Source organism: Myotis daubentonii, chromosome 7 (assembly GCF_963259705.1).
Source record: "Myotis daubentonii chromosome 7, mMyoDau2.1, whole genome shotgun sequence".
Lineage (NCBI taxonomy): Eukaryota > Metazoa > Chordata > Mammalia > Chiroptera > Vespertilionidae > Myotis > Myotis daubentonii.
Genome location: NC_081846.1, coordinates 85,382,759 through 85,453,741, shown reverse-complemented (window position 1 = coordinate 85,453,741; position 70,983 = coordinate 85,382,759). Strand labels below are relative to the sequence as shown.

Sequence of the window (70,983 nt, the reverse complement as noted above, 5' to 3'; positions counted from 1 at the left end):
GGGGCGAGGAACCCACCGTACCCAGCCCTGCCTGAGCTTCACTTTGCAGATATCCCTCTCATTCAAGCCCTGGGCTCGCACAAACTGTGTTTTAAATATGAACAGAACTCGATAACAGGACCTCAAAGAGCCTGGTGTCTGGAATCTCTCAAGACTGAGGAAGGGCAAGGAGGGCAGAGAATGCTCATGCAAACAAAAGCAGCACTGATACAAAACAGAAAACCAAAACAGAGTCCGTTTCCAAATTGGCAACCGAAGGCCATTGGCCCTCGTGTCAATTCCTGGGAATCCTGGAAGTTCGGTGGCTGAGCTTTCGGTTTTAAGCACCGAAGGAAGACAGCAGGTGGGCCAGTGAGGGTCGGGAAGGAAAGTCTGGCAGGTGCAGGGCATTTTGTTTTCATGGGGTGCCCCTGATTGACCAGGGCGTCCAAACGTCAGCAAAGCATTTCTGTCCTCAGCGTGGCTGGGCCCACGAGACTGGAGCCTGTGGGAACCGGGCAGGAGCAGGCGTTGTGGGTGGGAAAAGCATCCCAGAAGAGTGTTGGTGAGAGGGTCTCCTGGGGTCAACCACAAGGACCTGTTCCTAGGCAGCCCTGCTTTACTTGGGAGACAGGGAGACAGGGAGACAGGGAGACAGGGAGACAGGGAGACAGGGAGGTGCCGTGGTGAAAAGCAGATTTTTACTTGAATAAACTTCCTACACTTAAATCTTGGCTCACTTAGCAGGTATGTGACCAAAAACACTTGCTTTATTTCTGAGTCTTAGTTCCCCATCTGTAAAATGGGAGATAACTCTTACAAAATTATACATATGCACATACCTACAAACACTTACGTGTATATGTGTGTATACATGTGCACACAGACATAAATATCTACATAATATGCACATCATACATGTATTACACATGCTTAGCACAGGTGTGCAGTGCTGTGTGGACTGAGCCAGTGATGGCTGGCGGCCGCTGTTCATCTAAGTGCACTGTCACCTCTTCCTCCAGGGGCAGGGGCGTATGTCCTTGAGAGGCGAGTTTGGCCGGCCCCCAGGGCACGAATGTTTGAGGACATCAAGCACTTTATGCATGGGGAAAATTTAAGGCTGGAGTAAGTCTAAAGGAAAATAATAAATCCTAAGCAGATTTGCTAAATGAGAATGGATCGCGGCACTCTGGCCAGAGGGAAATGTAGGAGTTAGTGCGGCAATTACAGCCCTCCCAGAATTACAGGGCGCACCAGAGAGCCTTGCACCGATGCCCTGTGGCTGGGGAGTAATTCACCAGGCGGGGCTGTCCGTCTGCAGAGAAACCCTGCTGGAGGCCAGGCGGGTTTTTCTTCCAAATTAAAAAGCAATCTACATCCCTAAATCACACCTGCTGGGTTCTCCCCCACACCACTATGCAAATCTTATTCTATAGACAAATAGATTGAGACAGCAGTTAAAAAAACAGTCACTGCTCCATTCATTTAAATCTCTCCTGCTTTCTGATTAGACAGAGCAGAGCGCTGCCCGCCCCGCCCACCTGGCTTCCCAGGCCCTGCCGCTCACCCAGTCCTTCACTGTGAGCAGCTGCTGCCTGCGGGACCAAGGCCGGCCCCCATCTGAACTGCCAGCTGAATGCAGGAAGCACAGAGCTAAGCAAGTCCAGGCATCCAGCTGGATCCCAAGGAAAAGCCATGCGGTAGTAAAAGAAAATGAAGGCTATTCATAGCTGTTGAGCATCTATGGTACATTACGGGCTCTCAAGTGTCAGTTCTCATGAAAGAAAGCCCAGTCGGTATCCTTACCCCCATTTTACGAGTGAGGATGCTGAGCATCGGTGAGGTGAGAATTCCTCCAGGTTCCAGCAACAGAGACCATAGGAAAGAGAGTTAAGAGGAAAGGTACCTGGGGGTGGGCGCGTTCATAGAAAGACAGGAGAGCTGTGTGGGCCCTGGTGGCTTGAACCCCAGAGCCTGGGCCAACAGAGTGTGTTCCTCGGACATACCTTGCTCTCTCCCCAGCCCCTGGCTTTCTCTCTCCTTGCACCCATTCTCACCCCCCCACCTCACTGCTCTGCCTTTCTCTGCTTGGCTCTGATTTGTCCACACTGGACTATGTGCCCACCCTCTGGACCCCTAATGGTGGTACCATACCTGGCAAACCAGTGGTGCAATTGGATTGAGGAAGAGCAGTTTTCCAAGGGATGTAAGCATATATTTGTGTGCATGTGTGTGTGTGCATATGTGTGCATGCACATGTGTATGTGGGGGTATTGTCAGAAGAGAGGAGAACTAGGGTGACAAAAGCCACCAACATCACTGCATGTGTCTAAAGATACTGACTGCCAGGCAGTGTGCTGAGTGCCCCTCAGATAGCCAAAAAGGGGCAAGGTGTGCATATGGACCCCTGAGGTTTGGGATGGACAAATGCGATTTTTTAAAATGTGTGGTCCAGTGACCGCCGGTGGTGGAATCAGGGATGCTCGCTGAAAGGCAGGCCCATGGCCAGACCTCAACCCTAGAAAGTCAGACACCCAGTCCCGGGGACCAGCCTGTTGAACAAGTCTCAGGAGCAGAGGAGTGACTCACCAGTTCAAGCACAAAGGGGCTGAGGCATATGTCACCCTCATCTTGTCACCCTGGCGGTCTTCCTGTGGAGCAGAGCCCTGTGGCTTTCTAACCAGGACATCTTGTGGGTGCCACCGGCCTCTGGGAACATTTATCTATCCCTTCTACACCCGTGGGTCACCTCCTGCATGCCAGGCGCTCTGCTGGTGCCACCAGATACATGAGACATGATTCTCAATGTCAAGTTGTCAACGGGGGCAGGAATGACATGTGCTGAGTTTTTAATCTCCCCAGAGAGCCTGGTCACATATTCCCAGATCAGACTCTCAGTTCACTGAGAATGACTGAAGTTTGTAGGGCCACTAAGCTTTCATTTACTACCCATAAAACACAGGCACACTAAATGAAAAGCCTAGAAAATTGTGGCGAAGACTAGCACACTATAGAGATACGCACGGGGAGACACCAGTTGGATAAAGTTGCTGTCTTTTTAAAAAAATATATTTTATTGATTTTTTTACAGAGAGGAAGGAAGAGGGATAGAGAGTTAGAAACATCATCGATAGGAGAGAAACATCGATCAGCTGCCTCCTGTGCACCTCCTATTGGGGATGTGCCTGCAGCCAAGGTACATGCCCTTGACTGGAATCGAACCTGGGACCTTCCGATCTGCAGGCCAACGCTCTATCCACTGAGCCAAACCAGTTAGGGCTAAAGTTGCTGTCTTGATTGCATGAGCATTTAGAGCTCATCTGAAGCCAGCCAGCTGCTGTTGGAGAGGGCTGGCCAGCTGGCTAGTCGGTAGAGGCCATAGTCAAGCACCCTTCACAGATCTTACTGTGGGGCTCCGGTCCCTATTATCAATAACATTCACCTATTAGATGTCCAATTGCCTGTTTAACAGGACATTTTATTCCTCTCCCTCTTGTTCACTTGCAGCCTACACTCCTCATGAAATGGAAGAGGGCTTTTAAACCAACACTTCATCAGACTCCGCCTAAGAGCAAGCTGGCGGGGGGGCGGAGGGGGTCAGGGGGGTGGTATCTTCCACTAGAGCAGGGGCGAGCCCCTGGAGTGGGACACTCCCCCTGCTCAGCTCTGTACCCAGTGCCCGCCCGTAGGAGGCACTCCAGAAATGCTGGCTGGGGGACGTGGCTGGCGGTCCTGAGGACTGATCCCTGAAGGGGCAGCCAACCTCCCCAGCCAGTTCCACCTCCACCCTGGAATCAGATGCCCAGCGTTGGGCGCCCTGGCACACCCAACACTGTCCCGTTTGTCTTCCTGATGCCCAGGTTCTCCCTGCGCTGCTGGGTGAGAAGGGTAAAGAGCCCGCAGCTGTGGCCTCTCCCTTTGCTGCACCGCCTGCCGCAGGGCCTCTTTGTATCCCAGCCTCTCAGGCGGGAGCTGACTCTCCCTAAATATCCAGAACCTGGTGCCCTACTCAGGCCAGTCCCTCCCCGTAAGTTCAAGGCCCCTCCAGCAGTCTGCGAGGTGCTGCCCAGCTCCCGCTGCATCCGGGACCTCGTGTCTTCCCTCTGTGGCCTGAGGAGCAGCCTGCACACCCGCCATCATCCGCCAGGAGGTCATGCACCCACCTGAACCCTGTCCTATGTGAGGGACTGACCTGAGCCCTGTCCTATGCAAGGGACTGACCTGAGCCCTGTCCTATGCAAGGGACTGACCTGAGCCCTGTCCTATGCAAGGGACTGACCTGAGCCCTGTCCTATGCAAGGGACTGACCTGAGCCCTGTCCTATGCTAGGGACCACAGTTCTCTTAGAAGGCAGCGGTCCTCCCTCGAGGAGCTTGGAATGTTTTGGGGAGACAAAAACTAGACACAACCAAGCACAGGAGAGGTGCGCAGAGCCGCTTGGAGTGCAGGTGGGCCCTGCAAGGCAGGCTTCTCTTTGAAGCCCACAGACCAGGACAAGGCATCACCTCTTCCTGTCCCACTCCGCTCCTCACACCTCTGCCATCTGCCGCCTGGATTACACTGCCTCTCCTTCCCTCCATTGGGCCCTCCCAGAGGACAGGCAATGACCTGCTCTCCTCACCTCTGACCCCAGTGCCCAGCACAGGTGTGCAACAAGTGCTGACCAGATCAAACTGAGCTGCTGGCCACACTCTGCCCAACAGCCTGTCCCAAAGCGCATGTGCCCCTTGTATCCCGAGGCTGGTCCTCTGCCTCCCTGCCTGCATCTCCTCCTTCCAGCTCTCCGCAGACCCTGCTGCTGGAAGGCACTGGACAAATTGGAGCATGTCCAGCTTCAGAGTCTGGCCTGGCTCTGCCACTTACACCCAGTGACACCTGGGCCACTTTCTCTAGCTTTCAGGTTCCCCTTGCCAGTGGTTATAGTGAGATCTCCACACAGAGTTGTTATGATGTTTCCGTAGCCCAGTGCCTGGCACCTGGGGGTCCCTCCATAAGCATCCATTTCCCTCTGCAATGCCTGGCTCCCTTCACTGGTCCCTGTCCTGCTCCTCACCCACCCACCTCCTTCCAGCCTGTCTTCCCATCGCTGACACCCTCCGTGGTCCAGCTGAGCCTTCCTGGGCCTGATTAGGCCTGGCCCAGACTGGTGAAGCTTCCTTGACAGGACACGTTGACAGATTTTGTTAATATGGGACCAAATATTAACAGAACCTGTTCACGGTGGAAAACTGGCACCCAGTTCAGCAGCCTCAGTTCTTGAGTTCTGGCTAAGAGAGAATTTAAAGCCAAGACTCAAACTGTAAGAGAAAGTTTATTTAGAAAGTCACAGAGGCAGAGGAAGTGAACCATGGAAGAAATGGGCTCAAAAAACAAGTAACAACAAAAGAAAGGCCCATGGAGATTAATGGGGGGGGGGGATGAGGGCGGAGGGATGGAGAGAGAGAGGGAAAGAGAGAGAGAGCTGGGCCTTGAGAGACAAAAGAAGGCGGCGAGGTTTGAGCATGCTTTGTATAAAGAGCCTCACTGGATAAAAAAGGGGTGGAAGAGGAGTGGGGTGAGCTCCGAAAGGAGCTGCACTGAGTCCTTGGTCTTGAGGGTGTTTATCTGGAGACTCAGGGGAGGACCTCAATAGGACATTCACCAGCTTTCCGGGTGTGTCCTTTCAGGGTCATGGCCTCCACTGGTTGGTCAGCACCAGGGCAGGGGGCATTAGTTATTGCAGTTGGTCCTGAGTCAGTTCTGGTGTCGCTCTGCCTGGTTTTGCTGCTCTTTGGGGCCTGGAGCTGAAACACAGCTGAGACTAGATGCCATTTCCAGGGGTTAATGCTTTACTTTCAGTCTGTGGTTATGTTTTAATTTGAAAAGTGAGTCTCTTGTAAGCAGCATATGTAAGGGTCTTTTTTTGTTATCCATTCAGTCACTATATGTCTTTTGTTTGGAGTATTTAATACATTTGCATTTAAAATAATTGCTGATACATATGTATTTATTGCCATTTTGTTATTCATATTTTAAATCTCCTTCTTCTTCTTCTTCTTCTTCTTCTTCTTCAAAAAGCACTTTATAATTTCTTATCCTGGTCTGATGGTGATTAACTCCTTTAACTTTTTATTGTCTGGGAAACTCTTTATCTCTCCTTGGATTCTAAATGATAGCTTTGCTGGATAGAGTAGTCTTGGTTATAGGTCCTTGCTTTCCATTACTTTGAATATTTTGTGCCACTCCCTTCTTGCTCTCAAAATTTCTATTGAGAAATCAGTTGACAGTCTTATGGGAGCTCTCTTGTAGGTAACTATCTGCCATAGTTGGCCACCACCTGTGGCCTGGCTGGGGCCACCTTATATGAACTACAGAGTGATCTGCAGATGGCTGCTACTTGTGCTGGGCTTGGAGATGCATGGGAGAGGCTAAGCTGTGAACTGGGGCTGGCTGCCACTAGTGTCTGCACGAGGTATTGGGTATGCAGAGGCCAGATGCTGCTTGTTTGAGAGATTTCAGGAAAGTTCAAAGAATGAACCAAGAGAGGCCATCTGTATGGAAAATACACTGGAAATGGCTTGAGTGGTCCTGTAAGTTGGGTGGGGTGGTGTATCAGGGAGGGGCAAACAGTGTTATCCAGGAAACACAGATATGGCACCAATCTGTTGGCTCTGTAGGGGTTGGGCTCAGCAAAGGAACAATAGCCTCTGCCAGCACTTCTGTCTGGGAGAAAGCTGCCCATCCAGCCTTCATCCTAAAGCCAGACAATTCAGTACCTCCCTGTATGTCTCTGGAGCCTTTTGAGCTGCTGGTCCAGACCTGGAGCTCAGAGCCCATGAGTCCAAGTAAGTCCATGCACAGGCCTTCTATCTTCTTCAGCCACAATCCCTGCTGGTTTTTATAGCCAGAAGTTATGGGGACTTTTCTTCCTGGCACTGGAATCCTGGGCTGGGGCTTCTGGTGTGGGGCTGGGACCCCTGACTTCTAAGGGGGGACCTTCTCTTGATTTTTAACTACCACATGTGGGAATGGCACCAGGCAGACTCCACCCCTCCTACCAGTCTTGACCTGGATTCTTCTTTGTAGCCTTAGCTTTAGGACTTCTGTTCAGCTAGATTTCAGGCATTCTGAATGATGTTTGTTCTATAGTTTAGTTGTAATTTTGATGTGGTCGTGGGAGGTTCTGAGTACCATGTTTACTTGTTTGCCATCTTGTCCAGAACCCCAGGAAACATCTCTTATATTCTTTGTTGTCAAATGCACATTCCCACTGCAAAGAAAAGATGGCAACACCATTAAACTCACAATGGCACAGTTCTTCAGAACTTGTTTATGCTGAAGCCATACAAATCTTTTTGCCTCTGCAGTTCCTTAATGCTGTTTATTTAATGCTGATTTAGATCATTTCTCACAGAGCTCCGTGTGGTGCCCGTGAGTACTGACCTCACTGACTTAGGTTGTGTCTGTGCTTTGTTACTGATGGCTGCATGTGCAAGACTTGCCCAAAGACTGCAGGGAAATGGGACCAGTAATTCCTTTATTCCTTTTCTTGTCATGTTAAATTTGCTAGCCACTTGGAATTTTGTAGAATAAACATGAAACAACACATCTTCTGTCCACGTCTTCTCTTGAACTTGTTAAGCTGTAATTACTGCATCCCCAGAATGTGATCGCTCTCACCGTGGCCCAGCCCTTGCCTTCCACAGATCATCGCCAGCTGGAGGATAGGTGAGGGTGTGTGGAGAGCCTGGTGTGTTTACACACACAGTGTCCTTTCCCTCTCTGGCACCTCTTAAGCCAGGCCAGGGGAGTCTGGTGTCACCACACTCATCAACCACAGGAGGCTGCATCATTTTGAAAAGTATATTGGCATTTCTCCAAAGCCCAGGAGAACAGAAGCATAGCCACTCCAGAAGTTGCCTGACTTGGAGCTTGGGGAGGAGATGTGGGCATCACCCTGGAGGAGATGCCAGTGGTGGGAGATGCATAGAGTAAAGAGAGTCTGCCACCATTTCTACCAGCCTCGGTGCTGTGGACCTGAGTGGCACCGCAATTGAAACACGCTCATTGAGAATCAGCACGTGGACCACATGGTGGCTCGAGCCCAAGCATCTGCGGTGAACTGTGGATAGCTAAGAGACCCAAATTCATCCTCCCAAACAAGAGCTACCCAAAATCAGCATGTCAGCACCGTTCTAGGGGCCTGGGTCACGCCATGCAGGGAAAGAAATAGCACGCCAGCCAGCAGTTGCAATGCATTCCTCAAACACCCTCCTGGATCCATGGGCTGGCCGTGGGCCCTGGGGTGATCCCCTAGTCATGGGCACTGGGGCTTCTCCACTTGTTCTGTAAATCCATGTGCAGGATAGAGGGTCTGAGAGCACTTGGAAGGGGAGACACAGGTCCAGAGGCTCATGCTGGTCTCAGTCTGGACTAGGGTTCTTCTCACAGAGACTCTGCCAGCCCTGGAGCTTGTCAGGTACCAGAGCGGACCTAAGAAAATGTAGAGGAGGGTCCCCTGGAACCTGGAACCCAGTTCTGGGCCTGGGTGGCCTGGGGTACTCTGCTGGAGAGAACTCCCAGCCCTAGCTGGTTGTGGGTACCCAAGGGGGACTCAGAGAATTTCAAGGCAGGCATCCAAGGTGGGCCTCCTGAGGCACAGGGCCAGGGCAGGGGTCTGCTTTCCTAGACCCAACGTGGGTATTTCCAAAGAAAATTCTGGGTGAGATTACAAATCCAAGGTTCATGAAAAACTGAAACGCGTAAGCATGTCTCTGCCTTGACTGGTGCTAGCTCTAATGGCTGTGGGCCTGGCTGGGCTGCGGTGGGGCAGATGGGTGGAGTCTGGTCCACCAAGGAGGCTGCTCATCAGGCAGTGCTTTTCCCCAGGCCCTGCCTTTTTGTCCAGGGCAGGGGGTGCCCAACCTGGTTGCATGTTGGGGTTACATGGTACTGTTCCAAGAGCCCTGCCAGAACAGTTAAGTCAGAATCTCCAGGGGCTTATTGCCGGGGTTCTTGTCCCAGCATTAAGAAGGGTTCAGGAATCTGGAGAAGGCTGTGTGTAGATTTTAAATAATCCAGAGAATAATAGAGTCCGGAGACGAAATATAATTTTGAAAGGCATTGGGGGTCAGAGGAGCATAGCTAAAGGAGCTAAGTTCTATGGTCTTAAGTCTAAGGCCTTAGGTTCTCCTCGTCCCCAGGACCCCATGTTTTTTATTAACACAATTTGTCCTGAGGCGAGGCAGAGATATACACTTCAAAGGGTCAGGGTTTGGTACAGAGTCCATTGTCAGAATGAGGGAATTAGCCTACGGCTGTTCAAGTGTTTGGCCAGTAGGAGGCAATAACATGTAGATTAAGATGCCCTTTAACTGTCTGGCAGCCAAGAAATAATCCCTTTTCAGGTTTGGGGAAATGCCTTCAGCCATTCCCAACAGGTGACTACATGTGTAACTCAACCCTGTTGAGTACCCAAGTCTCATCAACCTTTTGATGAAACTCTTGAAATTATGACATGCTGGAATCGGTCTCTGGCAGCTTATGGTTCAGAAAATAGATGAAGAGGGGAGAGGAGAACAGCAAGGGCTTTGAAGTCAGCAAGCCTGAGCTGAATCCTCATTCCTCCACCTCTGAGCTGTGTGACTTAAAACAAGTTAATTAACTTCTCTGAGATCCCATTTTCTCTTCTGAGAACAAGATACTTATGCCTCACAGGACTGTCACGAGTTCAATGATTGAGACCATGGACTCAGATGTCAGGCAGGTGGCTGTGTGAACTTGCACAATTATCTAACCTCCCTTGAACCTTCATTTCTCCAGTTTTTAAATAGGCATATTAGTATTACCTTCTGGGGCTGTGGAGATACAATAGGGTAAAGTGCTTTAAACACCTAACATAATACTTAGAATATGACAAAGAATTTTTTAGAAAGGCTATTCTCTCGCCTGCAGACGTGCCTGCAAGGAGTGGATGATCCAAATCCCCTTCGAGCTTTTGACTGTCGCCACTGTCCCTGTCCACCTCCCGCCCCCGTCCCCACCCTGACAACACACTCCCCATCAATCCTTCTCTCCCCTAACTGCTCCAGTCATATTAATCTCCTTGTTCTTTCTGATCTCCGAGCCTGTGCTCCTGTCAGGTGCACTGAATGATCTCCCTCCTCTCTCTGCTGAACCGGGAAGAGCGCCTCATCACGCCTTTGTCAAATTAAAAACTTCTCTATGGCACAAATACCTGGCCTAGTCAGAGGACAAACCAAGGGAATCCATTTACATACGCATCTCCATGCAACATGGAGCACTCTCATAAATTAGTGAAAAAGAATAATAACTCCACTTAAAAATTTAGTGAATGAACACATAGGCAGTTTACAAAAAGGGCAGTGTGAATGGTCAATGAACAAATACATGAAAAGAAGCTCAGACTCACTCGTTTGAAAATGCCCATCAAAACACTGCCCTGCCGTATTTTACAGTTACGGCCACAAAGTGAGGAAGACAGTACAGCCAGGCGAGCGGTGGTGAGGAAGGCGCACCGTGCCTGCTATGGGGTCTGGGCTGGCGTGGGCTCTTGGATGACAGTTTCACGACTTTACAGAGAGCTCTCCTCTGAGAGGCAGTGCTCAGCCAGGAGGCTCTACCGCTGTCACCTCCTGTGTCCTCCGGGGTCCGCTCCTCTGTGTGCCCCGCACTGTGCCTGGAACTGGATGCACGAAGGGAGCGCAGACACCTGGGTTAGTTTCCTACTGCTGCTGCAACAAATCATTGCAAACCGAGTGACAGAAACAACATGAGTTTGCATCTCGCAGGCTGGAGGTCAGCCACAATCAAGGTGCCAGCAGGGCTGAGTTCCTTCTGGAAGTTCCAGGGGAGATGTCTTCTTACCTTTTCCAGCTTCTAGAAGCTCCTGCACTCCTCGGCTGGTGGACACCTCGTCCTTTCTCAGACGCTGACCTGCCTGTCTTTTCCTTATAAAGACCCTGGGATTCCATCTGGGCCCACCTGGGTAATCCAGGCTCACATTCCCATCTCCAGGTCTTTAATGGAATCACATCTGCAAAGTCCCTTTTGCCACCTAAGGTAACCTGCATGGGGCCTGAGGACTAGGACGAGGACACCTTTGGGGGTCATTGTGCTGTCTGCCACACAGCCTCATGGAGTTAATTCTCCAGTGCTGCTTACAGGCAAAGCTACTCAAGGCAGCACAATTTGTAACAGCAAGGAACTAGAAGAACTTAACTGGCCATTAATAGTGAACTAGTTAAATCGGTTACAGTATATGGATTAACTAGAGGTCCAATGCACAAAATTTGTGCACGGGGTGGGGGATACCCTCAGCCCAGCCTGCACCCTTTCCAACCCAGGACCCCTTAGGGGATGTCCCACTGCTGGTTTAGGCCCAATCCCCAGGATCGGGCCTAAACTGGCAGTCAGACATCCCTCTCACAATCTGGGACCACTGGCTTCTAACTGCTCACCTGCCTGCCTGCTTGATCGCCCCTAACTGCCCCCCTTCCGGCCTGGTTGTCCCACGCAGTCTGCTATTCGGTCATTACTGTTACTGTCATGGCATCCTAGACAATTTGCATATTCCTCTATTATTAGTATAGATGGGATCCCAAGTGGCCAAGGACCAGAAGACAGAGCTCTATGTGCTCACCAGGACCCACCTCCCAGACACCACGAGTGAAACGGTGACTGAGAGCAGGAGGAAGAGAAAGCTGATGATTGTGTGGAACAGAGCACATGCCTCTGTCCATGTGCAATCGATTTGGGACTATCCTGTTCACAGACACTGTGAATGAGGACTAGGGTTTGAGTCAGGGGGAGACTTACTTTTCATAATACAGCTTGTTGCATTGATTTCATTATTTTTTTTAACCATTTGTGAAAGTAACTTTTCACTAAAAAAAAATGTAGTTAAAGGAAAGATAGAAATGAAAGCTTCAGTATCTTAACTGTAAAGACTCATCACTTCCCCAAAGTTCTGTCCCCACTGTTTTCCCAGCGACACCCCTCCCAGGTGCCCAGGGCCGGGAGGCGTTGGTCTGCCCAAACTAGAAGCAGCAGCGGCCCCTCCCTGGGAAAACCTCCTGCCTGAGCAGCCAGCAGAATAGCATGGAAGTGGGATTGGAAGGGAAAGAGGGCAGCCCAAGAACCGCCAGGCAGTCATTCCTTATTCAACAAACATGTAGGAGTCACTGTGTGCAGGGCCTGTGTGGGGGCCTGGAGGGGCAGCTGGGATGTGAGGAGCACACCCTGGAGGCCCATTTCTTAGGATCCCCGTCTACTTCAGACCCACGAATACTTCTCCGGCACCCACTCTCTGCCTGGCTTTGGGATGGGTTTTGCCCCAGGAAATGGGGGAGACAGATTTAAATGTTAGAGAACCCCTTGAGTGGCAGGGGGCGCAGAGACTAAAGGGGTGAAACCTGAAGCAGGTGCTAAACTGGAGGCTGGTTCAGGTGAGAGAGGGCAGAGATCTGGGTTAAGAGAGGTGCCAGGAAGAGGGCGGGTCTGAGGGTGACTCAGGTGCAGAATGAATTGGAAGAACCAGGGGATCTGGAGTGAGCCCTTTGCTTCCTTTCTGAACGATTGCATGAACGACACCTTCAACTGAGAGGAGGCATGTGATTTGAAAAGCCCTGGTGCTGGTTTGGGACTGTGTAGTCGAGGGCACTCCAGAGGGTGGTGATGGTGGCAGTGAGCACAGTGACCCAGGCAGCAGGTTGACCCCAGGAGGGCCGCAGCAGCAGGAGCAGCAATGTTGGGGGGGGGGGGGGGGGCGGCGTGGCAGGCCACACGGGGCTGGGGCTGCGTGTACATGTCCTGTTCTTGCCTACGTCACATGAATAGAAATTTCAGCTTTCTAAGACATTTTTATACAAGTGTTACTGAACAATAAAACAATAAGAAAACACATGCTTCCCTTACTTTTTTCTTTCTTCCTCTTTTTTCTTCCTCTGCTTTGGAGGTGACTTTGGGAGGAAGAAGATGGAGTTGGGGTAACTACTCCCTAGCCACCCCTGGGTGTCATCTCTGCAAAGGAACATGTGGATATGGGAGAGAGAAGAAGGTGAGTGTCAATTTCAAGGGGGAGGGCAGAGAGAAAGGAGCTGGGAGGAAGACTGAGGGGAGTCAGGGAGAAAAGTGAGGTAAGACTCCAAAAAAAAGGTTGAGAAAAGGAAGGGGAGAAAGTATTACCAAAAGCATTTTAAATTTTAAAAACAGTTTTTTGAAAGGGGTAATAGTTAAGCACTGTCAAATCCTCTATCTATCTATCATCTATCTATCTATCTAGCCACCCCATCCATCTACCCATCTATCTAATCAGTAAATACTTAAGCCATGCCTTAGAATCGTGTTAGAATCTTTAATCAAGTGAAACTGAAACTAGCTATAAAATATTTAAAAAACAGCTTAACCCTGAAGCCAAAAGGAAAAGACAGATAAATCTGACTATACAAAAAATTAAAAGCTTTAGTACAGAGGAAAAATATCTTCAGGACAAACTGTAAAGGTATTTGCAATGCGCGACAGACAAAAGACTAATTTCCTTAATTTCCATGGAAAGAATCATTGCGAGAAAGACCCCAAATGAACAGATGTGAACAGGAAGTTCTTAAAAATGAAAGTCAACATGAAAGTATTCTCCACCTGATTCATAATTAGGGAAATGTAATTCAAAACAGCAGAGTCTTCAATAATCACAACTCGAATCGGCAAATATAAAAATGCGCGTTATTATGCTCTGCCGTCTGGGGTGGGGGGCATAAGGCATCCTCTTACTGCTGCTGGCAGTCGCTGTTCCAGCCTTTCGGAGGCTATTTCAGGATGATGTCGGCATTTAAAATACACAGCTCACGCCCTGCAATTCCACATGAGGCACGAGCTCCACAGGTTCTTGCGGGGGTTCCTAAGGGGCCTGGAGGGCGCTCTCCCAGCACCGTGGGAAAGAACCAAGGCTGCAAATACCTGGTGTCCAGCAGGGGCCTGGGGAGGTGAGCTGTGCTGCATCTGGACTGTGGATTCCCAGTAGAAAGGAGGAGGCATTCGTGGGACAGCTCAGCAGAGAGCACTGTTCTAGCATTATGTCCTATGTTGGTAGCAAACATATGTATTATGTATGGATCATGCACAGTTTTTTTGGAAGGATACATGTAAAACCGGCAACCATGTCTGCCTTGAGATACTATATGAATGGTTGTTTCACCAGGCGAGATGAGAAATTCAGGAGCAGGTCTTTGGGTGGAAATCATGAATCTGACTTTTCTTGTTTATTTATGTTTTAATCCTCACCCGAGGATATTTTTATTGATTTTAGAGTCAGAGTTAAGGAGAGAGAGAGAAAGAGAGAGAGAGAGAGAGAGGGAGAGAGAGAGAGAGAGAGAGAGAGAGAGAGAGAGAGAGCGAGAGAGAGAAACACTGATTGGCTGCCTCCTGTACTCGCCCCAGTGGGTGATTGAAACCACGACCCTTTGGTGTATGGATGATGCTCCAACCAACTGAGCCACACTGGCGATGGGCACCATGCTGTTTCTCTATCCTGTGAAGTATTGTCTTGGTCAAAGATAGAATGATGCATATAAGCATAACCAATGGACGCAAGACACTGGCGGGGGGCGGGGGGAGGCGAGGGCATGTGCCGGGCGGGTAGGGGAGGCCGCGGGAAGGTCAATGGGGGGAAAAAAAGGAGACATATGTACTATTGTTTGTAATACTTTAAACAATAAAATAAAATTTTTAAAAATCTATACTAATAAAAAGGTAATATGCTAATTAGAGTGGACATCTTCCGGACGACCTTCCAGACGTCCATCCTGACACAGCCAGGCCTGGGCGAAGCTGTCTGCCCGCGGTCCTGGCTGCCAGCGCCTGCAGCAGCTGTGGCCCAGGAGAGGGAGAAAAGCCTTCTGCCCTGCCCCACCTCGCAGTCCCGGGTACCAATGCCTGCACCTGCAGCCCACCCCGTGGTCCCAGGCGCCTGCAGATGCGGCCAAGGTGAAGCCACCCACCCATGGTCCCCTGCAGCTACAGCTGGCGAGGGCTAAGCTAGCCCAAGTCCCAGGTGCCTGCGGCTGGCCAGAGGGAAGGAAGTCCTGGTCCCAGATACCTGCAGCTGGCTGGAAGAGGGAATCCTGGGTCCTGAGTACAGGGCTGAGGCAGAGGGTTTAGTGGCTATCAGGCAGGCAGGCAGGCAGGCAAGCAGTTAGGAGCCAGCAGTCCTGGATTGTGAGAGGCATGTCTGACTGCCAGTTTAGACCCTGGGATCGAGCCTAAACTGGCAGTCGGACATCCCCTGAGTAGTCCCGGATTGGAGAGGCTGCAGGCCGGGCTGAGGGACCCCCCTCCCATGCATGAATTTCATGCACTGGGCCTCTAGTAAAAAAATAAAAAAAAGATAAAATAGAAAAAAAGATAGAATGAATCACTAATTTGGGCAACTGTGTGTGTGTGTGTGTGTGTGTGTGTGTGTGTGTGTTTGTCTCTCAAGGTGAGTGGCACAGCTTAATGAGGGGGAGAAGCCCAGAATCAGAGGCAGGAGACCTGGATTCTAATCCAGCTCAGCACTCCACAGCTGGGGCCTGGGGCCAGCTGCATTGCCATTACTGTCTCTGAAGTGAAGGACTTCAATTCACATCAGGACCTCTGATGAGCCTCACAGGCCGGACATTCTGGGTTTTCTACAATTTTTCTAGATCCCAACTCAAGCTATGGTTGTATATTCTTCCATTTCTCTACTTTACCCATGGAGTCTCGTTAGGGCTGAGCCTATGGGGGGCTAGAGTAGATGGCACCCTGGGATGCAGAATCTGAGCCTAGGAGGCAGATACCCTTGGAGAAATTCTTATAATTGTACCAGAAAGCAACAATAGAAGAACATAGAATGCCTGCCCCTCCTCTCCTCGGGGCTTCTCCAGGGCATTTCATCACCACTCCTTCGACTTGGGTCACACACTACTCAATGGCCCATTGAGCTCTCTGTCTCCTCGAATAGACTATGGACTCCTTGGGGTCCTGGATTGTGACTTTCATCCCTGATCCCCATTACCTGGCACGATGCCTGGCACAGAGAAGCTGCTTGATACACCTTTGTCAAGCATGTGTACCCACGCCTAGGCCTGAGAGGCCTGCAGGCTTTGGAGGGTAGTTTTGCCTCTTCCTCAAGCTTCCGTCTGGCCCACACATCTCTGTCCGATTGAGCAGACCCAGGAGGGCTCCCTCATGGATGGGGGCAGAGAGGGCTTTCTGGGCAAAATGATGTCAGCAGTGGCCCCTCGGCCTGCACCCCGTGGGGATTCAGTCTTCAGCTGGGAGAGGCTGGGAGAGGCAAGGGGATAAGGAGCCATCGGGTGCTGCAGGGCGGCGTCTCTCAGCGTTGCTCACCGGCGGAGGAGGCTCCTTTTGATTAATCACAGCCTCTTCAGCAGTGACAGCAGGGCCCACAATCAGCATCGCAGAATCGCCTTGTCTTTGAGAACTCCACACTCCGGGTGCCTGGGGGGCCTCCTCACAGGCCGAGACAGCCCATTAGATAGCTCCTCCGGGGGTCTCACAAGTCACACCCACCCTTCTCTTTACTCCAACCTGTCCTCCTCTAGATTCTTCATTTTTGTGAGCAGTGCAACTGCACTCCTGGGCACCTCAGCCAGGAGTCAGCCTGGAGTCCACCCTACGCTCTGGGCAGCGAGGGCCCATCCCATACCCCTTGCCCTGTTGCAGCCTCATCCTCTCTTAGCTGCACTGGTCCTGTCCCCTTGAATGTCTGGTTCCCAGGCCCCACTCATCTAGCTCCCTCTTCCGAGAGCATCTTCCCTCTGCCCTCACTCCCTAGCTCACTTTACTCATCCTCCCAGCTCAGGTGGGACACCACAGGAAGCTGACCCTGACCTCCATAACCCCCAGCGGGTTCGCTGCCCCCTGTGTCCCTGGACCCTGCAGTAGACCGGCAGTGTCTGTGGATGAGTCTCTCCCCAGCAGGACCAGGAGCTCCTGAGCTCCTCTTCATGCCCAGCACCTGTTATAGGTCCTGGCATGTAGACTGGGTTCTGGCAGGGTTTGCTGGACTGGGATTAAACCCCTAGTATTCACTGGGGAAAGAGCCTGAGGAGAGAGACGCTTCCAACGAGGGAAGGGTGGGCTGTCGGATGCTGGGGCACCTCCAGGTGCAGGGGAGGTGAGACCGAATCAGGGAGCCCACAGAGGCCATGGTGAGCACCTGCTGGGGACACATTTGCTGCCCTGCTGCCTGCCTTCTCAGACCACCGGCCGCCCCTCAGGAGGCCTGGGATGGGGGCACTTTTCAGAGGCTCTGGTCCTCTCGTGCCCCACCCCCTTGTCACAGCCCTGAGACCCTTTGCATGAAGGCCTCTTCGGCGCCCTTCTTCCTCCTGGCCAGCTGCCAGAGGAAGCCCCTCGTCAGGGAGTCCTCCGTGTGCACTGTTGGAGATGCTGGTGGGTGGGGGGCTTGGAATGACCTAGTCCCATCCCTCCTGGTTCAAACATGAAATCAGTGCTGGAGGCCAAGGACCCAAGCCATATTGGACTGAGGACTAGAACTCAGAGCCCCTGACTACGTTGGTGCTTTTCACTGTAGAACCCTCAGCCGCTCCCAAGCTCTTCAGATCTCCCTCCAGCAAGCCTTCCCGAGTGGCCACACCCTGCTGCTCAAACTCTACCCTGGGACATGGATGTGGGAAGCAGACGGCAGGTATAAGGGAAGAACATGGGCTCCCGGGTCAGTTGTGGGCTCGGACCATTAGCTCTGCTGCATTCCAGCTTGCTGTGTGGCACACTGCAAATAACCTAACCCGGCGGTCGGTAAACCCATTAGTCAACAGAGCCAAATACCAACAGTACAACGATTCAAATTTCTTTTGAGAGCCAAATTTTTAAAACTTAAACTCTATAAGTAGGTACATTGTTATTAACTTAATTAGGGTACTCCTAAGCTGGCCTTTGCTAAAAACGTTCTCAATCTGATTGAGGTACATTCGCTGAGGTCGACCCCTTCCAACTCTCCCATCCACACTCGTCTTGTATACTTGTTTCGTCTATCTCCTTTCCGAAAACCGACTTCTGTGCATGGGCCACAAAGATTCAATCGCACTGTACGTGCGTGCCCGCATGTGGTATTTTGTGGAAGAGCCACACTCAAGGGGCCAAAGAGCCGCATGTGGCTCGCGAGCGGCGGGTTGCCAACCACTGACCTAATGTCTCTGAGCAAAGCTACAAGCTCATGGGATTGATGTATAGAAAGAACCTCACACAGTACGGGTTCACAGTCGGTGCTTAATTAATGGAAGTTTCCCTACTTTCTAAGGGAGCTGGTTCCCTGAGCATGCCCTTTAGAATGCACTCTGTCCGGGGCAGGAGCACATGGGCTATTATTGGGGATTAGAAGGAGGGGAGGAGGACGGAGTTTTGTGGAGACCTGGACTGGGCACAATGAAGGGGGTGTATTTCTTATGAGGCGAGTGGGCTGGGTCCCAGTGGCACCTGCCCTGGAGTCTTTGGGGGACCAGACCCCTGCCTTTTGTTCCAGGTCCCGACCAGTGGAGCTGGGAAGAGAGCAAGGCCTGCGCCTGGTGGGCTAAGCAGGCCTGCAGCGCCCTCGTGTGCCCAGAGATAGAAGGTGACCTCCCAAACCACGCCAGTGTCTGCAGGTGAAGGAAGCCCCAGGCCTGGTGCCCTGAGGGAAAGCAGGCCCAGACGCAGGCCTGGAGGGGGGCAGCCGGTTGTGTTGGTTATGCCTGAAGCCCCCCTTCCCCGACTGCTCCTCAGTCTCAGCCCTGCCACCCTGCAATGGTCAGTCATCGCCCGTGTTTACCAACTCTCCCTGGAAGCCAGGAGCCCACGTGTAACCAGCACCCACTATGCTCCGTGGTGCACCTACTGTGTTCTTCCCAGCCCCCACCATGGGGCAGAGGACCAGAGAAGAGCTCCCCGCAGCTTACCGGAGGGCTGCAGCCAGAAAATTCAGAAAAATGCTGTTTCAACATGCATTTTAACAACCATGCACATTTCCTGTTTATCTTTTGTATGATGGAGTGTGGTTAACGAGGAGACACCACAAAGCTGTTTTGTATGTCTTCATTGAGATTTTACTCCATGGATTTGAGGAGTGCACAGAGGAAAGGAATGAATCTGGCCCTGAGCCTGGTGGGGGTTCGGAGCAGAGACCCCACAGGCCAGCCCAGCCCAGCCCAGCACTCTGTACTGAGCCTGTGTTCACTTGTGGCTTCCCCGTGGCCCTTGAGCTCAGGGGACAGGTACTGGGTCTTTAGTCTTTGTGTCAGCGACGCCCAACATAGAGTCTTGCTCATAGAGGCACAGGTAAATGGCTACCAAACCAGGCAAAATCTCAGGGTGAGATGGTGAGGCTGGACAGGTTGTGACAGGTGGAAAGGAAAACCGAGGCAACACAGTAAGGTCGAGCGAGGTAAGTGAGGAACCCTACCCGCTCCTGGTAGGACACTAAGCTTTTGGCAGCTGCCCATTGGTAGAGCCCCCAGATTTGCTGGCCCTCAGGAAATGGGAATTTCCCAGGAGGCCAGTCACGGCATGAGGTGGTGCCCCGCTGGGCAGAGTGGGAGGCAGGACCGGAGGCTCCATGAAGGCGAAGGCGAAGGCGAGGCGGCCTGAGCGCAGTAGCGAAAGGCCACTGCTTTCTGCCCTCAGGCACCCCTGGCTTCACATCGGCCCCTGCCTCTTACCAGCTTGTGGCCTTGAACACGCAGCTCCTCTTCTGTAAGCGGTCCAGGATCCCACCCTGCAGGCTGTTGTGAAGATTAAATGAGCGCATGTGAGCCTGGCACAGGGTGAGCCCTCAGTGGATGGCTGCGTGACATGTCCACACCCCAAAGCTGGATCCTTCCCCCTCGATACCGCCCCCCGCGCTCATCACCCGCCCCCCTCCACTCAGCTGCTGACCTTGGCTCATGCCCTTGGAGGAAGCAGAAGCAATGAGATGAGAACTCCCCATCCCTATCTCCTCACCACCAAATCCACTGCTTCTGCATCTGTATTCATATTCTCTCCTTCCTTCCTGCTCTCCTGGAGAACTATTGCTGTTCTCACCAATTGCTCAGAATCCCTTGCCCTCTAGTCATTGTAAGGACTTGGCTCCTGAAAGTATGCCCTCACTCCGAATTATTAAATTCTCCCTCTCTGCTGGGTCGTTGCCATCAGCATGCAAACAGGACTTATTATATCTTGTTATAAAATATAAAGTCCTCCCCTGTACCCCACCTGTCTCCCCCCAGCTGCGGCCCCATTTCTCCTCGCAGCCCACACAGCAGAGATGTTCTCAGACTTTGTCACTCCCCCAACACCCCTCACCCCCCACTCCTGGTCCTCCACCAGCGCCACACGCACCTCACAGTGCCTCACAGGGCTGGAAGTCTGAGCTCAGGAGGAGGGAGGCTCAGGGCTCTTTGATGATGCATATTGTACTTTTATTGTTTACTTTAAATAATTTCTTTTCTGCTCATAAATATATACTCATGGTAGCCGACCCCCAAATTATGGAAAATGTAAAAAATAAAATAAAAATTATTCATAATTCTATTGCCAATGAGAGACATTTGGGTGTGTTTTTTTCCAATTTTTCCCTAAGCATATACTTTAAAAAATAATTTATTAAAGATATATACAATATATAATGCATATGACATACAGTAATATATATATACATATAGATAGACAGATAGATAGATAGATAGATAGATATATGATTAGTAATGGGAATACAGCAAGACAGACACAGTCCCTGCCCTCTTGCAGAGAGAGGCAATAATGAGTTCCCCTGAACTAGCCTAGTGGGGTCATGCTGGCTGAATCCAGGCGTGTGAGGTCAGGAAGCAGGTGGGAGGAAAGACAGAGGAAGGGGAGATGATGATGAAATCCCTCAGGCTGGAGAGTAAATGTGGGCTGGTGGCCAGTGGCAAGTCAAGGCTGAGATGCCGGCAGGGGCCAGATGACCATGGCTGGGAGTGGGCACTTCCTGGCAATGGCAGTGGGTCTTCAAAAGGGTTGAAACAAAGAGAGGGACAGGATCACTCGGGCTGTTTGGGTGAATGGCTAGGAAGAGGGAAGTCTGAAGGGAGAGGGACCAGCTATGGGGCTATTGCAGTCATCTAGGCCATTGGCATGTGACTTGGGCCTGGTGCAGGGGCGCGGCAGGTGCAGGGGCGCGGCAGGTGCAGAGAGAGGGCTCACCAGAGAGGCGTCTGAGGGAGGACTCACATGTTTTCAAGTGAACCTGGAGTCCGAGTGGTGAGGAAAAGGAGGAAACTTTTTATTAAATTGTGGTCCTTCTGTAATACTGTTTTATAACTTTTTTCTCTTAAAGTAAATGCAGCATGAACACTTCCCCATATTCCTAAATATCCCCTCTCATGTGGTTTATAATGGTCGAATAGTCTGTGGTGGCATTTCATGTACTGTCAGTTAGCCCAAACTCTACTGTCAGCTATTGGCTATTCCCTTTTTTTATTTTTTACAAGAGAAGCAAACCTCAGTTCATAAGGGAGAAATCACATACAGTCAAAATACCTTCGAAACCCCCTTAAATCACTCATGATGTACAGTCTTTGTTGTTCTGCGGTGTTTAGCAAGGTGTATGTGTAATTACATAATATACAGCATCTAAAAAAGAAGCTATGCTCAAAACATGACCTTAGACCACTATTTAATAGCCATTTTCCTTTTAATTTTTCTGAACACAGGTAGTTGAATTAAGTTCAAGGTATATCTCTGTGACTCCACACTGCTCCACCCAATGCTCCTAAGAACTTCAATGCACTTCTGTGGGTTGGCGGCTGCCTCACTGGCCTCAGTCTGCACCCTTCCCGCACATCCCTTTGCCCCTTCTCTGTCCTCCCATTAGAGCTGGAGGGAACTTCCCTGCTCTGGGACTGTGGGCCCAGTCATGTGACTTGCTTTGGCCAATGCAGTGTGGGCAGCGGTGACCGTGCACCATCTCTGAGCATAGGCCTTAAGAGGCATCATGTGTTCTCGCTTACCCTTTCGTGCTGCTGCCTTCACCAGGAGGCAGGTTCTGGAGGGAACACAGGTGGACCAGCCTGAGCCTGACCTGCAGCAAGAGCCTAACCCAGCTGGACCTGCAGCTTGAAGCAGAGCTGCCTGGTTGAGCCCCGCCCAGAGCAGCCCATCTCTAGCCGACTGGCAAATACACAAATGAGCACAAATAACTGCAGCCTACCAAGTCTTGGTGTGATTTGTTACATAGCAGTAACTAATCAATACAGTATGCATTTCTGATTATAGTTGATCCTTCACCAACAATCCAAGTGTAACTTTGGACTCCCTCCAAAACTTTACTAATAGCCTATTGTTGACTGGAAGCCTTACTGATAACATAAACAGTTGAATAACCCTATTTGGTATGTTATGTGTATTATATACTGTATTCTTACAATACAGTAAGCTAGGAAAAATAAAATGTTATCAAGAAAATAATAAGAAAGAGAAAATATAGAGTGTCTCAAAAATGTATACACATACTTTGAATAATTATAAAGGCAGTGTTTATTAAAATAAATTTCATTTTCAAAATTGAACTATCAGCTGTTATGTGTGTAGAGATTTTGGGGGGACACCCTGAACTTTTGAAAAAAATTTACAGATTAGTGGCCCCGTGCACTTCAAATTCATGTCGTTCAAGGGTCAACTGTAGTTTCTTTTTCTATTTCAAAAAGCTGAGGTCACATCTCGCCAAATCCCCCTTGCCCCCAGGGAATCCATCTATATTTCTATTCACAGTGGGTAACAGCTTGTTTCCCTCATCTGTCCAACACCAAGGATTGTTTTAAATTGCCAATCTGACTTGCAAATAAGTGATCTAGGTTTTTTGAAATTCTGTTGTTATAAGTGAGGAAGAACATCTTTAAATATATTTACTGGCCCATGGTTTCTCTTCTGTGAACTGGTGGTTTATATTCCTGGCACTTGACCTTATTCACCTATTACCCTGCCACAGAGGGGAACTGAAGGGTTTGAATGAACGCACTCCTTGAGTTCTGATCCCCTCCACGGCCCCACAGACTTAAAACAACCCTGTTTGTGTACTGTTTTAATAATGCAGATTTCTATGTTGCAACAATACATGTTTTCTGAATGCTTCCTGAGTCCCTCAGGGTGCAAACGGAAAAGTATTCAGAACTAGAAGACCTGGAGATGAGTTATAATGACCCAAGGAAACTCGTTTTGTTTCTCCCACCCTCAGTTTCTCAGCTGTAAAATGGAGATAATAATGGAGCCTTTCTGTCAATGTTGCTGTGAAGAGTAAATGAGATGATGGACAACCAGCACAAAACTATCATGCATGCAGCATGGGCATCCCGCACAGTAGGCCCTCCAAACAGATCTGCGGTGATATTTCCTTCCTTACGTGGAAGAGCTACAGGGTGGAGAGAAAGGGAAGATTTCTCTGAGGAAGAGGAGCAGTTTGGGAGTGGTGGATAGAAAAGGGAAGATATTCTGGGTTTGCAGACGAGGCTTAGGCCAAGGCTTGGAGTCAGAGCTGCTCTAATGAATGTGACTGCTCTCCAGTCCCCAGTGGGTGCCAAGAGCACAGCAATTATCCACATAAAGAACATTTTATTTTTATCATCATTGTTATTTCCGCTGTACAAACGGGGAAGCAGAAACTAGAGAGGTTATGTGACTTCCCTAAAGCCACAGACTTGGTCACCACCCTCTTTTCAACAAACCATCTCTCGCAGCCATGGGGGTACTTCTGAGTCTCTGGATTCCAGAGGGAACTGCAGTTCAGCCACAGAAGGGGGAAGCTGCCTGCCTCCTTGTACACCTTCAGGGGCCACCTCCACTTCTGGTCAAGGCCATGCACTTCCTTGCACTCTCGGGGCAGCCCTCCTCCCCCCTCCCCGCCCCCCTTCCCCTTCCCCTCCCCGCCCCTCCCCCTCCTGGCAGGGACTGAGCAGGGCTGCAGGAGGGCCTGGCTATTCCTCTCTGCTCCCGAACTCCCTGCAGAGTTGGCTGAGACTGGGTCATGTTTGCATGCTGCTCTGAGGCTGTCCTGCCCACTCCTGTTCCTCCACATTTGCAAAGACGTCTCCCCCAATAAACCCTTCCTGCTCCCCACTCCCTGTGTTCCAGCCTCTGGAGGACCCACAGACTCACCATCCTCATCATCCCACCCCAGTCCTAGTCCCGATGGGAGAGCCCTGAGACTTGTCTACTCGGCGCAGAGGGCTTAGGGGGCAGTGCTGGGGTGAGGGGTGGACTGTGAAGGATCTTGAAGGATCATAGTAACTAACACTGAGTCTTTACTATGTGCCAGGCACCATTTCAAATGCTCCCTCTTGCTTCTCATTTTAATTACTCCTCACAAGAACTCTGAGAGGAGAGAACTGTTATTTTTATGTTAAGACTGGAAAACTGGACAGGCCCGGAGAGGTTCAATAACTTGGTTGTCCAGGTAAAGACCTGTTACATGATAGCACCGGGATCCTAGCCCAGAACCTTCATTCTCATCTGTGTCTCTACAGCTGGATGTGGGCAAACTCTCTGGGCAGGGGTGGGGGCGGGCGGGGGCTTGTGCACAGAGGGTCCTTTAGGGGCCATCCCTGTCCTGCCCAGCCAGTTTATTCGGTGCTAGTATCTGTCCCACAGGCCTCAGCCAGGTCATACTGTCCCAGGAGGGGAAAGGAGAAAGGAGAATTAAGTCAAGTAGACATCACAGCCGGTGTCACGCAGAGGTCAGGAGGCCATGCCCTGCAGTTAGAGGCACTGCTCTCTAGCAGCTGAGAATGCTGTCATGCTAATTTCACCCAGTTCCTTCCTCTTCAGCCCACATCAGCCTCCAGGCGGCCGGCCCCAGAGCCAGCGTGCCCACATTGCTGCCAGGCGCTGCGGCCCCTGTGTGTGCAAGGGGCGCTTCCTCAGCTTCGCTCGGCCTAGGAGCTGCTCAGAGGAACTGCCTGACAGAGGGGCAGGTGGCAGCAACTCTCCTTTATCTCTTAATCTTACTTGTGTCAGACAGACCTGGGTTCGAATCCCCCTCTGCTCTTACCAGCTGGTGTCATCAGGTTAACCCTATCCGGTGGTTATTACTATATGACAGACCATCCCAAAGCCTAGTGGCTTTAAGCCACAACCATGTGCGATTGCTCATGAATTGATGGGTTGGTTGGCCAGTGGTCCTTCTGATACGGGCCTGGCTTGAGCAGTCTCAGTGGATGGAGCATGGCCTCCGAGGGCACACCTCCCCTGCTCTACATGCCCACGCATCCTCTGGAGGGCAGACCTGGGCTTGTTGCTATAATGCGGCAGGAATTCCTAGAGAGAGAGTGAAGGAGCAACAGACCTGGCTCCTGATGAGAAGAGCTGCAAAGTCACAGGGTAACTGGACAGAGGGTGTGAACTGAAGCCAAGAGACCACATTGCTTAACCTCTCTGTGCTGCAGTTTGCTAATTTAAAGAAGCGATGATTCACTTGTATCACGTGATGCTCTAGTGCTCTGTGTTCTTTGGGGGGATGGTCAGTCTGGTGCAGCCACAAGAGTGGGCACAGGAGAGGTGCGGGGAACAAAGGTGATTACACTCCCAGGTCCTAGAAAGACAGGGTCTGCAGGCCAAGAAGAAGCATACAAAGGAAGTGACAAGGGAGCGGGCTCAGTCTCGCAGGCAGGGAGCTGAGCGAGCGAGGATTCAAGGGCAAGGGCCTTGCTCAGGGGTCAGCTGGAGTAACAAGCAAAGGACATGGAGTCGGAGAAGCTGCATGGACACAGGGCCAGCTGGAATAGAGAGGATGAAACATTAAGGTTGCTGGGGGACTGTGTGAGATCACAGGGTCACTTCCTTGTAAGCCACAGTCATGCATCTGGCCCACTGCCTAAGGCACTGGGAGCCATTGAAGGTTTCAGGCAGGGACTGGCATGGTTAGCTTTGCCATTTCTGAAGGTCTCTCAGGCTGCTGTGTGGGAAAGAATGGGTGGTTGTTGGAGTGTGCGAGAGGGGAGAGTCTAGTTAGGAGATGCTGCAAGTATCTCCAAGACCATTGCGATGGCAAAGCGGGGAGAAGTGGGTGGGCTGGAGAGGTATTTGGGAGGTAGAGTTAGGGAGACTTGGTGCCTGGTGGATGAGGGGGTGACAGAGGGCAGGCATGGCTTTTGACAGTGTTTGTCCTGGGCTCTGGATGGTGGGCGCCACTGGCTGAGATGGGAACAGAGGAGGGGCAGATGATGAGTCAGCATCCAAATCCCTGGCCTGCAAGGTCCCGTGTAGAGGCAGTTGCTAGACAGATATATATGACTGGAGCTCAGGAGACAGATCTGCACCTCATCAGCATGCTGCTCAGAGATAAAAACCAATGCCCTGGAAGGCAAGTGTTGGGCATGGCTGAGCCACAGCCCTGCCATGTGGCACGGACAGTCCATGCCATGCAAGGATTTTGACTGTTCTGTGCTTATAAACTGCTTTTGTCCCTCTGAAAATGTGTGTGTGTGTGTGTGTGTGTGTGTGTGTGTGTGTGTGTGTGTGTGTGTGAGAGAGAGAGAGAGAGAGAGAGAGAGAGAGAGAGAGAGAGAGTGAGAGAGAGAGAGAGAGAATGTGATTGCACTCAGAGAGAGTATATATATATCCCAGGGGAAGAATGAAAAGGGAGTCAGGAGCCAAATTTCTCATAGAGGGTGAATTGCTCTACCTTCTTGGTTTAATTCAGTTGTTCATTGAGCAAATATTTACTGAGCCCCTAGGGGATGGCTACAGCAGACAAAATCCCTGCATTGCTGGAGTTCACATCCTAATGAGAGATGATTTTCATGCTTAAAGGTACAGTTCCTATTGATTGTGCAGCATGGTGCCAATTACATGCCAACCTCTTCATTTGCTGGAGAATAGTTGCAGTGCTGGAGGGAGAACCCACTCGCTATGAGAGATATCACATCTGAGTGACTGAAGGGATGGCCACGACTAACTGTGACTGCATCACGCTTAGATCCCCTGACGCCCCACTCTCCCCGGGCTGTGTGCTGAAACTCCCAGGTCCCTGTGCGCAGGGGCACGTGAGAACTCGACGCAGTGCTGTGTGCACCGAGTGGCACGTCAAGAAGGGGTGGGAGGTACACACTAGTGATTTCAGCCAAGGCCAACGAAGTGCCAGGTAGCACTTTGCGTTTTATTGATAACCCCGCTCTCAGGGAGCCTCAGAGAGCGCCGCCCTTCCCGGGTGTGTGTCTATGCCCGCAGCCACCATGGCACAGAGCAGCCGCGGCCTGCAGGTCAGCTGCACTCCACCCCGGCGTCCTCGTTGTGGTTGCAGTTGTGAGAGCCCCAGTTACTCTTGTTGCAGTTCCACAGGCTCGCCTCTGTCCCGCGACAGGCAACGTCGTCCAGCCAGATGGACCCAGAGCCTAGACAGAGACAAGGAGGGAGAGCAGCGTGGGATGAGGCGCGAAGCCGAGTGGCCCTCTGGTGGCTGGGGCTCCCAGTTTGGGGTGACTGCAGTTTCTCGCACACCCACTCAGGCCCAAGGTGCTGACGCTGGACTAGCCTCTCTCTCTCTCTCTCTCACACTATTCCTTAAATATGCCATTTTTTTAAAATTTTATCTATTACTTGCTTGTTTGTTTAAATATGTTATTGAAAGTATTACAGACGTCCCCTTCCCCCCCCCCCCCACTGACCTCTCCCATCCTGCCCCCACCCCCCACCATGAGCTATTCTCTTCTAATGACTCTGCCTCTGTTCTGTTTTCTAGCCTTTTTGACAAAAGTCTCATCCAAGTATTTAATCCTAATCCATGAACTATTTCAAATCTCCTCCTGGGGCTCCCAGCATTCCTCTCTTCCCACGAACTTGCTACAGCGCATCCATGTTCCTGCCCAGCCTTCACCTTCCTCAAACCCCTTTCTCTGACACAGCTGATTTCAGACCCAGAGCTCAGAGGAAACCAGTTGGATGTTTGAATGCAGAAATTTACACCACAGTGTGGCAATCTATACGGGAGAAATGGCTTACAAACCAACTGGACTCAGAATAAAACACAGTCATGCACTTTGGGGTGGGGTAAGGGCAGAGAGCATTGGGGGCGGGAGCAGGAGAAAGGGGCCTCGAGCCCCTGCCAGCTCAGCCCTTACGGCTGAAGAAACGGTGTCAGCCTCAGTTTTACTCCTTCATTGAAAGTTTGAACTGTTTGCTGAAAGACACAGGCTGAGTCTCTAACACCCCAAACTGATTTTAGGAAGTCCCTGCTCTGATTTGCTCTTTTGCTTCCCACCTTCTCCTTAAACGTGATCACGGTGTGAACAGTCCAGACCTCTCGCCTCCAGGGAGCTGGAAGGGAGGCCTGGGCCCGTCCTCCCTGGCATGCTTTCCGCTTCTGAAGCCCCAGCATCTCAAAGGCCCTTCACAGACACTGCAGCCTTATGTGTTCCCACTCAAGGGCGGACAGACATTGACCCAACCCTTTGCTGTCACTCTCAGAGAAGAAAGGTCACAGGTCTGCCAGGGGAAGGAAGGTCACAGGTCTGCCAGGGGAAGGAAGGTCACAGGTCTGCCAGGGGAAGGAAGGTCACAGCCCTGCCAGGGGAAGGAAGGAAGGTCACAGGTCTGCCAGGGGAAGGAAGGCCACAGGTCTGCCAGGGGAAGGAAGGTCACAGGTCTGCCAGGCCACAAGGATGGAAGCCCAGGTCCCTGAGCTGTAGACCTTTTCAGTTGCTTGAACCAGTCTTTTTCTTTTAACCCAAATCACATGGAGTCATTTGCAACCAAAGGGAGAGAAAGCCCATGCCGGCTCCTCCAGGCAAGAGGCAGCGGTGGAGGACCACTTACCAGGGACCATACTGAAAAGGGCCGTCCCCACAGAGTAACCCAGCATGCGGCAAAAGACGGTGGCATCCGAATTGTCCCAGCCATCATCGCAAATTGTCCCCCAGACGCCGTTATAGAAAACTTCAGCCCGGCCTCGTTTCAAAGAGCCGACGATCCTGACAGCTGCCAGGGACTCGCCTGAGTGAGGAACACACGTGTGAGAGGTGAGGACAGCCCCTGGGCTTTGTGTGGGTGTGGGCTCCACCTCCCCAATGAAGGACGGTCTCTAGTTAGAGGGAAAGGCCCTGCTTGGCCAGGAAGACCCCCAATGGCACCGACATGGCCTGGCTAGCAGCCTCCGTGCCCTGGGCCCGCAGCCAGGAGGCCACAGGGTCAGGTCCTCTGTGGCTGGCCTGGCAAATCCAGGCGACCCCATCTGGCCTGTGTTGTGGGGAGCAAAAAAGAAAAGTAGAGTAAAATGGAAGAAAGAAAAGAAGAGAGGGGGAGAGAAAAGACAGGAGGGGAGATGGAAGGAGAGGAAGAGAGGGAGGAGGCAGGGCGGGAGGGGGAGCTGCTGCGCTGTGGCTGTGCTATGAGCAGGCCATTGAAGGGAAAGCCCACTAACCTGCCCCAGAATGAGGCATCTCTCTGAGAGCCAAGGCCTCTCCCCCCACCACACATAAATGTTCAAGTACAGGACTGACTCTGAAGCACAAGTTAAAGAGAATAAAAACAGCGATTACCTTTCTGACCTTTTTCTCCCTTTATTCCTTGCAGCCCAGAAGATCCTGTTACGAGGAGAAAAACGACATGATTTGGAGGAAACAGGCCAGGACTCCCTCACCCTCCTCTGCCAGCCGTGGAGGGCGGGGGGCGGGGGGGGGAGGAAACGTGTGGAGGAGGTCAGGTTCTTGTCCCAGCTTTGCCCGTGACCTGGCATTAAACGGACAAAAGGTTCCACGGGCTCCGACAGTTAAGCATGAAGAAACGGACCTCAGCCACAGCAGGAGGGATTTAGGCTAGATTAGTGAGGGACTCTTGGCGGGTAAGAGACAGCGAGGGGACGCATCTCCTTCGCGGGAAGCTGCGGGCAGGCCAGGCTGTGCGGGTGGCCGGGCACGGCTGGGCGTGGAGGGGGTGCACGTTCGCGAGCCTGCAGGCTCCGTGCTGAGGCCAACCCCAGCTCAGAACTCACCCTCTGAACCCACAGACCTTGACCTTCTGCTTTTGAAAACTCCACGCCCCTACATCAGGGCCTCTCCTTCGAAACCACAAAGAAGAAACAGGGCCTCCTCACCTTTCATTCCTGGGTCTCCCTTTTGGCCAACTGGTCCAGTTGCACCCTTGGGGCCCACCAGGCCTGGGCTTCCCCTTTCTCCCTTCATGCCTGCGGGGCCTGGAGGAGAAAGACCATCTGTCAGAGGCGCTGCCCTGCTTTACCTGGGGCCCTGAGCCTTGGTGCCTAATGAGCGAGTGGCCCTTAGCCAGCAGGTTGCCCCTCTGAACTGACTGTTGGGAAATTCAGGGGTGTCTTTGGTCCAACTGGGGAGGGGTGCCGCTCTAATCTCCCAGCTCCCATGTAAATGCTGGTTGAGAGATGGCTGAGGGAGTCCAGAGTGGTTGGTCCTCAGTGGACTACATCATCGTGTGGAAGTTCTAGCCATTCCGGGAGAAGTTGCTAGAATGTTGCTAGGCCTGGTTTTCTCCTTAGTAAGTTAAAATAGGAATAGAGTGTCCAGTTTTGGAGGAAGGAAGACTGCCCAAGCGCTGTGTCTGAGAAGCCCTGCTGAGGCGCTCCCTGGGGTTGGGCATTGAGAAGACAGAGATGCTAAACCGAGTGCCGAGCACAACAACCAACTCCCAGCAAGGGCTTGGGAGCGAGGAGGGTGTGATAGTCCAGTGAGAAGAATGGGGCGGGGGGCGCTGGAGGCGCCATGGTGGCTGCACAGCCTAAGTCACTACCTGACCCCCTGCTCTTCTGGCACCTTTCACCCTTCACCACCCTCCTCCACCATCTCCCTACCCCCTCACTTCACTGAGTTCCTGTCATTGCCCAGGTTTCCCAGGGAGAACATCTGAGGCTTGTGTAACAGAGCCCTGCAGTCTTTGCCTCAAATGGTCTCGGCCCCGGTCACCCTGGGGGAAGGTCACAGCCAGCGGTGCGTTCAAAGTCAGCAAGCGGGCCTCACCCTTTCCAGTCATCATTGCGAGGAAATTAAAATAGAGTCGGCCCTTTACCTGGAATTCCTGATTCTCCTTTTGTTCCTTTCTGTCCTTGAAATCCTAAGATCAAAATACAAAGAAGGGGAGAAGATAATAAAACTTAGATATGAGACACTTTTAATCTTAGACAACCTCTACCTTTGTCTGATTAATGCAGATGGAGAGACACGCTGGTCCTTCAGGATTGTTTAAAGCTGTTCCGCAGAGCACAAGGAGACGGACCCACATAAATGGGACCGTGCGTTGGGGTGAGGTAGAAATGTTCTGGGTAGACGACTGAGTTGGACAGACCCTGAACTTACTGGCTGGCCTTCCTTGCCGGTGGTAGTCTGACTTGGTGTCTAAATCTAGGTCCATTGCTTCCTGCTGCGTTTATTGGAAAAGAATTGAGAGATATTTTGAAAATAAAATTATCGTAATTTCCAAAAGACTGGAGGGTACTCAGAGTCGGAGCTCTGCAGGCCCTCACCCACATAGAGGTTCAATAGTTCGGTTGGTTTACTTCAATGTGACCCCCAGTGTGGCTAAAGGTTTGTGCAGCTAAAGGTCTCATGTCCAGAAAATGGAAAAATAATCACTGCAATTACTGATGACGATCCTATTTGCAGTTTAAGTGAGAAAAGTCCTCCCACCCTCCCTCTCTCCCACTCATCCGCTCATTCACTAACTTCCATGGAAGGTCCACTGTTCCCAGCACCAGGTTGGGTCACTGTGGGATAGTAATTTATTGGTTTAGCCACATCATGGCCTCTTGATTATAAAGGCCAATATTAGTGTTATTTCAAAGAAACAGGACTCTCCAAATCAGTTACACAAACTTGGGAAAATGAAACTTTATATTGACGTGAAGTAACAGTTACTAGAGGATAACATAGGAGTGCAGACAGCGGCTGTGCTCATCGCCATGCCCTTTTCCGTGTCCCTCCCATGGCGCAAGCCCAGCCTCAACCAAAGGCCCGCCCTTTGATGTCCAACAGGAACCACAGTTTCCCTCATTGCCAATTGCCTGGGGGAAATTCCTACATGGGGAAGTTCCTACCTCCCAGTGCCTGACTTTCTTGAGCACCTACTGTGTGCTGGTCAATGGAGGGCAAGCTGGAGGCCTGGCCGGTCTGTTGGGACACCTTGGAATAATGGGCTAAGGAAGTCCTGGCTCCTGGTAGCCTTTCAGATGCTTTGCCTGAGGCCAGACACTGCCTAGGGAGGAGGATCAGAGGGCCAAGGAGCCAGGAGCTGCCTCTACATGCCTGGCACCAAGAAGCAGGATGCACTGGAAGGTCCCAAGAGGACAGCTGCTCCAGCCCCTCATTGGCGTGGAGACAGGACTGAGGCTCAGAGCTGCTTCTAGGAGTGTGTGTGTGTGTGGGGGGGGGGGGGGGACCTTAGAGGCCTGGCGCTGGCAGACAGGCCCCAGCTCGTCCAGGCCACGTGTTCGTTCTCTGGTCCCTCTGTCTAGAATGCCTCACCCCTTTGGTGCCCGGAGAACTATCAATCCTGTAAAACCTGCAAAAATGTCAGATGTTACCGACTGTGAAGCCCTCTCTGGCCTTGCCCACGGATGCCGCACTTCCTCCCAAGGCAGCAAAGTGGCCAAAGTCAGGCGCCCTGGGCTGTGTCCACCTATGACGTTGAGCAGGTGTCCCTCCCTGAGCCTCCCTTCCCTCCTCTGGGCCTGCTGCCCAGCCAGCCCCCATTTGCTGTTGACCCGAGGTCACGGCAGAGGGGGGCAGACATCTCCTCTCTGCTCACCTGCATCTGAATCACGTGTCAAGATTAGGGAGGTGAAGACACAGTTGGAAACACGTCTTTGCTTGTGACCAAGTGAAATACTGGTCCATTTGTAGACCCTTGGCCCTCTCTGTCTGCATCCTAGGGCACATCACATTGCAGGCATCGCTACCTTAGGACCCTGTCCATAGAAGCAAGCCTCGGGGATGCCAGCACTGTGACCTTCATGTATCGCCCCCTCATCCCTCAAAGAAGTGCCCCTCTCCAGCTGCCTCCGCCTCACCGACCCACAGACACCCTGTGCAGGAGGAGCCACAGGGAGGCCCTTATGCATGCGGTCCACGGTCCCTTTGGCCTGACCCTCCCTCCTTTCTCACACCCTTCCTCCCACCCCTCACCACCCGGGACTCAGCCTCTGCTGCTCTGGCCGGGCACCCTGCCAGGGGCTTCACCTGCGCGGCCTCGTTCCATCTCTCTGCCAGGCAGGCTACTTCCCCTTTAATGGAGAAGGAAGCCCTCACTCCAAGATGGAGGGATTTCTCTATGGCGAAGCTGGGGTTGGGTCCCAGGGCCGGCCTCCCAGGGGGCCCTGCAGCGGCCAGCTAGCTCACTGTTCACCTGGTTCCAAGGACGTTCGCAGCTGGCCTGGGGCCACTCCTTCCTCCTGAACGTAGTCAGACTGCAGGGTGACTCGGCATCGCCTGCCCAGGGGTTGTTAAAAAGCAACGTGCTGGGCCCCACCCAGAGTGGCTGATTCCGTGGATGGGTCTGGGTGGGACCTGAGACTGCATTTCTGACAGGTACCAGGTGAGTGTTGCTGCTGATCAGGGACCACCTTTGGAGTTGCACCTCCCCAAACACACCTCATTCAGTCTTTGGGCCCAGCGCACAGTCAGTCTCCTGCGAGCTGCCTTCCTGTGTGTGAGGAGTCCCTGCCCCGCCCGGGCCTGAACACTCCCAGAACCTCTGGCCTTGATGAGTGCTGCTGGTATGTGTGTAACAGGTGGTGGTTTTGTCTTCGATACTCCCCTCTTCGGGCGGAGGGACAGAACTGGGTTTGTGTGGTTTCTCTCTCGGCCTCTGGACTCTAGGGCACATTCCAGAGCGGCTGGCATCGGCTGGCCCATCGAAGGACTAGAATTGCTTCACAACAAACCAAGGCCGCAACCGATTTGATCAGGGAGAAAAGGTTAAAAACAGGATCAGATGTCTATAAACTACACTGGAAAGCGCATGATGCTGGGTTTTCCTCTTGACCACAGCAGACTGGTTCCTGGTCTCGCAACCGTGTAAGCTGAGAGGGCCCAACATATGCATTTACTCAGGTGTTTACTCAGGGGAATATTTCTCCCCACAGCATCGTTTAGGTAGAAAGCAAATGCCTTCCTACTGTTTACTGTTCAGCTGGTGTCCTGCCTAAAGTCTTAGACTGTTCCTGCTCCAGGGGAACTTCGGCTATTCCAGTCCCAGAGTGACGCCGCTGGCCAGACCCAGATATTATTCTAGACCACTCCTCACATCTCCCAGATGGGGAGACTGAGGTCAGGTACCCACCCACTGTTACCTCGCTAATCAGTGGCAAGTCCAAGTTGAAGTGCAGGTCTCCTGACTCTGATAGAATGTGGAAATTTCTGGTACATTAGGAAACTACCTTCAATCCCATCCTGATATACAGACTAAGTACAGCCTGGCAAATTTAGGGTTAATTTCATAGCTGACAAATGGAGCTGTGTGTCGAGAAGTAAGAGGGTGGGTAGCTGACTCCAAACTGGGAAGCACATAGACTCCTGCAAATGTTTCTAAGAGACTTAGAGAAAAACAAGGAAAAGATTCATAAGTGACAATTTAGTAAGATGATGGTAGAATTTAATAAATTCTTGGACTAACTCAGTACGGAAAATGGGCAGAAAGTAAATTCACAATATAGGGTTTAGTTGCTATTATGGATTATTTTTTGTTGCTTATCTTTAAAATAAAACATTGTAAAATACAGATGACAAAATAGATTTCAAGTTATTTTGCACTTTGGGTTTGCCTCAAGAGGAAAATAAAAGAACAGAAAATTCAGGCTCTTGTTATATTTTGGACTTGAAGGCTGTTGAGATGCAAAATTTCTGATCAGATTCGTGTTTTGGAGCCTAAAGGTTTGGTTGCTTCTAACATTTAGCCCATGAGATGGAAATAGAAAGAGAAATGCCGTGATGACTAGTTGAAGTGAGTCCTCCCCATTTCCAAACAAACTGTATGGAACGTTGAGCTAAAATTCATTTAGGGGAGGTTGTTTGTTTGTCTGTTTGTTTTTGCAAAAAATATAATTATTTAAATGATTTTGCAATTGTTTAAAAGACAAAAGTTAGAAAAACTAAGTTTGGGGGCTGGATTGGCCCTGCTTTGCGAATGGTAACGGGAACTCCCATTGGAGAAGCTCTGCTGGGAGGTGATGCCTGCTTACTAGCTATGCAGTTTGCCTTCCCACAGATGAAAGGGGCCCTCTCCACCATCCTTCCTCTCAGGTGGCTCCTCTTCCTCCAGAGGTGTGAGCAGAGGAAACATTTCACCAGAATGGGCTGGCGTGTGGTTAGTTACTGTTCATGACAGCAGGGAGATTTGGTGACTAAGCCAGGATTTACCCTCCTACGGTGGGTTGGGAGGTATGGGCAATTCTGTTAATTTTGAGTCCTAGTCTCTGTGTTATTCTACACAACAAAGTCTGGAAAAGAACCGACTTGGAATCAGACTTTGAGATTGAGTCCCGGATTCAGCTCCTGGGGGAGAGCGTTTGCCCACTGACAGCCTTTGCTTCCCTGGCTGTAAGGTAGAAGGATGATGAAACTCAGGTGTGGGGGTAAATGAAATAACACCGTGGGAATCAAGTCCCAAGCACAGTGTCTGGCCCAGAGGCATTGCTGACGAGGAACAGACCTCTTGTTTTTATTATTAATGCATGATATTGAAAGCTAGCTATTACCCAGGTCAAGCCAAGGCACTGTAATTTCTGTTTTCATCAACGCAGCCAGATAGCCTCTTGAGAGATTAATGATTTTATTTACAAAATGGGAAAAAATATATCAGTTTGAAAAACAGGCTTGATGGAATCAAAACTGGACAAACACCGTAGGACCTCTTATTTGGGGGAATACCGATGTCCTGACATTGAAAGTCTGCATTATCATCCATGATGAGATCTGGCCACCACTCTCCACCCATCCTTCCTTCTCCCGCTTCAGAAAGCTAACCTCTCCCAAAGCCCATTACCCTTTCCCTTTAGGATGATCTCTAGACCTGGCTCTGATGGGCCAGATACGGTCCTATCCGTGGAATTCCCTTCTGAGATGTCCATGTGGACCATCAGCTACTTGTTCAAGGCAATCATTGGGATTTGTGTGGGAAACCGAGGCAAGTTTCCATAAGCTGTAATTACCACATGTCCCAAATGAAACTGTCATTCACCATGTTTACTTGGGCAGCTGGGGTTTGCCTGGTTGGTATTTACCACTAAGTCTGACGGATGGAGGTCCCCGGAAGGGTGCCCGACGAATAGACAAGGACTTGACGATGAAGTGAAAATGGTCCCAGGCTGTGCTAAAGGGGGATGGGGTTGTGGGTGAATGAGAAAGAGCCAAAACAGGGCCTGAGAGCTTTAGGTTTCCTTCTAAGAGTGGAAGAGGCTGCTGCAGCTTTTGCTCTCATCCCTTTGGACTGGGATGGAGGGTAAGTGTCACTCATCAGTGTGTGATGATGGGGACAAGGGGCACATTCGGCTGCCTGGGGAGGGGGATGGTATGACAAAGTGTAATGGATAAAGCCCCAGCTTCGGGCCAGCCAGGCTGCCTCTCCTACTGTGAAACAGCCCTCACGAGAGTGCTTAGCCCATTGGGCTGTCCTGAGCGTGCTCATGGTAAATGTTCCAGGACGCAGGGTGCAGGGCAAGGTTCCTGCTCTCAGACAGTGGACACAGCAGCCCTTTGGGTAAAATCATGTTTTAGCACAAATATTCTTGCTTAGTCTAGCAAGGCAAGGAGGGGATGGAGGTGAAGGGATGCTCTCTGTTTATAACTGAGGGAGGAAAGCCATCATTCCCATGAAGCCAAGCAGAAAACTTAGAGGGAAGACAGCTTCAGGTGCCAAAGTCAGACACCCTAAAACCTTCAGGAAAAGGTGAGATATAGGATCAGAAAGGGGAGCTGCACCCAGATGGAGTCTTTCTGGACGGTGAGACCTTGCAGGTGGCCTCAGGTGGCCTCAGGTAGCAGAGCCCCTCCTGTACTGACACACAGTCCATGAGAAAGAAAGCAGCTCCAAGGCTTTGAGAAGGGTGGGTGTAGGAGCTGCCTGCGCCATGGCTCCCGACAACCTCCAGTAGAAGTCCCACATGCCAAAGGCCCAAAGTCCAAAGCTGACCAGGAGCTGGCCTCACCTATCCCTTGGACCAGAGCTCCCCATCCCAACCCAAGACACCAACCAGGTGCCAGGGATACACCCTACAGAGCCCTCCCTCCTCCATGATCACCAGCTCCATGTCCTCTTGCTAGGCTTCCCTTCCCCTCCTACACATGTCTGATGGCCCCGCATCCTCCAAGACTCGGCTCATGCTCTCACATCGCCCCTGCACTGGGCTGCCGTTCACCACCCCCACCAGACCCCAGCCACCGCTAGCCTGAAGCATTTAATAGGGTTAAGTCACATTTGTTTAAGGAATTAGCCAGTCAACCACTTGCTCAATGAAAACTGAGAGGTCCTGCCTCTGGTGTGGGTCCCTAGCATGGCCCTGGGATGAGGGCATCTAGGTTTGCCAACACCAGCAGGACCTGGCAGAGGAGGGGACTGCAGCAGGCTGCCCACAGACATCCTTGGCAGACATGCAGCCCTTTCTCACAGCCTCACATGCTACCACACTTCCTGAACTGCACCCAGCTTTCTAAATGGCATGTGACTATTTCCATGCAAATGTCCACTTCAAAGTGTGCCTGACACAGTACAGCAAGTCTGTACTAACCCGTATGTCTGAGGGCAGGGGTCAGGTCTTAGTTCTATGGGGACCCAGCACCCAACACGGTGGCCCCAACTTTCTAGACCATTGCAGGTGTCCAGACTTGGGTAGCGACGAGGTAAAACTGGCTTAGTGGTGTATAAACTAGGCCGCGTTGCTGTGATGGTTTGTAAGCTAGACCAAGTTGGTACAATGGTTTATAACAGACTAAATCGACATGACAGTCTATAACGCAGCTAAGGTGGCACAGTGGCTTAGAAAGTAGCCCCTGTGAGTTCAGTTGCTGTGGGCTGCCTTCCCGGCCTGAGAACCCTGGGAGAATACGCAAGAAGGGGTTTCTTGACACCCCCATGCTCGATCCCTGACCCTTGGGGCCCCACTCAGGTCAGCAGGAGAAAGTGGAAACCATGCCCACAGTTGGAAGGCAGAACACAGGGGACATTAGAAGTTTGGTCGTGGCATTCGAGGCCTTTAAGGAACCCTGGGCAGAGGAAGAACAGCCCTAAGACCTTCACGGGGCAGTGTGCAGGAGGTGCTCTGCCTCCTGCTGGTAGGCCCACAGGGAGCCAGTCCTCCGTCCCATCCACCCCCACCTGCCCGCCTACCCACACCCTCTGTCACCTGTGTCTCCCTTGCTTCCTTTCATGCCGTCAGGTCCTGGACTCCCTGGTCTCCCTGGTGGTCCTGGACAGCACATGTCATGGTGAGCGTAAGAGCTGGGTAGATGGGCCTTCAGCCATCACTCCCCACGCCCACCACCGGAAGAGACCTCACCTGTTAGTCCAGTGGCGCCAGCACTGCCAGGCTGACCCTTGGCACCTGGGGATCCTGCCACACCCGGAGGGCCTCGAGGACCCTCTGCTCCAGGTGGTCCTGAAAGTTAAGTCATGACTGCATGGCTGGGTGGCCAGCAGAGGGCCTGGCTGCCGTCCCCTCCACACACCTCTGTTCTCAGCAGTGACACGTGGATGTCCTAACACCTAATATGTTCCCTGGAAGCCAAGAGGCAGCCCTCGCAGTGGGGGGATTAGAGTCTCAGCTTGGGGACTTACTAGGAAGCTGGGCCGGAAGGTCCAGCCCCGCCCTGGTGGCAGAGGGTGAGCCCTAAAGAGAAGCATCGGTGAAGCGGCTGCTTTGCTCTCTGGGGAGGGGCCGGTTTTAGAAGCAGATGCTCTGCATTAATACCACAATGGAATCCGGTCCTGGAGGCAGGCCCTGCACTTGACTTGGCCCAGGGACAGTGGGAGCTGGCATGGTGCCCACATTCCTACAGTTCTTACCTTGATCTCCTTTGATTCCAGGAATTCCAGCCACACCTATAATTCAGAAGGACTTTTAGAAATTTTTTTTCTTGCCGCTCAGCCTTCCAAGAAAAAAAAAAAAGTAACATGTAGAAGCCAGTGGACCTGACCATGCAGCCTCTTACCTGGAGGGCCTGGCTTCCCAGCATCCCCTTTACCGCCTTGGGCTCCGGGGGGCCCCATGACCCCCATGTCTCCTTTCACGCCCATGCTCCCCTTGCTTCCTGAAAAATCAAGGAGTCAGAGTCAGGCCTGGGAGGAGGGCGAGCCTGGGCACCAGGTCCCACTTATCTTGTCCCCCTCAAAGACATGGCGGGCGCCCCAGAGACAGCCATAAACGCATCAGAAACGGACGAGACGACCTGGCCTGGCTGATGGGCAGTGGAAGGTCTGGCTCTATGGGCCCAGGTCAGCGCTCAGATCCCCTTGGGAGGGACCACAGCCCAGGCTCAACTCATGCTGCCGGGCTCACATGCGGAATTGTTTTTTCAAGCCTCCCAAACTGAAATCTGAATATTCCAGAAGGCAGGCTCCAAATGCTGAGCATCAAAACTGTGAAGCATCGATGGAGAGAAAAACATTGCAGCAGCTCGTTTTCCTGCCAGCGCTTCTGCCACCGGCTTTGCTTGTGCCCAAGGTTTCAAATTTTCCACTTGTCATCAGCATTCAAGGCTTGTCCAGCCAGTCCACTCCTCGATCCCCCTTGGCTCCCTCCTCTTTCCTGCCAGTGCTTGGTGCATATCAATTGAGGGCAGCTCCTCACAGGGCAGGACCCATCCACCCCTCCCCACATGGCGAGTTGGGTTTGGGAGCGGGCTGCATGGCCCTTGCCAGGGCACCACGTGGGCCGGCTCATCAGGAACCCACGGGCTGGCTGGTGTTCAGGAAGCTGCTGGAGTCCCACCATCAGCAAAGACCCAGCTGAGCAACTCCCTCGGGCCCTGGGGCTGGCCTGTGGGGACGGAATCGGGTAAAAGCCCCCATACCGTTCATTATGATAGCAGAGCCAGAGCAGGCCCAGGAGGCAGAGGATTTCTCCCTACTGAAGAGGAGGAGAGACGCAGCTTGTACCAGCCTATCTAGGATAAGCTCTGAGTGATGCTAGGGACAAGGCTGGAAAATCAGGTTCTTGGAAATGCTCTGAGTACTTAAAGAATGATTATTTCTCCATGGAAGACAAAACGAACGTGCAGAGCTTGGTTAGATTTGACATCTTTACAGCAGCCTTGATGCAACCAGCGAGAAGGCAGCTCTTGGTCATTCAGAGTGCTCACTGGGCGCAAGGGCCAAATGGCACTCATTAGGAGAGACTGGAAATGATTTCCCTGGAGGAACTGGTTGGGGCCTCACGGCTCTGGGCCAGCCAGGACCACCATGCTGTGACCGCAGTGGGGCTGCATGGGGTTTCTGGGCGTGGCCTGGGCCTGGGCCTGGGACTGCGGTGGATGACTTCTGTCCCCTCCATCAGAGGGGACAACCCTAGAAGCAGAGCAGCATCGGGGAAAAGACCTGGCGCCAACTGAGCAATCACAGCTGGGCCTGGCCGCAGACCTTCCTAGTCACAGCTAAGGATGGAGTGTGTGCCCTGGAACTTCACCCCGTCTGCTGGGACAAAGCTCAGTACCACCAGGGCAGGTCGCACGTGGCAGGCCAGCCCTGTCCCCCGGGTGGGGCCAGCAGTGGGTAGGAGGTCTCGTGGTCCTGGGAGATCGGGGCAGAGGAGGGGCAGGCCGGAGTCTGGTTTCCGAAGAACTGAAACTGCCGCCGTTTCCCCTCGCTAACCACAGCGTTCCCAGGCGGCGCCGGGGTGTGGACACGATGCCCTCCTGTGGGCCAGTGGTGCGTGGGGTGGGAAACCGGATGCTCAGGCTCCTTGGGAAAGGCCTGGAGCACACAGGCCTGGCTGCTGCCCCCTCTCTGGGTCCGGCAGCACCACCTTGAGAACAGTTTGGGCTCCCTTTCCTATTGCAAAGAGAACTCAGAGTGCCACCTTGGGAACCAACCCTAGAGGTCAACTGTCCACCACCTGCCTGGTGCAAGGACCCCTGCAGTCCCACCTGGGAGAATTCTGCACCTCCTTTTCCTGTCCCAGCAGCGGCTGTTTCCTAAGCCTTTGTCTGTTCAGCTCACCAGGGGACAGCCCCAAGCCGTACCTGGCTCTTCCTCCCTCACCCAGCACAATTGCTTCTCCTGAAACCTTTGCCCATCGGTCCTTGTTCTGCTGGGCACCACTAGAGCGAGTCTCTGTTCTCTTCCACAAGTGCCTTCCGAAGATCTGAGGGTGGCTGGCGGCCCTGCCAAGGGCTCTCTTCCCCAGGGCAGTGTACCTCGTTTCTTATCCTGTAAGTAACTTCAGTTTGCGGTGACAGAACCACGCCTCTTCTATGTCTTATGTTCCTGCTGTAATCAGTCCTCATTAAAGGCTGCTGTTGTCCTCCTCCTTGGTTAGGTGAGTAAATTGAGGCTCAGAGAGGTTAGGTCGTTTGTCCAAAGTCACACAGCTAGTGAGCCACACTGGAACTAGATCTGTCTGATCTTGGAACAGAGTCTTCCCCTCCCATCCTACAGGATCACTAACACTACTGTTAATAACCCTGGTCACTTTTTTAGTGTCAACCATGTGGCAGTCTGAAAACATGACCTTTAACCCTTATAACTATCCTGCCAGGTGTGTATAATTTAATTATGGTTACTTTAATGGCATGACTGTCTTTTTTTCTGAAATGAAAAATTAGATCTCAGCAGGTGAAGCAGGTGCCTAGTCACACAGATGGGCAGGCCAGAGCAGCGAGGGCAGCCAGGCCGCTAGCCCTGCAGCCCTTGTTCCCCTGCTGCACTCCAGAGCCACCTGAGGGGCCACAAAAGAGGCCAAGTGACAAGGAGCACGAAGTGGCTCGGTCACGGCCAGAGCCCCAGGGCAGTGCTCCCAGCCCTGGCGCCTCGACCTCCAGGGTCCCTACGGCAGGCGGCTGGGCTCAGCCTGCGTTTTGAACAAGCCCCCAGGATAGTTCTTTTCCATGGCCCGTGAGAGCGCTGCTCCAGAGAGAGCATCGGCCGGCACGGGGCAAGGAGGCAGTCCTTGCCCACTGCCCCCGGGCTCCCGCCTCCCCTGCGCCCACTTCAGGACCGACTTTGGCACCTCACTTTCTTTTCCTGTGACTTCCTAGCTGCCCTGTCCCCAGGTGCCACCCGGTGCGACATGTTGCCCCTTCACCTTGCTCTCATGTCACATTCCTGCCCTTGGCTCATCTGGATGGCAGCTACCACATCTCCGATCCCAGGATGCTGGCAGGCAGAGCACAGCCCCGCCCTCAGTAGGCCCTGAGCAGACATGGTTGCATAGAGTGGGGCCCAGCCCCCCAGGCACCCACACCCAGCAAGGCCCTTACCTGGGAGGCCAGGGTCTCCTTTGTCTCCCCTCGCACCAGTGTCCCCTTTGGGGCCAATGAGACCCGCATCGCCTTTGCTGCCCTTCTGTCCGGGGGTGCCTGCGGAGGGAACGGCCAGTGAGGAGGGCTCCCAGCATCCTCCTGGGCATGGGCTCCTGGGCGGTGGGCAGGAGGCATGCTGGGGAGAAGAGAAGGGCGTCCCAGGGGGAAGTCTGGGGTGTGTTTGCTCATCTCCTGGGTAATCTCACGGTGGCCCAGCAGGACTCAGGAGAAGAGGGCAGTGAGAGGGCGCCAATGCTCTGGGGCTGGGGAGGAGCCGAGGGGAGGGGGACCACGGACAGGTGTCTGGGCCCGGGCATCACTGATTCCAAGCAGAGAAAGTGCACGTTACCAGTGGCTCCTGGCTTCCCTGGAGCACCCTGCGGTCCTTGGAGGCCTGGGAGAGAGGAGGAAGCGCTCAGTCACTCGGTGGCCCGCAGTCTTCAGTCAGCAGGCATTCGGGCCCTGCTTGGGCCAGGCGCCTGAGGAGGCTCTTTCTCTCTCCGTCTCTGTGTCTCCTCTTCACATGCACACTCAGAGGCACACGTGCATGCCTGTGTGAGCACATGTGCGTGCCTGTGTGGGCACGTGGTGTGCCGGCACCGGCTCAGGTTCCTCACTGCACCTCAATTCCTCCCGTTGTTTGCCCACCCTCCCCCCTGAAACCCTCCCTGGAGAACCCCTGCTGCAGACCCAGAACGGGAGACTCTTTGGGATCCTATTAAATTCCTCTCTCAAATTAGTTCCTCCAAAAAGATTTTATTTGTGAACAAATTTCCCTCCCATAACTGCTGGTGTTTCTTCCTGCCTCAGTGGCTCAGAGGCCTAGTGCTGTTGGTTTGTGAACTTGCCCTTGCAGGCAGCCCTCCCTCTCAGCCCCTTCTCTAATAACGTCTTATCCTCTTTACATCCCAGCAGCCTCAGCTCCTCCAGGGATCGGGAGGTTGGAGAGTCTGAGAGGAGAGCGGACTGGGCTGTAAGGGTCATAGGCTCTGACATTTCAGTCCGCCCCCTTCCCTGGGAGGGGTGCAGCCGAGCTCCCCACATTCTCTGCCCCAACCATGCCATGGTCATCTGTGAGGTGCTGGGCAGGTTTAGGCTGTAGCCTAAAAAAAACAATCGTGGGCTTTTCACCATTACTGCTAATCCACCAGTGACCCTCTGAAGCACACCTATCCCCATTTTACAGACAAAGAAACTGAGGCTCAGAAAGGTAAGAGAATGTTCCCAACACCACAGAGAGTGCATGTTGCAGGCGGATGTGTCTGGCCCTGGAGTCCCTGCTACGCCACTGAGCTTGACTCCCCAGTGATGCTCAGAGGCTTGGATGCCTGAGCCCTGAGGAGAAGGTTGGAGCGTCCATGCCCTCCAGCCTCATCTAGAGCCCCCCCTCCACCCCCACAACACAGGGTGCTTCTCAGCACTCCCGGTCCACCCAGGGTGTCCCATGGCGCTGGCCTCCGGCACACGCAGGGCCTGCCGAGTGTTGGCCTGGGAGCCTGCTGTGGGTGCCGGCACACACACGGGCCCCTCCTTACCCGCCTCTCCCTTGATTCCTGGCAGGCCTCGGGGTCCTGGGGGGCCTGGAAAGGAAAAGGCATTCAGCGTGTCACCGGGACAAGGAGGAGAAAGAGGACTATGGGCCAGGGGACAAGGGGCGGGTATCAGTGGCTCCACTGTATCCCTGGCCCCCTGGCCCCTTCTCAGCCGTGAATGCCAGGCCCTTGGCACCTGGAAGACCTGAGGAAAAGGAGCAGAGACACCAGTGAGCCAGCCGACAAGGTGGGTGTCCAGTGCCACTCAGTGCCATTGTTCATTGAACACACTCACTGAGCGCCCAGACCAGCCCAACGGTGCGGAAGGAAGCAAGCATCACAGCGCTCCTTCCCGCAAGGGGCCCGTGGCCTGGCGGGCAGGGCGCAGCCGCGCAGGGGGCATCCCTCAGGCTCTGAGCCGGACACCGGGGCCCCACAGCAGCAGGGGGACCTCGTGCCAGTCACCCGTGGTTTCAAGCCTCCCCTTCCTGGTCAGTAAATTGGTGTTGATATACCAGCTCCACAGGGCTGCCCCACGGTGGTCACATGGCAGCCACAGGGAACATGCAGCAGGTCTGGGTACGGGGCCCCCATCACTGCTGCACTCGCATGTGGCTCTCTCCAAGGGCCGCCCTGCTACGCGGCTCCAGTCCCACCACGGCTCGAGGGCAGGACGGGCTGGGCTCCTGTCCTGCCTCAGTCCGTTCTGGCTGCTGTAACAAAACATGCAGACCGGCAGCTCAGAAACAACTGATCCATTTCTCAAAGTTCTGGGCTCTGAAGGGCAAGACCTGGGTGCTGGCACGGCCAGGCCCGGTGAGGCTCTGCAGGCTGCAGGCAGCTGACGTCGTGCTGTGTCCCACGTGGTGGGAGGAGCTAGGGTGCTCCGTGGTCTCTTTTATAAGAGCACTAGTCCCACTCATCCGGGCTCCATTCACGTGCCCCAATCCCCTTCCACAGGCCCCGCCTCCTAATACCAACACCTTGGGCATTAGACTTTCAATATATGCATTTGGGGGCGGGGGGCACAGACATTCAGGCCATGGCACAGCCCCACATCCCCACAGGGAAGAATGACTTTCCGAGAGGCATGGGTGTTGCCTGAGGTGGCACATTTGGAAAGAGGCCAGCAGATTTGGGATCTCCTAATGCAACGCCTGCACCCAGGCCAGGGCGCCACGGTGGGGAACTTGGCATCTGAGGGGGACTGGTTCCAGGGCCCCCATGGGTACTAACACCCATGGGTGCTCAAGTCCCTTCTATGAAGTGGCGAAGTATCTGCATATAACCTGCACGCATCCTTCTGTGTACCTTAAATCATGTCTAGAATTCTTATAAAACCTCTGAGCCTCACTGCCCTCTTCTGTGACATGGGGATGACAGCAACAGCCACTCGGGGTAGCGTGAGGATCAGCAAAGCACAGACAAAATGTGCCTTCACTTCACCAGGGGCCCGCCCACCCCGCATCTGCCTAGTCCCCCGCTCCCCACCCCTCCGCCCATATTTCTCCTGCTCTTGCACTGCAGGCACTCGTGTTCCTGACCTACCAAAGGCCCTTCCACCACAGGGCCTTGCGCTCCGATTCCTTCTGCCTGGGCCCTGCTTCCCTGCGCCTTCCCTCACCCTCGTCTCAACTGAGAGGCGGCTCGGGAGCCTGGCCTGGCGCTGGGGAGGTGAGTCCCCTCCCTGCTCTTTGCACCCAGGGCACCGTCCTCCTTTCAGGGCAGGAGCCAGGGCTGCTGCCAGCACAGGTTCCAAGTTGAGCCCTGCCTGACCGGGAAGGTCCCTGCGGACAGGGCCCTGTCGTCTTCTTATGGCCAGGCTCCCACTGCAGGGCGGTGCCTGGGCCTTAGGGGCTTTCAGTAATGACCTGTTGGGAGGAAAGATAACCTCCGGGACACACAAAGGAGGGAAACTGAGGCACAGCTGGGTTCCTCACTGCCTTCCCCAGAGCCTGACTTAGGTGCAGTTGCCCCTCCCCCACCTTCCTGGGCCCTGTTTTCAGAAGCCTGGGCCAGCGTGCAGCTTCATAAGCAGGCCGCCTGGGAGGCGGCGGGCGGCAAGCCCCAACTTCGGAGCACAGCACCCCTCCCACTCCCACCCTCGTCCTCTCTGGCCAGCCTATTGGTCACCATAGGGCTTTCTAGCAGGATGCACTTTGGGGGATCCCTGCTTAGGCCATGGGGGAGGGGAGAGACCACAGCCTCCCAGGGGCTGGGGGGAGTCAAGGGGGTGGAGGGCCTGGGAAGGCAAGTGGACGTGAGAGGGGGCCCAGACCTGCAGCTCGTGCTGCTACAGTTGCTGTTTCCTGCCTCTGGTTTCTGGCTCCAAAGAGAGAGAGGGAAGAGAGAAAGACAGAGATAGAAGCTGTCAGAGACTGAGAGAACCGAGACATAGCAGTGGAGATCATCACCATATATATTCAGAGGGGGGGGGGGCAGAGGGAGCCTGTTTGCACCCTCGCACCCTGCTGTGGGGGAGGTGGGCTCCATGCCTGGGGCCGGTGATGGAGCAGATTTTAAAGGGCCGCCCAAACCCACTGGGTTGAAGAAGTTTAAGCATCGATTTGTCAGCAAAGTGACTGGAGTTTGGAACAGCCTCTCCCTAGAGCGGAGGAGCCCCATTCACCCGGCTGGGGCGGGCGTCTGAGCGTGAGCGCATTGAACCCTCTCAAAGCAGCAGCAATGAAGCAAATGTAACAACACCAGCGAGTGCTTACTCAGAGCGGGGCACCGGGCTGAGCACTGTCCTGTTCATCCGTACCTGACGCCAGTCCAGCGGCCCCATCCTCATCCCCATCTCCAGGGAGGGGCGCGGAGCTCGGAGCGGGCAGCGACACGTTCAAGGCCACCCAGCTCCTGAGAGGCCCATCCTCCAAGCCCAGGCTGCTGCCACTTGCAAGGCTGACTCAGCACTCCCCCCGCCCCCCCCATCCCCCCGACCCCCCCCCCCCCCCGCCCCGGCTTGGTCAGGGCCACACTTGAAAAATCATGAGGCCAAAGAGTTCTGCCTGACAACGTTGTGTACGTTTATTTTCAAGATGAAATTTCTACCACTCAGCCACTGGACTGTGTGTGTGTGTACGCTTGTGTGTGTATGTGTGTGTAACTATGTGTATGTGTGTTTGTGTATGTACGCACGTGTGTGTGAGACTGTGTTTGTGTGTATGTGTGTGTAACTGTGTGTTTGTGTGTGTGAGACTGTGTTTGTGTGTGTATGTATGTGTAACTGTGTGTGTGTAACTGTGTGTGTAACTGTGTGTGTAACTGTGTGTTTGTGTGTGTGAGACTGTGTGTTTGTGTGTGTATGTATGTGTAACTGTGTGTGTAACTGTGTGTGTAACTGTGTGTGTAACTGTGTGTGTGTGTAACTGTGTGTGTGTAACTGTGTGTGTGTGTAACTGTGTGTGTTTGTGTGTGTGAGACTGTGTGTGTGTGACTGTGTGTGTGTAACTGTGCGTGTGTCTCTGTGTGTGTGTATGTCTGTGTGTAACTGTGTGTGTGTGTGAGACTGTGTTTGTGTGCATGTGTGTGTAACTGTGTGTGTTTGTGTGTGTGAGACTGTGTGTGTTTGTGTGTGTATGTATGTGTAACTGTGTGTGTGTAACTGTGTGTGTGTGACTGTGTGTGTAACTGTGTGTGTTTGTGTGTGTGAGACTGTGTGTTTGTGTGTATGTATGTATGTGTAACTGTGTGTGTGTAACTGTGTGTGTGTAACTGTGTGTAACTGTGTGTGTGTATGTGTGTGTAACTGTGTGTGTGTAACTGTGTGTGTAACTGTGTGTAACTGTGTGTGTGTAACTGTGTGTGTTTGTGTGTGTGAGACTGTGTGTGTGTGTGACTGTGTGTGTGTAACTGTGCATGTGTCTCTGTGTGTGTGTATGTCTGTGTGTAACTGTGTGTGTTTGTGTGTGTGAGACTGTGTGTGTTTGTGTGTATGTATGTGTAACTGTGTGTGTGTGTAACTGTGTGTGTGTGACTGTGTGTGTAACTGTGTGTTTGTGTGTGTGAGACTGTGTGTTTGTGTGTGTGTATGTGTGTGTAACTGTGTGTGTGTAACTGTGTGTGTGTATGTGTGTGTGACTGTGTGTGTGTGAGACTGTGTGTGCTGAGGTAGGACGCACAGGCAGCTAAGCCCAGGCTTCGTCCTCAGAGAGCACCGTTACTGTCAGGCATTTTCCACGCCACCGCCCTTGACTCTTACAGCAACCCTGCGAGGGAGCACATTTATCTCCATTATTTTCTACCCAGGAGAGTAGCCAAGAGTCCAGAAAAATGAGGAACTGGCTTAAGGTCATGCAGCTAGTAGACCTAGGGCCCAGGCAGGCCAGCCGGACCCACAGGCTGCCTCCCGTCATCACGGTGGCCACAGCCGGAGGCGCGCTGATGCTAAGGGCCAGGTGAGAGGGCCTGGAGAGAGCAGCGATGGGAGACGAAGGAGGTGACCTGAGGAGCTGGGGTCCTGGGGGAGAGGCCCGCTGAGGGTTGCACGGGGCTGTCTTAGACGAGGCTGGATTTGGAGTGATGGTTGGCAAGGACCCATTTCCCATTGAACCAGGGGTTTGTGGAGAGGCGGTGGGGACCCAGGGAAGGTAAGTTGGGGTCAGGTGCAGAGGCCCAGAAAGGCCCCGGCCACAGGGCCGGGGGAGAAGGCTGTGGGAGGGCAGTGGGGGTCGAGTGGAAATGAACCCACCTGGAGCGCCGCGTTCACCTTTGGTCCTGAAGAGCTCTGCGAGGGAAGGAGAGAGGGTTGCAGCCAGAGCTGTGGCACAGCCAGAGCACCCTCTGGGCACGCAGCACTGCGGGGCGGGCGCTGGGCCACAGGAGCCGAGCCCAGCATCCGTCAGGACAAGTCCTTACGAAGGGCCGGGTGTCTTGTTGGTCTACACAGGAGAGCCTGAGGTTCCTGGGAGCCCCAGAGTGCGGGACCCTGAAGAGCACCCCACGTCATCAGAAGACCATGAAGCCAAGCCAGCTGGGCAAGTGCCTCAGGTTAAAGGAAGGGCCCTCGTCCGATCAGAACTAGTCCTTCACCTCCCAAGGGGCAGAGGGACCCTCTTGTGTCTGAGCGCCAGAGCCTGGGCTCTGCTCCCCTGCCACTGTCCCCCCACCTAGAGTCCTCAGGGCTCCATCTGCCCCATTGTTCCTTCCCCTTGTGTCCCCACTGGGCTCCATCTGCCCCACTGTCCCCTCCCCTCGCATCCCCATTGGGCTCTCATCTCTGCTCACTGGAGAGGCAGCAGCCTCTCACGGTCCTGCCCTCCTGGGCCCTGGGTCCTGCACGTGGTCCGTGGGCACAGCCCCTGGCAGAGGCTCACCTCCTAGACCCCAGCACACCCAGACACCGGTCAGAGCAAGGCCCCGGGCTCCAGGTAACAGTGCCAGCCCTGAGGCAGCCAGGTCACACCTAGAAGCTGGATGTGCCTGGATGAGCCCTTCCCACTCTAGGACAGCCTGAGAGAAGGGGGCCAGGGGAAAAGGGGCCCCCTTTGGCTCCATTTCCTCCTGCCTGTAGCCCTACCTGCTAAGCTGGCCTGTCTTCCCTGCAGGCCCAGCTGTCCTTGCCCCTCCATGGTCCCCCCACCACCTGCACTGGCCTGGTGTGCACCAGGACTTCCTGCCAGCCATGGGCCAATATTCCTTGTATGTATGGATGGGGTCCCGGGAGGTACCCCAGCTTCTGTGTCTTACCCGACCTCATAAACCTTCTGGATCAGGCTGACGGCTTTGTCACTCAGACTTGGCCTGTGGCTGGCTGCTCCAGGCGCTGGCTCCTGAGGTCACACTCTGCTTGGGCAGGTTTGTGGCTCCTATGCTCCTGGCCCCACTCCCCCACCACCCTGCCTGCAGCCCATGGGACCTGTGCTTCACGTCCCTCTCATATGGCTCTCACCCATGTCTCGAACCCCAGGGTTCCATACCAGACCAGGGTTTGGGAAGACCCCTTGCCAGGGAAGGAAATTCAGGCCCAAAGACCCTCTTGGGAAAAGCCCATGAACTAGCAGCTCCTACTCTCGTCCTCCTCTGAGGAGTCCCAATCCGGAGGGGAGGGGCAAACCTGGGCTCCGAGTGAAGTTGTCCACCTGCTGCAGCAGGTGCTCCTGCTGGGCGCGGACCTGGCTGAGCTGGGCCTGCAGCACCTGCAGCCTCAGAGCCCCTGCAGGTGGCGAACGGCTGTACGACCAGAGTGAGGGGAAGGACGGGCTGTCCTCAGTGGCCAGCGTTTCGTTGTCAAAGGGAATATCCAGGGCCCTGAGCTGCTCCTGTAGATTCAGAACTAGACACCCACCCACCCCACGGCATTCTTTTATTACCTCATTAAAGCCCGAGGCATTTAGGCATTTGATCCCACTCCTGACAGCTCGTGTTGCAGGTGCATAATTCCTGTGGGCCCTTGTGTCATGTGTATTACTTGCAGGCTCAATCCCCAGTGTGGGGTGTGCAGGAGGCAGCTTATCAGTGATTCTCTCTCATCGTTGATGTTTCTATCTCTCTCCCTTTCCCTTCCTGTCTGAAATCAATAAAAAAAAATATAAAAACATTCTTAATATAATTAAACAATATAGAGAGCATTACAAGAGTTAATGATTTTCTCTCAATACACATGCAGGTGCATAACTCCTGTGAAGACGAACACATGTCCTATGCTGTGGGGACCGGGTGGCACAGAGCTTTAGCTATACCTTGCACATGTGTGCTCACTCCACTCAGGCATGACATTACATGTTCACACTCACATACCCACAGTGTCATGTGCCTGCTCTGGGCCTGAATGCATGACAACTACTGTGCTGGTCTGACTTATTCATGCGTGACCTGAATGTGCATGTGACATGTGTTCATGACATTGGGGCACACGCTGTTCCTGCGTGACTTCAGTGTCTGCTGGTGGAGTTGCTTCATGAACTTCACATTGGGACTGGAACACTTTGAAAGTCAAGTCACACTGAAACGCACACTGATCAGCAAAGCCCCTTCCCACTCAGAGGCAGCTAGATGCAAGGTGCTCACGGCACACCGTGTGAGAGCATTGCACCTTTCACTGCTTTGGACACACACAGGCTCCCGTGTGCGTTCTCTCTCTCACACACACACGCACACCCACACACACATGTGCAACACAACACACACTTCCCCCTTCCACCTCCAGGAGGGGCAGCAGCGGCCCCAGGGCTCTGCACTCAGCTGCAGCTCTGTGGGTCAGGGCCGTGTTCAGTCACTCCCAGAGGGACCAGATGGGACCAAGCCTGCCTTACCTTTCATCACCAGCAGCCCGGTGCCCGCAGAGAGCAAAATCAGACAGGTGACGACCGCGACCATGAAGCACTTCACCCCATTTCTCTTGGTGGGCTTTGGATCTGAAATAACCCAGGGGGAAGGTGGCTACTGTCAAGGGTGGGAAGCAGGGGCCCCACTGCGGCCGGAATCCCCTCTGTGTGAGCGAGCAGAGGGCTCCCGGTAAAGTTGAGTGGAGAGGACACCAAAGGCTTACTACCCTCAAACCCTCCCTCTTGCCCCAGCACAGGAAGTGCCATTGTGGCTCATTCATTTCTATGGCCAAGTGAACCAACACCCATGCCACGTATCATAGCTGGAAGAGGATGGTCCTTAAACTGGTGGCACAGCGCCTGGCCACACGGGGCTCTCGGAAGATGTTTATCAGATGAATTAGTACATCGATGTGTTTGTTTAAAATCCAGAGAAGAGGAGCATTGTTCCCACTTTATAAACAAGGAGAAAGGTTTGGAGAAGTTGAAAAACTTATTAGGTTTTAAGATGCAGACCTGGAATTCATGTCCAGGCAATTGTTTTCTTTGTCTTTAGCTTTTGAAATTATAACAGTAAAACATTCTTAATATACTCGGACTGAGTGGCTCAGTGGTTGAGCATTGACCTATGAACTGGGAGGTCACAACTCGATTCCGGGTCAGGGCACATGCCTGGGTTGCAGGCTCAATCCCCAGTGTGGGGCGTGCAGGAGGCAGCTGATCAGTGATTCTCTTTCATCATTGATGTTTCTCTCTCTCTCTCCCTTTCCCTTCCTGTCTGAAATCAATAAAAAAAATATAAAAACATTCCTAATATAATTAAACAATATAGAGAGCATTACAAGAGTTAATGATTTTCTCTCAACCCCCTGAGCGTCTAACTGAGGAGGTGGACTTGGTTAGCATTCTCGGGTGTGTCCTTCCTCCCATTCCCCTTGCTCTCAGAAACTTAATACCCATATATTCCTAAGTCCAGTTGTTTTTCTTTTAATTTTACATAAATGATATCATACTACACATATTATAGCACCTTGATTTCTGCAATGAATGATTTTCCACGGACATTCCTCAATTGTGTAATACACATGACACAAAAAGGATCAATAAACTAAATAATTAAAATTGTCCAATCTGAAAAACAGACAATCCTCTCTCATACACAAACCCAACCTTAGAGACCTGTGACTCAATAACAAAACACATAATATTGACACCATTTAAGTCCCAGAAAGAATGTGAGGTTGAAAAAATATTCAAAGCAATAACGCTAGCTGAAAATTTCTCAAATTTAGTGAAAGACATAAACCTACAAATTCAAGAAATTAAGGAAGCCTAATCATAACAGATGCAAAAAAAAAATCAATACTAAGATACATCACAAGCAAAATTCAAAGAAAACAAAAAAACAGCAACAAACAGCCTAGATAAAAATAAAATAAAAAATCTAAAGAAAAAGGTAAACTCTTAAAAGCAGCCAGGAGAAAAATGGCACAATGCCTATAAAGGCATACCAACTTGAATGATAGCATGGAGATCAAAATCTGATCTCCATGGAGATCAAATGGGAGTGTGACTTTTTTTTTTTCCCTGTGATGAAAGAAAAAAAATGATCAACCATGAATTTTATATCCAATAAAAATACATTTTAAGAATGAATAGGAAATAAAAAGATTCTCAGATGAACAAAAACTAAGAGAAATTATAGCTAGTAGAAATTGGCAAAGTGGTTTAAAAAGCATGATCCAACTACACACTAGTACTATTTACAAGAAACCAAAAAACCCAAAAACTTCCATTCACATGAGGTAAAAATAGATATAAGTGAAAGAAGAAATAGATAAAACCACAATTATAATTGGGGACTTTAACAACTCACTCTCAGCAGTTGGTGGAAAAAATCAGCACAAGCGTAGAAGAACTGAACACCACAAGGCAACAGGATCTAATCAACACTGATAGACTACCCCCCACCCAGCAGCAGTATACACATTCTTCCCGTGCACCAAGACACTCCATATCCTGGGTCATAAACCAAAACTCAACAAGATGCACAATAAACAAAGTCATATAGAGTATGTTCTCTGCCAGTGGAATGAAAATAGAAACCAGCAACATACCATACAGACAATAGGAAAATACCCAAAACACTTGAAAAATTTTTAAAAACTTTCATTTATTTTATTTTACATTTTTATGGAATTTATTAGGGTGACATTGGTTAATAAAATTATATAGGTTTCGGGTATATGATTCTATAATACATCATCTGTATATTGTATTGTGTATTCACCATCCCAAGTCAAGTCTCTTTGCATCACCATGATCTTCCCCGCCCCCCCACCCGCTTCTACCTCCCCCACCCCCCTTTTCCTCTGGTAATCACCATACTCTTGTTTGTATCTATGAGTTGGTGTTTTTTTTAAACCTAATCCCTTCTCCTTTTTCACCCAATCCCCCTCCCCTCTGAGAGCTGCCAGTTTGTTCTCTATCTATGAGTCTGTTTCTATTTTGTTTTAGTTAAAAAACAAACAAACAAACAAACAAAACACATTTAAATAATGGAAAGGTCACAGAGAAAGTCCAAAAGAAATTAAACAAACAAAAAAATACAAAAAAAGAACTGAATGAAAATGAGAAAACAGCATATCAAATTATAGGATATAGCTAAAGCAGCACCAAGAGGAAATTTATAGGACTAAATGCTTACATTACAAATGAGAAAAGATCTCAAATCAATAAACTAAATTCCAACCTCAAGACACTAGAAAAGAAGAGCAAAGTAAACCCCAAGCAACCAGGAAAAAGGAAACAATAGCTCTGGCTGGTGGCTCAGTGGTTGGAGTATCAGCCCATACACCAAAGGCTGAGGGTTTGACTCCTGGTCAGGGCACATACCGAGGTTATGGGTTCTGAAGTATAGGCACTCCATCTTGTCCCCTTAACTCTATGCTGGGGAAAACTGCTGTTTGAAATTTTCCTAAACATAGATGGTCCTTTGGTCTGTGAATTAACTGCTATTCTTGGCTTCTGTAAACACACTTGCTCGAATATTAGGGAAAATAAGCTCAATTATCTAGCCTTGCAAGCTGCTCTGCTGCTGTCCCTGATTGCTCCTAGCCAGGTGTCTTTTAGTTATCTGAATTATGTTGTACTCAAGGTTACTGAATTGTGCTATGTTAAAGGCTACAAGCTTCCTGCAAAATATCTCCCAATACAAAGGGCTCTTTGTAAAGCCTGCAAAGGGTCTGGAAACCCCATATTTGGGGGACAAAGAAACTGGGAAAGTATAAAGGGAAAGCTGTCTCCAAATTGCTTTGCTCAGACTTTGAGAGACAACTCCTCTGAGACCACTAGCGTAATAAAGACTCCAAAATTCGGCTTACTGATTGATTGATTAAGGTGTCCTCTGTTTAGCTCACTGATTTACAATATAATAGTTCCATCTTCAATCAGGGCACATACAGGAGACAGCCAACCGAAAGATGTTTCTCTCTCTCTCTCTCTCTCTCTCTCTCTCTCTCTCTCTCTCTCTCATCAATAAACGTATCCTTGGTCAAGGATTAAAAAAAAAAAGATCAAAGCAGCAATCAATTAGATTTAAAATAGAAATACAAAAAATAAAGTAACAAAACAAAATGCTGGTTCTTTGAATAAAATCAATAACATTGATAACGCTCTGGCAAGACTGACAAAGATTTTATTAAAAAGGTACGAATCATAATATCAGGGATAAAACAGAGGCTATTACCACAGACCCTGCAGCCATTAAAAAGAAAATAAGAAAATTACTAACTCTATATTTACAACTTAGAAGAAATAGGGTCAATTGCTCAAAAACATAAGCTATCAAAACTCAGTCATATGAAATAGATAATATGAATACCTATAATTATTAAATAAATTTAATTTTAATTTAAAAATTCTGAAAAAGAAATAACCAGGCCCCGATGATTTTATTGGAGTATCTTGACAAACCTTTAATAAAGAATAAGCATCAATTTTACACAATCTCCTATAGATAATAGAAGAGGAAAGAGTACTTCCTAACTCTTTTTTTTTTTTAGGTCAGGAATACTCTGACATGAAAATGAGACAAAGACAGTACAAGAAAAGAAAAAAAAATCAATGTCTCTTATGAAATTTGACACAAAAAATTCTCAATAAAATAAACCATGTCAAGCAATGTATAAAAAGAATTTATATATTAAGGCTAAATAGGATTTCCAGATATGCAAGCCTGGTTCAATATACAAAAATCAATCAATATGATTCACCAAATCAACAGACTAAAGCAGAAAAATTACATAACCATCTAATTGCTGCAGAAAAAGCAGTTGACAAAATACAATTATAATAAAGCTCTCATAATTATAATTCATAATCTCAACTCTCATAATAATAAATTCATAATAAAACCTCTCAGAAAACTAGAAATAGAGAACTTCCTCAACTTTAAAAAAAAAGGAGCATTTACAAAATATCTAAATGTAAGGATTAGGAAGTCTTTTCTATCAAAAGTTATAGTTTAGATATTAGCTACATTTCCCTTTTATAACCTCCCCTCCGTTTTGTACTCAAATCAATCCGGCCTCCCCTCCTGGAAGACAAAGGCACAGTGCTCCCCGTTTTCTGGCAGCAGTTAAAGCCTAACAGGGCATTAATCCCGCAAACATTCCTGTGGGAGACAAAGACATAGTTCTGCACCACTTCCCTGCAGGCATTTGAAACAGCCCCCATCCCTGCTGCACCATCCTCCTCAGGTTAGACCAGGGGCTCCCAACCTGGGGCACATGCCCCATAGGGGGGCAGTTTGATTTTTAAGGGGGGCAATTTGAGAATGAGTTATTAACAGAGAATTTTTTGCATTTCTTATGGTTCCAGGGGCCTCATATATAGTATATAAATATATATTGTGACATATTTATGCATTTCAGTTCTCTTATATGTTTTGAAACTTTGTTACTTTTTCATATCACTTCATATTATTATTATTATTATTTTTAAACAATTTCTTAGTGATTTCTTCCTCAGTGCTTCAACTGTCCTTTTGTTCTTTTATTTTTCTCTTTCATGGATGCCATGTTCTTTGGAAGCTTGTTTAGACCAAGGTGATGGCCTTTTAGGCTTCCCCCACATGAACAGTTCACTTTTTGAATAATAAAAATTATATGTCACGGGCGGGGGGGGGGGCATCAGGATTTTAGAGATGCTTATGTGGGGCGTGGCCAAGAAAAGGCTGGGAACCACTGGGTTAGACATTCAACCAGATTGTGAAACTAAGCCCTTAAGTCAATCCAGGTTCAGTGCAGTAACCATCATGGATAAAAGGGAAGCGGACTTTCTTGCTTTGTGCTGCCCATTTTTGTTGCTGGTTGCAGCATCCTTCTGCAGAAGTAAAGTGCCTTACTGATGCATTTTCGAGTGACTGTTTTATTCCCACAACATCAATTAAGAGCTTTTTCTAACATAAAGCTAATATGATAAATAATGGTGAGACAGACACTTTCCTCCTAAGATTGGGAACAAGATGGGGATGTCCTCACTCTCTTACTCAATCACATATCTACAAACTACTAGAAAACATGTGGAAATCAAAATTAAAACACGATGGCATTTACAATCACTCCAAAGAAAACAGAATATCTGTCTATAATAACAAAAGTTTAATATGCTAATTAGACAGGCAGAGTGGCTGGGGTGATCAGGCAGGCAGGCAGAGGTGGTTAGGGGTGATCAGGAAAGCAGGTTAGGGGTGATCAGGCAGGCAGGTGACTGGTTAGGGGTGATCAGGCAGGCAGGCAGAGGTGGTTAGGGGCAATCAGGCAGGCAGATGAGCAGTTAGGGGCATCAGGGAGGCAGGCAGAGGCAATTAGGGGTGATCAGGCAGGCAGGCAGAGGTGGTTAGGGGCAATCAGGCAGGCAGATGAGCAGTTAGGGGCATCAGGGAGGCAGTCAGGCAAGTGGTTAGGAGCCAGCCATCCCAGATTGCAAGAGATGTTGGAGCAATTGGGCATCAACAGGCAAAAAACCCACAACAAAACACACACCACAAAACAAAGCAAAACAAAAACCTGGACCTAAACTTCATATTTTATGGAAAAGTCAACTCACAGTAAGCCATAGTCTTAACTTTAAAATGTCAAACTCTACACCTTTTAGGATTAAGCATAGGAGAAGACCCTCAGATGAAGAATTCTTTGACTTGAAACCAAAAGCACATTCAAAAAAAGAAAAATTGACAATTTGGACCTCAATAGAATGAAATAAGTTTGCTTTTCAAAATACTCTTTAAGAAATGAAAAGACAAATTACATACTGAGAGAGAATATTTGAATACCACATATCCAGCAAAGGACTTGTAAACAATAAAAAACCCAAATCTAATTAAAACATTGGCAAAAACAGGAAGAGACGTGTCACCAAAGAGAGTGCATAAATGGTTAATAAACACACAAAAAGATATTCAACATCATGAGCCACTAGGGAAATGCAAATTAAAATTACAATGAGGTATCACTATCATACATCTATCAGAGTGGCTCAGGTAAAAATAGTAATAATACCAACTGCTGGCAAGGATGCAAAGAAATGGGGTCAGCTGCACATTGCTGGTGAGAACGTAAAATGTTACATCCACACTGGAAAAATAAATCAGCTGCTTGTTGCAAACCAAACATACACTTAGAATCCAGCAATTGCACTTTTGGGCATTTATCCTACAGAAATAAAAACTCATGCTCACACAAGAATGTTTACTAAATAGTTATGGCAGCTTTCTCTGTCATAGCCCAAACTAGACACAACCCAGGTGTCTTTCAATGGGTGAACTGTTCAACTGTGGTACATTCACATCAAGGAATGATCATTGATGACAAGAACCAACTATTGATACACACATCACCTTGGATGAATCTTAAGGGATTATGCTATGTGGGAAAAAGCCAATCCTAAAACAGTTACAAACTGTGCAATTCCATTTATAGAACAGTCTTTAAATAACAACATTATAGGATCGGAACTCTGAGTAGTGGCTGTGGGAGATGATTGCTGGTGGGGGAGTGAGGAGTATGTGTGGCTACGAAGGAGGAGCATGAGAGATTTTGGTGGTGATTGAACTCACACTCTGTACCTTTGGGTGGCAGTTACACAGATAAGCACATGTGTTAAAGTGGAAAGAACCATATCCTCACACAGAAATGAGTGCATGTACAGCTAATGAACTCTAAATAAGCTCTGTGGGTTGCACAATACCAATTTCCAGGCTGTGATATTGTGCCACAGCGATCCAAGATGTCATTACAGGAGCAAGCATGGGGTGGTCACAGAGACTTCCCTGTACATTTTTGTGCAACATTCCATGAATCTATAATTATTTCTAAATAAAGTTAAAAAAAATTCTGCAGTAAAGCCAGATGTTTAAAAGTTCTTGAGAAATAGTGACACGACAAAGAAAAAGTCAGAACAATGAACAAATAGTAGTCACATCAGCAGGGCTGACCCTGAATGGACTCCGGAGTTAAGGTGTTGGGAAATTTTTTAAATGATCTGTAGAGCAAGGCCCATGGCTGGGAGCCAAGGCCTAATGTTAATTGAAACGAATACCAGCCCTGCCAGGTGGCTCAGTTGGTTAGAGCGTCATCCCATACACTGGAAGTTGCAGGTTCAATTCCATTCAGGACACATACCTAGGCTGTGGGTTCAATCCCCAGTCAGAGCCCATATGAGAGACAGCCAATCAATGTTTCTCTCTCATATTGATGTTTCTCTCTCTCCCTTCCTCTCTCTCTAAAAAAATCAATAAAATAATATAATCAGGTGAAGATTTAAAGAAAAAAAAACAAAATTATAACTTTCCTACCTATATTTTTTTGGGTTTTCTCTGTCAAGAAGAATGTTCTTCAAAGATGAGGAAAAGATAGATGCAGATAAACATAAATTACCAGGGACTGAAGTGGAGGGACTGGAAGACATGGTGCATACTTGCAACAAGTAGATAAGTAGGTCCTGGAGACCCAATACACAGAACAGTGATTATAGACAACAGAACTCCATTATAAAGATCAAACTTGCTGAGAGAGTAGGTCTTAATTGCTTTCAACAATAGAAGAACTGATAATCATGTGATGTGACAGACATGAGAGGTCACTATGTTACAGAGCCCCATAGAGATTACTGTCCATAATGGCACTCATCTAGAAAGTTCCATTTGTTTTAGGATCTCTGTACAAGAAGACAGGCAGTCACAAATGCACTTAGGAAAATAGTCCTTCCATCCAAACTGGAGTGCTTTTGTTTCTTGGTTAGCTGTTTAGTAAGAGGCATCCACAACCTAAGTCAGTAATCTGGGATTGCATCTCCCTCACTTGCCGGTCCTGCCATTACAGTCCCTCTGATTCGACTTCTAATATTTCCCAGACCACTCTCCCTTTCCTTCTTCACAACTGCCTCATCTGTCGCTGTCACGCGCCTCTGTCCTCAGCATTACTCTTACCAGCTTGTCTGTCTATGATGGTGAGTAATCTGAAATGCACACCAATACCTCTCAGCCCAGCTTCAACCCTTTCAAATTGGCCCTAGTCTCAATCCCCGCTGAGCTTTCCCCACCCAATTTTGGTCCAACAACATTGAGCTGTCTGTATGTTTCTGAATACTCCTCGCGAATATATCTTGCACATATGGTTCCCTCCCCACCCCAGCCACCACACCATTTCCTAACTAATCCCCTTTGTCCATTAATCTCAGCTCTGACCTCCAGGGCCCACACCAGGCTCCTCTGTAATGTCCTGTGCAAGTATCCGTTCTAGCTGGGGGTGAACTGTATAGAAGTAGTTTACGGTGGGCTCGCCCTGCCAGTGTCCTGCCACCACCGACAGGACTGTGGGCTCCCTAAGGCCAGACGCTGCATTTATTGGTGTCTGTTTCCTCCGTGCTGGGTGCAATGCCCAGCAGGTAGCAGGTGCTGAATATGTTTGACCGGCTGACTTTGTTTGAACACTTCAGTATCTTAGAGGTCATATCGCCAGAATGCTGCATTCCCCAAAGTTCTGAACAGCTGGCAGTTAAGAAAGGCATTCAGTAGCACGGTTCCTGCACTGCCGCACCCCAGACCCATCATCTTTGTCCCCCGAAAATCCACCCACAGAGCTGCAGTCATTCCAGAGAAGACTGGGAGTGGGAAAGCTGACCGACTTGGAAGATGATTTGCAGAGGATGCTCTAGAATGGCAGACCAGAGCTCCCTGTGGGGAGCACTCACCTGTGACTTTAAATGCTACAAATTCTAGAAGATTTAAACGATGCAACACCCACGTAACACCGAGCAATATAAATAAATAAAGACAACAGAGTTGACTGAATTTTTAAAATCTGAGTTTAACCTAAACAAACTAAATATGAAGCTAGAGAAAGCACTCCCCAGTCAACACAACAGCTAGAACAGCAGTCACCTTAAAGCGTTTCGAAGGAATGCATGAAATAAATATGAGGCACTTGGCTTCTATTCTGTGGAAGCTTCTCACTCCTCTTGCATTGCCATTTCATCACACAACCTGTGTGTCTGACTAAGACACTAATAAGAAGAAGGGGTGCAAAAAAGAAGAAGAAGAAGGGGTGCATAATGAGCATTAGCATTAATCTTATAGAAATGCAATTGACAGAAATTGTGAAGCTTGAAAAACCCTACTATATGCTGAAAATACAGCATCCTTCATTAGCGTGACACAAATTCTCTATTGAAGCATTCCGGGAATGTATTAGTGGGAGTCTGTGATGCCACCCCAGACTTTCTATGGCATCTCCAGTCTTCATCACCAACAGAAAGCCTGCCTCGCCAGGCAAGGTCGTCACTGGGGATTGGTACTTTACCATTGATTTCGAAGGACTCCATCGTAGAGAACATGGTGTGGTCCAGAGCAGCTGGGCACTCTTCCTCCTTGAGAATTTCCTTTTGTTCCATCGCTAAGCTTTATAGGCGGTCAAAGCCCTGAAGCCAGCAGAAATGCGTCCCTCCTGGGGAACCACTCGGGGAAGATTGTTCCCATTTGCCTGGTTGTAGATCACACAGCACTTCCCTTTGGCTCTGACTTCTGAATTTGCAAAATGTTTCCTGCCGTGATCAGGACCGGGCATTTCCCAGAAACAGGCCATTCACGTGTGCAGCTCCTGCTTCGTGCAGCTGCTTGTCAAGGGGAGATGGGGGGGGGGTAGGCAGCTTTCGGCACAAGTCCTTGCTCCCAGGCTCCTGAGAGCGGATTGCTGATTACCCTGGAAGGCTGTTCTCTACCTCCCCTTTCCTACCTGAGCCCAGACCCAGCCCACACTGAACTCTCCCTCCCCTGTCTCCTGCTACTCTTGGAGTTCATCCTTGCTACTCAGAGTGCGGGCCACGGACTGGCAGCAATGGCTGCGCCTGGAAACTTGTTAGAAATGAAGTCTCAGGCCCTATGTAGACGTGCGCTTTAACAGATCCCCGGCTGATGTATGTCCACATTAGCATTGCCGAGCACTGCTCTATGCCACACCGTTTAGCATGCAGCTACATTTCCCCTTACAGTGTTCTCATGTCCCATGTGTGCACCCGTGTGCACGTATGTGCTTGCTCTGGCCCCAGTAAGAGCTGAGATGCTTGAGGGGAGGTTGTGTGGGGCAGTGGTTAAGGCACAGACCCTAAGAGCTGAAACGCCTGGGTTCAAATTTCACCTCCTCCACATAGCAGCCATGTGACTGTGGGCAAGCCGCTTTAGCTTTAGGTGCCTTACGTTCCTCATTTGTAAAATAGGAAAGGTTGCAATAATTATTATGCATGTTAAATGAATGAAATCAGGCAAGGTGGCTAAGAGGTGCCTGGTGGGCAATGAGCACTGAGGTGCTGCTGCCCGTTAGCGCTGGAGACACTGACCGTGCAGGATGCCAGGGAGATGAAGGAAACAGCCTCTGCCCTAAGGTGCGCTCTAGTCTGCAGGATGGAGGTGAATTCCAGAAGATTTCTGCTAAGTGTGGTGGGAATGGAAGTGCTGGAGAGGACGGACGTGGCCCAAGGGGGAGGCAGGGGTGGGAATTCCACGAAGAGCTTCCAATCAGATCTGGCTTTAGCGGGATGACCACAGGTTTGCCTGGAGAGCAAGGAAAGACAGGGCCCCCGGCAGGAGGAATGGCAAGCGCAGCTCACATGGGTGGGAACCCTGGCGTCTGGGCCATCTGGATGGAAGGTGAGGAGGGGAGGTGGCGGGAGATGAGCCTGACCGGCTAACTCACTTTCTTTGCCCTGAGGCATGGCCTAAGGAAAAGGGGAAAATGTCCCATCAGGCAGAGGTCCCAGTGGTGCCCACAGTTTCAACATTCAGGAAGTCTCTGGTCTGGGCTGAGGGCTAGGAACGGAAGCCAGAACAGAAATGTTAAAAGGAGATTCCAGTAAGCGAAGCCGGGAAGGCAGCTGGTAGCTCAGGCAGAAGTTTGGGGTGAACCGCACAAGCTAATAGAGAGGCTCAGGGGGCTTCCCCTGCGGGAGGGACATCCCCCAGCTAAGGAGCCCCTCGCTTAGGCCGCAGCGCCTCCTCTCTCTGCCTGGCCAGCTCAGCTCCGGCCGAGGGCGTCCTCCTGGGTGGCGGCGTGGAACGGGCTCATTGGAAAACTCTGGGGGCCCATTACCGGGTTCCACCAGCCTTGGAGGGAACACCCAGTGGGTGTCAAGTATTGATGCTTTGGCTCTGGCTACGGGGCCAGACAGACCTGGGATCCAAATCCAAGTCTTTCTTTAATTTGCTGTGTGACCTCACTGACTTACTTGACTTCTCTGGACCTCAGCACTCGGTAATGGCTGCCCAGGATTTATCGGTGCCAGGCACTGTGCTGGACTTTACCCACATTACTCCACACTCACAACTCGGGGCTTGCCTCAGGTCTTGTGGCTACAATGTGTCGACACCAGAATTCAAACCCAGAAGCCCAGTTTGATCCAGGAGCTGGAAGCCAGAGGTTTGCCCAGAGGAGCTTTTTGAAAACACACATGCCAGTCCCCACCCGCAGCTGGGGGCTCTGGCTTTAACAGCCCCCGGTGGGTTCTAGGTGCAGCCAAGCTGAGAACCCTGCATGAAACAATGAAGCGCTCACAGGCAGCACGCAGCCCGAGTGGGCCCTCACGACTCCATCCTGGGAGCATCCATAAGGTTGAACCATACGAAATTACTGCTATCCATCCCTCTTGACATGTGATAAATGCCATTTCATCAGATTTAGGCTAATACATCTAGCCTGCAGGGCCAAGACTAGAGTGAGGCAACCGAGGCACTTGCCTGGGGTGCAAAAGATTCAGTAATCAAGGTAAATAATATTTGAACACAATATTTTAAGAGTGAAAGTTAATGGAAAAAGCCCATCATGAACAAAACATGGTTGTTGTGGGTTTTTTTAAAAATATATTTTATTGATCTTAGAGAGGAAGGGGGAGGGAGAGAGAGATAGAAACATTAATGATGAGAGAGAATCATTGGTCGGCTGCCTCCTGCACGCCCCCTACTGGGGATCGAGCCCACAGCCCAGGCATGTGCCCTTGGCTGGAATCGAACCTGGGACCCTTCAGTCCGCAGGCCAACGCTCTGTCCATTGAGCCAAACCATCTAGGGCAAAACATGGTTGTTTTAAATAAAGACAGGATCCCATGCTGCACTTGCAGTGATGGGTCTCTCGCTCTCCCCGGTCCCAGCCCTACGCACTACTCTGCACACCAGCATCCCCACTTGCAAAGCAGGGACCAGTAGTCACCCTGTCTGCCCAGAGCGTGGGTATGAGGATGAAACTAGATAGAAATGTAAGCACATTTGTGAATGAAAGGCTCTCAGAACAGCATCTACTATCAAGCCGCACGTCCTAATGTGAAACTCCTGCGTTGTCCAGGTTACCCTTAACCGTCCCCTAGATCTTCCATAAAGTACAAAGCACACAATGTGGGGAAAGTGTGCGGTCAGACACATTTATCTTCGAGAGCACGGATCTGGCTGCTACTTCCCTACTAACCCCAGCACCAGATGAAGTGGTTGACTTGCATTTAGGGACCATGTTATTCAAGAAATACAGGGCTGGTTTTATTTTTCTAGCAGAGTGCCTATGACTGGATTGGAGAACCCACATGTGTGTTCAGAGCGGCTCTGCTGTAGTTATATCAGGTTCTGCCGTTCTCCAAAGTGACCGCCTTGTGATTCAAGTGCTTTAGTGGACAGGGGAGTGGGACTGGAATCCCAGGCAAAGGCAGCCCACTCCTGGTGGCTTCTACAGACTGGACACTCTATGAACTAGTGGGTCCTAAACTAGCCTAGTTGGTGGGCCACCTGGAAGATCACCTAGAACTCCTGAGTAAGCCCATTCCAGCTTGAAATTGGGGCCACCAGGTTACCACAAGATATAAAAACCACTAATATTCAAAAAGACATGACCCCACAGCAAGCAGGCCAGCCAAGTCTCTGCGCTACCCCGAGACCCCTCATACCTCACTAGCTGTCTGGCCACTTGCCCTGCCGTTGCCTGAGCCTGGCATCTGCCAGAGCCTGCCACCTGCCCCAGCTCTCCAGCAGAGCCCAGGGAAGAGGAACCTGCGCTAAAGAAAAAGCCGAGGAGACAAATGTTAACAATTCTGCCCATTGACTTCATTGTTCCTGTCACTGGAGCTGACAGTGGTAGTCAGTGTTCCCAGCCTCCGTCACTGCCTGGTACTAAGTGAAGCTTAACTGCTGATCCATTTGAAAAATTTAAAGACCCAACAACACAATGGCCATCAACAGGTGAGTAGACAGAGGTTGATAAATTGTGGTACATCTATTCATCAGGACACTGATCAGCATAGAAAGAAATAAGCAACAACATGAATGAACCTCAAAAGCCATTGTGTTTAATAAAAGAAGCTGGACCCCAAAGAGGACAGTTTGCATGGTTCCATTTATGTAAGGTTCCAGAACAATCAACTCTCATCTATAGTGTCAGAAAATAGAGCCATGGTTTCTTGCAGTGGTGGTGGGGGAGAATTGTCTGCAGGCGAGTACAGGGAGACTTCTGGGGTGATAGCAACATTCTAGGTCTTGATTAGAGTGTTAACTTGAACTGTGCATGTAGTGTATATAGTTTGCACATTACATTTAAATAAAGATAATTGAACACAGTGTATAAGTTATACTTCAACAAAGTTAAATAAAACAGAAATGAAAAAGAATACAGAATCATTATCACTGGATCTTGCCCTAACTCACCGAGTTAACTGTTTGAGAGCCACTGGGGGTGGGTGGGGGTGGTGGTTTCAGCCTCCCTACAACAGGTGTAAACAGGGACTGTCTTCCCAGGTGCCTCACCTGGGAGGCCCCCTCACACCCTTTCTTCCTGTCTTGGCATCCTTCCTCACATTATGGGATTAATGTGTCAGGACTGCAGGCTGTGCCCTCAGAACAGTGGAATGAAAAGGGAAGCCAACGGGTCTATGGGGAGACTTTCCCTCAGATGCAGGGCCCATCTAGGGCAGAGGCTGATGAGGCAGCTGTGCTTCTCTGGTCTGATTTCAGGATGCGGTTCTCCTGACCCCAGACTATGCTTTGCCCCCCTGTGACCTGTAATATTTCCGTAGGAGCCAAACCTTTCATTCCCTCAGTTAAAATGTATGCTTTCCTAGGAGAGACTCCATGGCTTATTCACTCTGCAGTAAAAATGAGCAATGTTATTCCTGTCCCAGAGCAGGTTTGGGGTTTGGAGGAAACGATGGAGCAGGAGACAGTGAGACCAACCAGGACCTGGAAGACTCTGCACAAGAAGATGTTAAATACGCACTGAAAACACACCATGGAATATTACTCGGCCAGAGAAAAGAATGAAATCTTACCATTTGTGACAGCTTGGATGGACCTAGAGGGTATTATGCTAACTAATGTAAGTCAGACAGAGAAATACCAATACCATGTAATTTCATTTATATGTGGAACCTAAAAACAAAGTAAATGAACAAACAAAATAGAAACAGACCCATAGATACAGAAAACAGACTGATGGTTGTCAGATGGGAGTGAGGTTGGGGGACTAGGTGAAAAGGGGAAAGGGATTAAAAAGCACAAATTTGTAGTTACAAAATAGTCACAGGATGTGAAGTACAGCATAGGGAATATATTGTAATAACATTGTAATAACATTGTAATAACTATGTACGGGACAGGTGGGTACTGGGCTTCTCAGAGGAACCACTTCCCAAGTTATATAAATGTCTAACCACTATGATGTACACCTGAAACAAATACAATATTGCATGCCAACTGTAATTAAAAAAATAAAGTAATAAAGAAAAGCAAGCGCCACTATTAGGAATTTTGCAGGTTGCACAGTGGTGCCAATGGTCACCCGTGCTAATTCCCGTTAATCCCAAACAGTTTTGCCTGAGCAATCCTGGGCTAAGAGCAAATGGGATGGCACAAGGAAGATAGAAACTTAGTCAAAATTGCCGTCAAGGTAGTTGTCAGTCATCCCATTCATTCAACAGATGCTCATTGAGTGCTTACTGTGTCCCAAGCTCTGTGCTGGTAAGAAAAGGAAACAGATCAAAATGACAATGAGGTACCACCTCACACGTGTCAGAATGGCTACCATCAACAAATCAACAAACAGCAAGTGCTGGCGAGTATGTGGATAAAAAGGAACCCTCATGCACTGCTGGTGCAGCCACTGTGGAGAACAGTATGGAGTTTCCTCAAAAAATTAAAAATGGAACTCCCATTTGACCCAGTGACCCCACTTCTAGGAATATATCCCAAGAAATCAGAAACACCAATCAGAAAGGATATCTGCACCCCTATGTTCATAGCAGCACAATTTACAATAGCTAAGATCTGGAAACAGCCTAAGTGCCCATCAGCAGATGAGTGATTAGAAAACAGTGGTACATCTATACAATGGAATACTATGCTGCTGTAAAAAAGAAAGAACTCTTACCATTTGCAACAGCATGGATGGAACTGGAGAGCATGATGCTAAGCAAAATAAGCCAGTGGGGGAAAGATAACTATCACATGATCTCACTCATTTGTGGAATATAATGAACAACATAAACTGATGAACAAAAATAGATCCAAAGACATAAAAGCATTGATCAGACTGTCAAACCTCAGAGGGAAGGCAGTGGGGGGGGTGGGGGGGCTAAGGAATCAACCAAAGGACTTGTATGCATGCATATAAGCATAACCCATGGACACAGACAGTAGGGGCTGAGGGCATGTGCTGGGGGGTGGGAGCAGCCAAGGAGAAGTCAATGGGGGAAAAAGGAAACATATGTAATACTTTAAACAACAAAGAATTTAAATTAAAAAAAGAAATCTAATGTTGTTCAAATTGTTTTTATCCTGTTGATAATGTGTCAGTTCTCCTGAAGTGCTTTTAAGCTTTGTATTTGCCTTTAGTTTTCATAAATTTGACTATACAGGGGTGGGCAAAAGTAAGTTTACAGTTGTAATATAAATAAATAATACAGTAACTCTAGAGAAAGAAAAAGAAAAAAGAAAACAGACCCTTATTTTCTCCAATGAGCTTCTTATTTATCCTCCCCCTTAGTCACATGCCCCCAGGGTCATGCCCTACCTTAGTTTTAGTAATTGTAACTTCTTCATAATCACTCATCTATTTCACTCTCAGGCCACACCTCCTGTCTTTTCAGCTCATTCCTTTAGTGTACTGCCTTCATCAAACCTTTACCTCTAGGACTTCTGATCTATTGTTCCACCACTATTCCACTGTGCATTTCCCATTTCACATCCTCTCTCTCCCCTACTTAATCAACTCTAATCTAAAAATGTCCTTGCACACATCCTCAACTACCTTATCCCTCTTTTGCTTCATTGTACTTGACAAAAACCACAATGCAGGTTAGATCAAACTCTCCAGGCAACTGAACGCAACTGAGGGAAGCCAGTTTGATTGGAAACCAGCCATTCCCCATCTCTCTCCCTCTTCTCAGGCCTCCCTATTCCCTGAGACAATCAGGCCAGTTCACGACCTTACAGTGTGACCAGGCTAATGGTCTCATTTTGATCTAATGACACGAACTGCAAATTAACCGTAATCCTGTCTGGCAAGTGTAGTATCGAGTTCTTCGTTCAACTTACCCTCCCAAACAGTTCTTTCACACTTGTCTTCACTCATCATCACTTCATCTCCTGTCTTCACTCTCAGTTGATGGCTTTGCTCTCCCCTTCACTAAGAAAAGTAAAGCAATTAGAAGTGAAATTCCTCAGACTCCCACCACCAGCAGCATCTGCACTGAAGATTCGCCTTCCTTCCTGAGATGCAGATAGAAATTTCCAAGCCCCTATGAAGAGACATTGCCTTAACCTGTGCACTAAATCCCCCCGCCTCTCACCTACTCAAGGGCATTTGGCCAACAGCAGTTCTCTGTCCTCTACCACATCAACTTTACACTCTCTATGGGGTTATTCCCAGCTGCTAAACAGACGTACTGTTATTTCTCCCTTCTTAAATCGCTAACCCTTGACCCACTTCCTACAACCAGCTTCCCAATTTTTTGCCCTCCTCTTTAGCAAACCGCTTCAAAATTGTCTCTACCCACTGTCTGCAATTTCTCCCCTCTGCTGCTCTTTGAAGTCCACTCCAATGGGGCTTTCATCCCCATCTGCAACCAAAACTACACCTGCTACATCTCCGATGGACGCTACATGGTGCCACTCTATAGGCAAGTCTATAGTAACAGAAGCACTTCATAGGGTTGCTCACTCTCTCCTCTGTGAAACAATCTCTTCCGTTTTCTTTTAAGACACAGCACTCTCTTCCTACGTTTCTCACTTCACTGGTCACTCATCTGTTTTGCTGTGTTCTCTTTTTCTTCATCTTTCAATGTCAGAGTGCCCCAGGGTCCTATTTTTTGCTGTCTTTTTCATCTATACTCACTTCCCTGGTGATGCTGTGTAGTCTCCTGATTTTATCTCTCCCTTCCTAAGTCCCCCTATCTGTCATGATTCACAAATTTACGTTTCTAGATCAGACTTCTCTTTTGAACTTCAGACTCATATTTCTACAGATATGTCATATAAAGGCGTACCTCATTTTATTTCACTTTGCTTTATTGTGTTTCACAGTTATTGCCCTTTTTCACAAACTGAAGGTTTGTGGCAATCCTGCATTGAGCAAGTCATTTGGTGCCACTTTCCCAACAGCATTTGCTCATTTCATGTTTCAATGTTACATTTTGGTCATTCTCACAATATTTTAAACTTTGTCATTATTATTGTATTTGTTATGGTGATCTGTGATCAGTGGCCTTTGATGTTACTATTGCAATTGTTTTCCATGAACTGTACCCACATAAAATGATGAACTTAATAAATGTTGTGTGTGTTCTGACTGCTGTTGCCTCATCTTCCTTTTCCTCAGGTCTCCCTATCCCCTGAGATGCAACAATATTGAAATTAGGTCAATTAATAACCTTACGATGGCCTCGAAGTGTTCAAGTTAAAAAAATAGTCACCTGTCTCTAGCTTTAAATCAAAAGCAAGAGATGATTAAGCTCAGTGAGAAAAGCATGTCAAAAGCCAAGAAAGATACATCTCTCACATCAAACAGGCAAGTTGTGGATGCAAAGGAAATGTTCTTAAAGGAAATTAAAAGTGCTACTGCAGGAAACACATGAATGATAAATGAACAGCCTTATTGCTGAGATAGAGAAAGTTTCAGTGGGCTGGATGAAAGGTCAAACCAGCCACAACATTCCCTTAAGCCAAAACCTAACTCAGAGCAAGGCCCGGACTCTTAAATTCCTCGAAGGCTGAGAGAGCTGAAGAAGCTGCAGAAGTGAAGCTTGAAGCAAGTAGAGATTAGCTCATGAGGTTCACGGAAAGAAGCTGTCTCCATAACAGGAAGTGCAGGTGAAGCAGCAAGTGCTGAGGTCGAAGCTGCCAAGAGCTACACAGAAGATGAGTGAAGATAACTAATGACGTGGCTACACCAAGCAACTGATTTTTAATGTAGACAAAACAGCTCTATATTGGAAGAAGATGCCGTCTGGGACTTTTACAGCTAAAGAGAAGTCAATGCCTGGCTTCAAAGGACAAGCTAACTCCCTTCTTAGGGGCTATTACAGCTGGTGACTCCAATGCTCATCGACCATTCCAAAAATGCTAGGACCCTAGGAAGCATGCTTGCTCTACTCTGCCTGTGCTCTGCAAATCCAACAACAAAGCCTGGATGGCAGCACATCTACATGGTTTGCTGCATATTTTAAGCCTGCCTAACAACATAATCTGCAATGTCTTCAAGAGTTAAGAAGGAGTTTCTGATTATATTCCCATTTGTATCTATTTCTAACCAGGAAAATATGGCCCTGCCGAAGGAAGTGATTCCTTAAACATGGATGCCTTCTGGTAGGTCCTTTCTAGAACAGGTAAGGGCTGCAGTTAAATAATTTAAAAGTGATTGTCCAGCTGTGAACCAGCCATCTAGGCATTCATTAGCCCAAGGAAAATAATAACCACCACATACAAAGATTAATCCTGTTGGGGCACAATTGCCCATTCAAAGCAGGGGTCAGTTAGGCTCTCTCCCAGCTGGAAATAAAAACATGTCCTACGTTCCAGAGCTGACCCCCTTAGCGATGGCCTGAGAGATGCAGGTGATGGCATTATCTTTCCAGGTTAATGCCAGAGTGAAGGAAAGAAAGAAAAGAAGAAAGGTTTTCTGTTTAGTTGAAGTAGAAAGCCTTGATCTGGCTTTTTGGGGAGGAGCAATCTAC

General features: G+C 50.2%; 1 protein-coding gene across 1 annotated transcript; it reads right to left on the bottom strand.

The window, feature by feature from the left end:
- Positions 1-27,093: 27,093 nt before the first annotated feature.
- On the bottom strand, positions 27,094-61,266 carry MARCO (macrophage receptor with collagenous structure). Its single transcript, XM_059704665.1, has 16 exons — positions 61,095-61,266; positions 51,220-51,321; positions 50,022-50,240; positions 48,657-48,692; positions 43,967-44,011; positions 42,781-42,825; positions 42,390-42,488; positions 39,126-39,224; positions 38,980-39,015; positions 38,474-38,572; positions 38,321-38,383; positions 30,997-31,041; positions 30,056-30,154; positions 29,502-29,546; positions 28,780-28,956; positions 27,094-27,359 (listed from the first exon to the last, which is right to left on the bottom strand). Exons 1-16 carry the CDS (start codon positions 61,183-61,185, stop codon positions 27,229-27,231), a joined length of 1,431 nt encoding a protein of 476 aa, XP_059560648.1. The 5' UTR covers positions 61,186-61,266; the 3' UTR covers positions 27,094-27,228.
- Between the last annotated feature and the right edge of the window lie 9,717 nt (positions 61,267-70,983).

Bases quoted from the DNA above. Each gene is read 5' to 3' on its own strand.
- MARCO (XM_059704665.1), bottom strand. From the start codon at position 61,185: ATGGAACAAAAGGAAATTCTCAAGGAGGAAGAGTGCCCAGCTGCTCTG. The intron at 51,322-61,094 runs GTAAAGTACCAA...GGGTTATTTCAG, and splicing joins GGAGTCCTTCGAAATCAATG to ATCCAAAGCCCACCAAGAGA. The intron at 42,489-42,780 runs GTAACGTGCACT...TTCCCTCCGCAG, and splicing joins AGGGAAGCCAGGAGCCACTG to GCACCCCCGGACAGAAGGGC.